At 43.1% G+C, this 72,089-nt stretch overlaps 1 protein-coding gene across 2 annotated transcripts; it reads right to left on the bottom strand.

Moving 5' to 3' along the window:
- Positions 1-20,796: 20,796 nt before the first annotated feature.
- On the bottom strand, positions 20,797-67,635 carry PRLR (prolactin receptor). 2 transcript variants are annotated; one of them, XM_056546675.1, is made up of 9 exons: positions 67,397-67,635; positions 39,816-39,923; positions 38,949-39,081; positions 36,061-36,230; positions 34,967-35,136; positions 33,306-33,447; positions 30,677-30,776; positions 27,341-27,410; positions 20,797-26,653 (listed from the first exon to the last, which is right to left on the bottom strand). In XM_056546675.1, exons 2-9 carry the CDS (start codon positions 39,871-39,873, stop codon positions 25,652-25,654), a joined length of 1,845 nt encoding a protein of 614 aa, XP_056402650.1. In that variant the 5' UTR covers positions 39,874-39,923; positions 67,397-67,635; the 3' UTR covers positions 20,797-25,651. The 2 variants fall into 2 exon arrangements, with proteins under 2 accessions (XP_056402650.1, XP_056402659.1); XM_056546684.1 differs by lacking the exon at positions 67,397-67,635 and adding an exon at positions 62,779-62,904.
- Between the last annotated feature and the right edge of the window lie 4,454 nt (positions 67,636-72,089).

Genomic DNA, 72,089 nt, shown 5'->3' with positions numbered 1-72,089 from the left:
GATGGAGTGCGTGGGGTGTATGGGGTGATTCAGTGGTGTACAGTGGTTGGCAGTATTATATTCAGGGGTACAGTATTTGGCAGTATTATATTCGGGGGTACAGTGGTTGGCAGTATTATATTTGGGGGTACAGTGGTTGGCAGTATTATATTCCGGGGGTACAGTGGTTGGCAGTATTATATTCAGGGGTACAGTGGTTGGCAGTATTATATTCAGGGGTACAGTGGTTGGCAGTATTATATTCGGGGGTACAGTGGTTGGCAGTATTATATTCAGGGGTACAGTGGTTGGCAGTATTATATTCAGGGGGTACAGTATTTGGCAAGGTTATAATGATTATTGTCATCATACAGAGGATGAGGATCTACTGAAAAATTAAGGAATCAATGATGTCCAGGTGTCAGACTCTGCAGAGAAGATGGAAGAAATCCTGGTGTCTGGACCAGAGGAAGAAGAAAAGTAAAGACAACAGAGAAGACGTCACTCAGGTCAGTGATATCATTGTGTATTTTCCTAACTGTCCCATCAGAGCTGTAGTCACTGATATCATTGTGTAGTCTCCTGACTGTCCCATCAGCTGTAGTCACTTCAGACATGATGGGAGTTGCAGCTTTCCAACATCTCGGGAGCCACTTGAACAAAGGTGATTGGTGGGGGTCCCATGAGTCAGACCCCCACCATAAAAATGGACTGTTTATTTTAAAATGCCTGAGCCTATTTTTGGTCCCAGTCTGGCCCTGCCTGTAAGTCACTTCTATCACTAAGGATAAGAAGCCAAGGAACCAGGGGGTGCCAAGGGGTGTCGTGCTAAGTCCAGGGGTGCGAATGTAAAGGGGAGCACTGCCCTCTGCCTCCCAGCTAGATACGGGTCAGGCTGACCCGGGGGAGTACTCACTGGGCCGCACACTGAGAGGGACAGGGGCCACCCGGAGCCCACCTCAGGAGCCGTTCCATCCACCTGTGGTGGACAAGGCAAGTGGCGACACTACACGTGCGGGGTAAGTGGAGGCCCTCTGGTGGGGTTTAGGTACATGAGGGGGCACAGTGCTGGGGGGGGGGGGGCCCAGGCACATTCTTTGCACAGGGGCCGGGGGGCCCAGGCACATTCTTTGCACAGGGGCCCTCTGCTGTCTGTGTCCGCCCCTGGATGTATTAGCAGTAGAGAGGGAAGTGCTCATGGGTGTATAGGAAGAGGTATTATCAGTAGAGAGGGAAGTGCTCATGGGTGTTTAGGGAGAGCTATTAGCAGTAGAGAGGGACGTGCTCATGGGTGTATAAGGAGAGGTATTAGCAGTAGAGAGGGAAGTGCTCATGAGTATATAGGGAGAGGTAATAGCAGTAGAGGGAAGTGCTCATGGGTGTATAGAAGAGGTATTAGTAGTAGAGAGTTAAGTGCTCATGGGTGTATAGGGATAGGTTTTAGCAGTAGAGATGGAAGTGCCCATGGGTGTATAGGGAAATGTATTAGCAGGAGAGAGGGAAGTGCTCAAGGGTGTATTAGAGGAGGTATTAGCAGTAGAGAGGGAAGTGCTCATGTGTGTATAGAGAGATGTATTAGCAGTAGAGATGGATGTGTTCATGGGTGTGTAGGGTGATGTATTAGCAGTAGAGTGAAGTGCTCATGGGTGTATAGAGGGAGCTTTTAGCAGTAGAGAAGGAAGTGCCCATGGGTGTTTAGGGAAAGGTATTAGCAGTAGAGAGGGAAGTGTTCATGGGTGTATAGGGAGAGGTATTATCAGTGGAGAGGGAAGTGCTCATTAGTGTATAAGGAGAGGTATTAGCATTAGAAAGAGGGGAGTGCTCATTGGTCTATAGGAAGAGGTATTAGCAGTAGGGAAATGTTCATGGGTGTATATGAAAAGGTGTTAGCAGCAGAGAGGGAAGTCTTCATTGCTGTATAGGGAGAGGTATTAGCATTGGAGAGGGAAGTGCTTATTGGTGTTTAAGGAGAGATTGTTTAAGGAGAGATATTAATATTAGAAAGAGGGAAGTGCTCATGGGTGTATAGTAAGAGGTATTAGCAGTAGAGAGGGAAGTGCTCATGGGTGTATAGTAAGAGGTATTAGCAGGAGAGAGGGAAGTGTTCATGTGTGTATAGGAAGAGGTATTATCAGTAGAGAGGGAAGTGCTCATGGATGTATATGGAGATGTGTTAGCAGTAGAGAGGGAAGTGCTAATGTGTGTATCGGGAGAGGGATAAACAGTAGAGAGGGAAGTGCTCATGGGTGTATTAGAGGAGATATTAGCAGTAGAGAGGGAAGTGCTCATGTGTGTTTAGGGAGCTGTATTGGCAGTAGAGATAGAAGTGCTCATGGGTGTATAGGAAAAGGTGTTAGCAGCAGAGAGGGAAGTCTTCATTGGTGTATAGGGAGAGGTATTAGCATTGGAGAGGGAAGTGCTTATTGGTGTTTAAGGAGAGATTGTTTAAGGAGAGATATTAATATTAGAAAGAGGGAAGTGCTCATGGGTGTATAGTAAGATGTATTAGCAGTAGAGAGGGAAGTGTGCATGGGTGTATAGGGAGAGGTATTAGCAGGAGAGAGGGAAGTGTTCATGTGTGTATAGGAAGAGGTATTAGTAGTAGAGAGAACTAGTACATGGACTGCACAGTAAAACTTACCAGGAAAGGATAAATGATCTTAACATGTATAGAAGAAAGACTAGATAGAGGGGTGTCAATCACCAGGAATAAAGGCAGTAGGGGCCAGCTGACTCTGTAGTTTGTAGTACACAGCAGGAAATGCTAGAAAAATGCCTGGGTGTATAGGGAGAGGTATTAGCAGTAGAGGAAAATGCTCATGGTGTATAGGTAAAGGTATAAGCAGTAGACAGGGAAGTGCTTATTGGTGTATAGGGAGATGTATTAGCAGTAGAGAGGGAAGTGCTTGTCACGATTCGGCTTACAGGTAGTGGATCCTCTGTGTCAGCGAGGGATTGGCGTGGACCGTGCTGGTGGACCGGTTCTAAGAGGCTACTGGTGTTCACCAGAGCCCGCCGCAAAGCGGGATGGTCTTGCTGCGGCAGAGGCAAGGTCAGACGTAGCAGAAGGTCGGGGCAGGCGGCAAGGTTCGTAGTCAAGATGGATAGCAGGAGTTCAGGTAACACAGGCTTTGGACAACACTAAACGCTTTCACTGGCACAAGGCAACAAGATCCGGCAAGGGAGTGCAGGGGCAGTGAGCAGATATAGCCAGGGAGCAGGTGGAAGCCAATTAAGCTAATTGGGCCAGGCACCAATCATTGGTGCACTGGCCCTTTAAGTCTCAGAGAGCTGGCGCGCGCGCGCCCTAGAGAGCGGAGCCGCGCGCGCCAGCACATGACAGCAGAGGACCGGGACGGGTAAGTGACTTGGGATGCGATTCGCGAGCGGGCGCGTCCCGCTGTGCGAATCGCATCCCCGACGGCCATGTCAGTGCAGCGCTCCCGGTCAGCGGGACTGACCGGGGCGCTGCAGGGAGAGAGACGCCGTGAGGGCTCCGGGGAGGAGCGGGGACCCGGAGCGCTCGGCGTAACAGTGCTCATGGTGTATAGGGAAAGGTATAAGCAGTAGACAGAGAAGTGCTCATGGGTATATAGGGAGAGGGTACTAGCAGTAGAGAGAGAAGTGCTCCCAGCCTGCCCGTTGGCTGTCCAGTTATGCTGGGGGTTGATGTTTTTCAACATCTGTAGGGCCACAGTTTGAGGCCACTTATCTTGAATAGGAAAAGCAGAAGGTTTAAGCGTACCTATCAGATCCCACAAAAAAAAAAAAGTAATATGTTACTTAGTCCCTAATTCTTACTGTGTACATCAATATACCTCTATGACCTTCATTTATTATAAAAATCCCTCTTTTCATTTGCTCACAGTGTTAGAAATCCTCTCAGGGAAAGGGTGTGTGTCCCTCCCTTTGGTGGTGGGAGGTGATTGGTGTGTGGTGGGAGGTGGCGTGTCCCTCCCTTGTGGTGGTGGGAGGTGATTGGTGTGTGGTGGGAGGGGGCGTGTCCCTCCCTTGTGGTGGTGGGAGGTGATTGGTGTGTGGTGGGAGGGGGCGTGTCCCTCCCTTGTGGTGGTGGGAAGTGATTAGTGTGTCTGCTTATGCAGCCTTGTCCATGAATCATCTCTTGTCCATGACTCATGGACAAGCCTGATGCTGCTGCAGGACTTAGTTAGTTTCCCAGTGGGTATGGGGACCCCTAGTGGTGGGATTTTCAGGAGCCATTTTCTTTATTAAATATTAAAAATTCACACAAGCGCTCATGTGACCAGTGACCATGAATATTCAAATACAGCTGGCAGGCCCGTCTCCAGCGCGCAATTCAGCGACGATAGAAGAGGATCTTCAGAGGGACCGAGCGCCAGACTGCATGTACAGTATGTATATTAGACCCTGCATCGGTCTTCTGTTCACCCGCACTATATCAGGATTTATGAACGGGATGAACGGGATGATTGTTTTCCTTTAATTTTCATCAGTAACAACATATAAAAAGTTTTTGATCCTGACAGTGCCCATTAAAATGACTTGAGAAAGTACATTCCAAATGTAACAATCACGACTGCACATATGAGGAACCTGTTACAAAAAATGATAATATGATAGGAAAAGGTTGTCGCGCCTCTTCCTCCATTCTTTTTCATGACTAAAAGGAAGAATTGAAGGAAGCAGAAAAGGCTGTCTTACTGACATACGTTACATAGGGGGAGAAAACCTGTCCAAAGTGGCTGAGTTGCCCATAGCAACCAATCAGATTGCTTCTTTAATTTTTCAGAGGCCTTGTTAAAAAATGAAAGGAGCAATCTGATTGGTTGCTATGGGCAACTCAGCAATGTTTCCTTTGGACAGGTTTTGATAAATCTCCTCCATAGTTCTTAAGGTTGAAGAAAAGATCCATCAAGTTCAACCTATAACCTTATTTTGTCCCTCCTGTGTTGATCAAGAAGAAGGCAAAAAACCCTTATGAGGCTCATGCCTATTGCCCCATACTAGGGTAAAAAAAATATGGCACTAGAATAAATCTCTGGATCAATGTTCTGTCCCTAAAAATCTACTCTCCATAACGTGTGTGGTGTCTGATGGGGTAATGTGTGTATTAACCTCTTAGTGACGCCAGGGCGTGGTTGACCTATACACCCCCCGAGGTAGACCAGCTTCACCTGTGCCAGGCACGGGGCAAATAATCACTCCGACGCAAGGTTACGGTTAACTGGTGTGTTTTACTGAGGTAGACAAGGTGTTAAAGTCCATACAGCTCAGATTGGCACCAATGAGATGCAGGGTGACTTTAGGGAAGCTTATCGGCTTGCTGGGACTTGTAGTTGCAATTGTATTGACTGATGCAGCCCACGCTTGAATTTAGTAATTTATAGACTGACTTGACTGACTATAAATTCTACAACTGGTGGCCAATTGTATAACATCATAAATCTTTCTTAAATAATACACAATAACAACACAGTGCAGATAGCCCTCCCATAAAATAACCCACCCTTAAAAACACCCCCCAACAACCAAATCCAGCAGAGAAAATCCCCCAGGAGTATGATTCAATCCCTAAGGTGCAAGTTCAAGTGATACAAATATCGGCTATGATATCAGCATTATCATAGTCAAACATTCCCATGGGAAAATACTGTACCCGATTGTGACATACTGAAGTCCTGGGGACCCCCTGCCACCTCGAACAATCCCTTTCTCAAGAGATAAAAGGGGGTGTGAAACCACCTGCATGTCATCCAATGGCGTATTCCGCCGATCCCTTACACTGGCCGGCTCCCGGGGCAGCGTCCCCGGTGGGTGCATGTCACATCCGGTGACGCACATCTTCCAGTACAGACTGCCGCGAGAAAGCCCACACAGCGCTTGTGATCCGCACATGCGCACCTGACATGAAAAAAGGTAAAGTTATATATCCTGGATAATGGGAGGACATTCAGTATATCACAACGGTAGCCAGTATGTTGGACACATTCCCACAGTATACTACGAATCAAATTATGTGCGGTTGCGACACACCCAAGGGTATCAACCCCATATCTCTTGCCCAAAGTCCATAAGAGTGTGGACTGTCCCCTGGGTCGCCCTATAATATCAGGGGTGGGGAGTTTGACGGAAGCAGTAAGTAAATGTTTGGATTTTTATTTGAAGCTGCTTGTTGAGTCCCTGCCATCATACTTATGTGACTCTACTGACGTCTTCAAGTGCTTTGAGGAGATGCGATTGGAGGAAGAAATGATTATAGTGATAAGTGATTAGAGTCACTATATGCATCAATTGCCCATGATGACGGACTGCATGTATGCAAATTCTTTCTCAGTACCAGTAATCTTTCTTTGGATTTAATTAATTTACTTTTGGAACTCTTGGAATTGGTTTTACGACACAATTTTTTTGTTCTGTGATAAATTTTATTTACATGTGAGTGGGACTGCTATGGGGGTGCCTTGTGTGCCCCCATATGCTAACTTGTTTATGGGGTACTGGGAAAGGGCAATGATCCAGGATGGTGAGCATGCATGCACCCAGTCTGTCATTTTGTGGCGTCAATTTATCGCGATATCATCTTTGTATGGCAGAGCTCAACAGTAAAGTTTTTTGAGTTATTAACAGGACAACACCATGAATGTCAAGCTAACCAGCAAGTGGAGTCGCACTAACATAGATTTTCTGGATGTGAAAATGTTGATTGGTGAGGATGGTGTGATTTCCACTGACATCCTAAAAGGATACCTCCATCAACTCCTATCTGATGGCAAATTCATTCCACCCCCCCCCCCCCCACAGGCTATACCCTGGGAACAGTTCATACGAGCAAGGTGAATTCGCTGGAATGATGAATTATTTAACAACCTGTCATGGGGTGATAACTCAATTATGAATTATGAATTATTGTCATAAAAATATTAATTATATATTTTTTTTACATTTATTAAAATTATCACAAATATCAAAATTATGACCTGGTGAATTGTAGACAAAGCCAATCAATACAATTCACATTTGAATCCTACTATTTCCTCAAATATCAACAAGTTCCTTTATGACGGGATGACAATAACGCTTAATGATGTAGTTTTTCAATATACAATAATACACAGGTATTATAAAAGTATGCATATTAATTGGTTATAAGATTCTAAACATAAACGAGTAACAAGGGGCGACACGCCTTCTTTACCGTGAGGACTGTGAATTTATGGAACGGTCTACCTCAGGAACTGGTCACAGCAGGAACAATTAACAGCTTTAAAATAGGATTAGATACATTCCTGGAACAAAATAAGATTAATGCTTATGAAGAAATATAAAATCTCATCCCTTCCCCAATATCGCGCCACACCCCTACCTCTTAATTCCCTGGTTGAACTTGATGGACATATGTCTTTTTTCGACCGTACTAACTATGTAACTATGTAACTATGTAACTATGTAACAAACACAATGATATATGCACATGAATATCAATTAGATATGTTAGTAAACATTATAAGCTTAATTGACTACATATAGTAGAACAATACATGTGAGTAGTAAGTAACTTGTTACAATAAAACAAAAGCTACTAGGTTAGGAATATCATATAAGAAAAAGGTTACATATCACTCTATTCAGAGGAACCTCATGATATCAAGGTGGGCAATATCTAATTATAGACATATCAGTATGGAATGCTAAATACACTCCACTCCCTTCTAACCAACTACACATCACATGACTCCATGAATGGGCAAATCCATCTAAGGATATAAACATGGAAGAACTATGATATACTTCCACCCCATTCTGGACTATTTTCTATACATGATCTTGGTAAGACATTAAGACAAATAGCAGAGTTTTGTGATCTCGCTAGACTATATTTTAGGAGGAAGAACTTGAAACAAGTTTCCTGTGTGGGAACTTTACTTATAACACTTAGTTTGGCGAGTAGGAGTTCTATCAATATGTCTAAGCAATTATTTAATGCTTTGAGAGATTATGAGTCTTGATTCTTCTGCAGGTAGAATGAAGTCTCGCAATATCCTAAAACTATAATCTCAATATGGACATAATTAATTATGTTATTCAATTAATTTATTTGCCAATCTAAATGGTACAATTCCATCCACATTATCCAAATTGGTCTTAATTAAATGGAATACCATTTTTGTGTCTCTTACCAAGTCTATGTGAGGACCCTGGTTCTGGTCCTAGGAGAGCTGAATGGTCCATATCATCATCATGGAGAGCTATTGGTCTGGTACAGCATGATCAGTCCAGCTTGCTGGGATCTCACATTGCTTTTCCACCTTGTTGGACCTCTTTCCTGTTTGTGGGAGAGAGTTCTTTGTCTTTCTGTTTTCCCCTTGTCTCTCTTACTTTTTGTCTTTGTGTGTCTGTCTACAGTCTAACATCTGGTTTACCAGACTTTTTAATTAGTTAGACACATCTCCCTAAATTGGAATTCCCCAATGAATGTAGGTTGGACGTGTACATATGGTAATGACTATGACATCATTATATTACCCAGAATGCATTTCTGGTTCATGTAATGACAACTACCCATCCACTAGGGGGGTGCTATTGTATAGGCAATCAGCATCATTACCATTAAGGGTTAACTGTCAACAACTGGTCTTAAACCCACATTCCACACTTGAAGTATGGAGCCCTAAATTGTAAGTATCGGGATAAGCTTCTGACACTTCACATGGTGGATCCTCAGACATCTTGGCACCTATCTAGACATCCAAATTTATTGGAGCGATAAGAATACCATAGAGGTCTTTTTTTTCACACAGAAGAGTGAATCTCTCTCTGTGTCTAGTCAAATGGGTAATTAATTGTTATTCAGAATAACATTCACAACACTGGCTAACTAGCCCTCTTATCTGTTTTATCTTAGCAGCCATAAATATCTAAAGAGACAAAAAGTATTCTTCTCCCAGACTGGCACTTGTAGAGAAGAAATTTCGAATACACTGTGGTCTATTTAGAACATACAGCATGGCGGACACATCATGCTATTATTCTATTCAGCATAGTGATTCATTTTTGGGGCCTACAATAAGTATGACAAACCAGGCAAGAGATATGGTGGACTGATTTACCGAGAGGGTTTATCCACGGACAGATTTGGTCCAGGAATGGATCAATGTGAAACAGACACAGAAAAACACTTCTAGTGAATAAACAGAAGGATAGAGGGGTGAGGAAGGTGGACCTACGAGATTTATTTCCCGTTTTAATAAACAGTGTTCGGGGATGCATAAGATCATGTCTCATCACTGGCAGATCCTTAGGAGCGAGTCTAAATTTCGACAGATATTACCATCCAGACCTCTCATGAATCCAAGAAGGAAGAGCTCCAAATCTTAGGGATTTACTAGTGTCCAGTCATTATATTCCTCACAATCCTAGGCAGTATTTGTTCGGGTCCAAGGGTCCCCCTGGGACAATTACCAATATGGTAAGTGCGGTGCATGTGCAGTTATGGAGAGAACGCAGAAGTTTGAGGATCAAAGTAGGTCTCGTGAATATCGGATTGTACATGCAATAAATTGTGGTACCTGAGGTGTGGTCAATCAAGCGCACTGCCCCTGTGGGAAGATCTATGTGGGCATGACCACTAGGGAGCTTAGTGTGCATGCGATGGAGCACATAACAGACATAAAAAATTCTGCACAGGATGATTGGACCGATCAGGGTGGATTATGTGGTAAGCCAGTGGCGATACATTTTAAGATGGCACATCAATCGAATTGGAGGCTTTTGAAGGTTAAAGGTATTGACCGAGTATATATGGGTAATAGAGGTGGAGCCATGACTAGAACCCTCCTGCGCAAATGAGACAAAATGGACATTTGAGTTTCTCTTCTTTTCTATAATTGGGTATTGGATTTTAATTATTGTTTCTTTTATGAAGTAACTGCTGAGCCTCTTGGGGTTGGTTTACGTTCTGATGACTGAATATGGGGCTTTGGAGGAATAATTATGTTGTGAAGAAGGTCGTAGCCCTATTATTGGAACATCTGGAAATTTAAAAGAAATGGACATTATGGAAATGATGATGGATTGATATTATTGATCTCTCTGCCAGTAATAAGGGATATATTATCCTATGATGATAATTTTTGTACCCGGAATCATGTCATTTATTATTATTGCATATATTGGGGGGTGATTCCAACATTATGGTATGGTACACAGGGTTTGTATTTTGTTATGGGAGATATGGGAGGGCACATGTGTGCGGCCAGTAGGGGGGTAGGTGGGTGGGGTCGGTGTGTGTTGTGGATGTGTGTCCCAGTTATGTGTAGGGGTGGGTGGGTGGTGGTAGTGGTCATGTGTGGTGTGTAAATAGGGGGTGAGGTCAGGGTGGGTAGGGGTGGTGGGGTAGTAAGCTATCTGGGGTTCACATGCAGTCATTGCATGATAACAAGGTCCACATGTGGTTGTTACACCTTATAATTGAGCCCTATTGGCTCTCCATTTACTTAATACACAATGGGGATATTATTATTTAGGGGTGGGGCACTATGGTATGGGTCTCAGAGAAGGATTATGTTATTTGGGGTCACAGGATAGTATAGTTTGGACATGAGTATGGGAAATATTATCTTTATCTGGGTTCATGGACTAGGAGAGAGATTTTATGGGATAGTATTAGAGCAAATTATGTTCCATTTCAATATATTGACTAATTGGATATGTGTGGTCATGTGTATTGTAATATATATGAATTAGAAATATAGTGAGTTAGGGATATAATATAAATTATCCATACCTATTATATATGAATTAGGGGTATATTATGATTGTGTCCCACTAATTATGATATTGCATTATTTTTATAGTTATGAAGGGGATATTATCATGATTATTATTATGCTATTATGCACTGGGAGTATACATTTAAATATAGTTTTTGTCTGTTTTGTAATCATTTTTCAATCGCTGGTGATAAATAGTGATTCTGCCACTATATGGTCTACTCATGTTGCTGCCACCTCAAGCCTGTGTCATTCTGCCACTGTATGGTCTACTCATGATGCTGCCATCTCAAGCCAGTGTCATTCTGCCACAATATGGTCTACTTATGCTGCTGCCACTTCAAGTTTGTGTCATTCTGCCACTATATGGTCTCCTAATGCTGCTGCCATCTCAAGCCAGTGTCATTCTGCAACTATATGGTCTCCTCATGCTGCTGCCACCTCCAGACTGAGTGATTCTGCCAATATATGGTCCACTCATGCTGCTGACACCCCAAGCCTGTGTCATTCTGCCACTATATGGTCTACTCATGCTGCTGCCACCTCAAGCCTGTGTCATTCTGCCACTAAATGGTCTACTTGTGCTGCTGCAGTCACCTGAAGCCTGTGTCATTCTACCACTATATGGTCTACTCATGCTGCTGCCACCTCAAGCCTGAGTGATTCTGCCACTATATGGTCTCCTAATGCTGCTTCCACCTCAAGCCAGTGTCATTCTGCCACTATATGGTCTACTCATGCTGCTGCCACCTCAAGCCTGAGTGATTCTGCCACTATATGGTCTCCTAATGCTGCTGCCACCTCAAGCCAGTGTCATTCTGCCACTATATGGTCTACTCATGCTGCTGCGACCTCCAGGCTGAGTGATTCTGACGCTATATGGTCTACTCATACTGCTGCCCCCCTCAAGCCTGTGTAATTCTGCCACTATATGGTCTACTCATGCTGCTGCCACCTCAAGCCTGTGTCATTCTGCCACTATATGGTCTGCTCATGCTGCTGTCACCTCAAGCCTGATTTGGATTAAAACAAATTTTTTCGAATCGGCTGAATGGAATTTTTAAAAAATAGTTTAATCTCTAGACTTATTTAGTTGCTTAATTAGTGTTAGTTAAGTGTAATTTTATGTTATTTAGTTGGTTAGTTTGTGATTGTTATGTAGAGTATAATGTGATTTATTTGTGTATTTAATGGTTGTTATGCATTGGTGAAGCAGGTGGACGATGGTAGGGTCATGCCTCCTCTCAGCCGTCATCCTCATCCTCCTCCTCCTCCTCTTCCAACAACTCCACCACCTCCATCTCCTCTGTTGCTCTCCTCTGCCTTACAGAGGGAAGTGGAGCTCCTGTAATCACACAATGTTGAGAATGTAGACAAACAACTTAGAACTCATAACCAATGCAAATTCACTGTTTAATGACCGGGCCATTTTCCACCTTTTTGCCCAGGCCATTAGCAAACTGTACATGGGTCACTTTAAAACACTTTTACTTATTCTAGCCATTGTGAGATTGTTTGCTCGTCAAATATTGTATTTCAGGACAGTGGGAAAATTCAGTCACAAAATTTCTTTGTTAGCAAAAAAAGACATTTTTTTTCCACCTTACATCACAAAAAGTGTACTTATTAATCATTTGTAAAGGGATGAAATACTTATTTTCATAACTGTATATATACAATACATTTGTTTCTTTTGCCAACACTCTGTAATGTAAGCATTGTACCTGGGCACTTCATGTCCCGGATCTTAGTGATCAGATTGAGGTTCCTCCTCTTCAGATCTGACCACTTTTTGATGATTGACAATGGGCAACAGCTGGAGGCACAAAATGATTCGGGCCACCGGCGGATCCGCAGTATAAAATACGCTGCTGATCTGTTACGTGTGACCCTACCCTTAATGTGTATTCTGCTGCCATCTAGTGGCGGTTCTATAACATTATCAGAGCAAGTCACATGCACTGGTTAGACACCTACACAGGGATAGAAAGCTTTATAAAGACGGAGGTTCCTGCTTAGTCTCCAATCTCCTCAGACTTTAGTTCAGAGTAGAGTGTAGTGCAGTGTTTCCCAATCAGGGTGCCTCCAGCTGTTGCAAAACTACAACTCCAAGCATGACTGGACAGCCTCTGGTTGTTTGGTGTGGGGACAACCCTTTTGACACTCAGTTGAGTCCTTTTGTAACTAATAGGGTACACGCTCGGGACTCACTGAGCGCCTGGATGGTTTTCTCAGCAACTGTCCTGTCCGTACAGTGTCGGCGCTATGACCTCACAGGAATGCGCCATCTCATAGACAGTTATGCATTCCATATAGAGTGCACAACAAGAATGATCGTGTTCATTCTTTCTGCTGACATGGAAAATGGAATTTCCTTGACACGGAAATTCTGCCGTGTGCACAGCGCAGTAGAATCCTGTCGAATTCAATGAGACTCTGCTGCAGCGGAATCTCCGTGCCGAATTCCAATGCGGAATTCGGCACGGAAATTCTGACGTGTGTACATGGCCTGAGTCAGCAAGTAGAGGTTAAACATTGTGCCTTGTTACAACGCACTATTTGGTTCTGAACTTTTAGTTATTCGCACTACAGAAAATTTTTCAGTTTAGTTAAGTTTAGTTCCTTTTTGTTGCGCGCACTTTTCCTTTTTTTCTGTCGCTTTAGTTTTTCTACTCCATTAGTTATTCTCAGCTATTGGTTATTGTGTAGTAAATTATTTGCTTTGGTCCCATATAGCATCCAGTAACTCCATTCTTTCAGTAAGGTAACAATGGGGGAGATTCATCAAAACCTGTGCAGAGGAAAAGTGGAGCAGTTGCCCCTAGCAACCAGAAGCAATTTGATTGGTTATTATAGGCTACTCTTCTGCACAGGCTTTTTTTCGGCACAGGTTTTGATAAACCTCCTCCAACTTCACTGTTAGACAGTCATCATTTTTGCCATTTTATTCTTCTGCATCATTCGGATCTTTTTGATCTTCTCATTCATATTCTCTATTCGGATTATCTGTTTTGTCTGAATATATGATTTTGTTTGTTTCGTATTCATGGATGGATCCGAAAGTACAAAAACTATGAAGATTAATGAAAAATTCAATACTTACATGCCTACTTGTTACATTGCAGGGCCTGAAAAGACTGCATGCTGGGCCAAGTCATAACAGTAGCTTAGCTACAGCTAAATGCCTGCATCCTACCATTAGGAATTGTAGACCGTGAGTGTAATGTAGAACTACAGATTTCAGGAGTACCAGTTGGGAGCTAACCAGTGTGCATTCAATGCCCCCTACCCCCTTCGAGAAAAGAGAAATGACTGTCCTTACCTAGCTTATTACAGAAACTGTGCAGAAGAATGACATGGGTCCCTACATTACACATCAGCCCAGAATTGGGCATACCTGGGCACTACTCTCAATCTTTGCAGCCCTGCTCCAACCCCACAGGAATAAGGGAAACCTGTAGGGACCCCTCAGCCAGTGGCAATGACAGCTGTAGCACCAAAAGCCCAGCCTGCTTAGAGGGGCACCTTTCACAAAATGGCATGGGCTGCAACATCAGTTCTTTATGCAACAGCAGCCTATATGACTGAAATGCACTTTTGATGTTGTGGTAATTTATCTTACTGAAACCCACTCATGATGTCACAGGAACCCATCTAACTGAACCTTTTTGTGATGTCACAGTAACCTATCTGATATAAGCTCACTTGTGATGTCACAGTAACTCATCTGACTGAACCCACTTGTGATGTCACAGTAACTCATCTGACTGAACCCACTTGTGATGTCACAACAGATTACCTTAGTCAGACACCAACAGCAGAGGATCCCTGTTTAATAACTATACATGGACCCTATGATTTTTAGATGTTAATTTTATAATATTGTGGTACTAAACATAGGACACCCCATTCCTAAATATCTAATGAATCCCTTTGGTAAATGCTGCACCAAATTCCCAGTAATTTTAACACATGGAGACTCCTCAGACCAGACAACAATTGTAGCCTCAGTGTCCTGTTCTTAGCTGACAGAAGTGGCCCCCTTTGTGGTCTTCTGCTGCGGTAGCCCATCTGCTTTAATGTTGGACGTGTTGTGCATTCAAAGATAGTATTCCACATACCTTGGTTGTTGCAAGTGGTTATTAGAGTTACTGTTGCATTTTTTGTCATCTCAAACCAGTCTTCCCATTCTCCTCTGATACCAACATGCATTTTTGTCCTCAAAACTTCTGCTCCCTGGATATTTTCTCATTTTCTGACCTTTTCAGTAAACTCTAGAGGTGGCTGTAAGTGGAAATCTCTGTAGATCAGCACATGCTAAAAGACCAGCCCATCCAGCACCAACAACCATGCCACATTTAAAGTCACTAAAATCCCTTTTGGTCCCCATCCTGATTCTCAGTATGAACTTCAGCAAGTTGTCTTGACCACATCTACATGCCGAAATGCATTGAGTTGCTGCCGTGTGATTGGCTGACTAGCTGTTTGTGTTAAGGGGTACTCCAGTGGAAAACAAATTTTTTTTTTTCAAATCATCTGGCTCCACAGATCTGTAAATTACTTCTATTTAAAAGTCTTAATCCTTCCAGTACTTATCAGCTGCTGTATGCTCCAGATGAAGTTGTGTAGTTCTTTCCAGTCTGACCACAGTGCTCTCTGCTGCCACTTCTGTCTGTGTCAGGAACTGTCCAGGGTAGGAGCAAATCCCCTATAGCAAACCTCTCCTGCTCTGGACAGTTCCTGACACGGACAGAGGTGTCAGCAGCAAGCACTGTGGTCAGACTGGAAAGAACTACACAACTTCCTCTGTAGTATACAGCAGCTGATAAGTACTGGAAAGAATAATATTTTTTTAATAGAAGTAATTTACAAATCTGTTAAACTTTCTGGAGCCTGATTTGAAAAAAATTGTTTTCCACCAGAGTACCCCTTTAATGTTCAATCAAGCAGGTGTACCTAATAAAGTGGTCAGTATTTATAGGTTTGTTTTGATACATTAATGGGACCAGTCCATTTTGTTGTGTTATCTGCGGGAAGAATTATGCAATGTTAAAGGGGAACTCTGCCCCTAGACATCTCATCCCCTATCTAAAGGATAGATGATAAGATGTCTAATTGTAGGGGGTCTGGCCGCTGGGACCCCCATGATCTCCGTCCGGGCACTGCGGTGTCCTGCACATGGAAGCTTTGAGCTTCCGTATTGGTGACGACCAGTACATAACCATCACGCCTCCTCCCATAGACATGAATGGAGGGGGCGTGACGGCTGTGGTCCCAGCTATCGGAACCCCGAGATCAGACATCTTATCCCCTATTCTTTGGATAGGGGAGAAGATGATTAACTCGTTAAAGCTGATGCAGTTTTCATTGGAGCCTCCAATGTGAATGTGAACAGAGCTTGAGAACTAAAAACAGCAGCTTCACTTACATGGGGCAAACATTGCATGTAAACTTAGTGATAAGCGTTAAAGGTCGGAGGTTAAATCAAGTTTAGCCACTGACCTTGTAGCAAGGTTCCTAGAATACCGGTCACCGGTCACACCATAAAACGTGAGCGGTCAGCACTTTACAACAGACTGCAGCGCGATGGGAACCTGGGAGAGGGGGGGGGGGGGGTTATATTAAAGGACAAGGAATGCTGAGTCTCTACACAAGACGGGCACTTTTCACTTAAAGGGGGCGTGGCGTGATATCATGACCACTTTGGGCCAAAATCGGCGTTCTGAATATAATGTGCAAAACCTGGAGTGCCGGTTTGGAGATCACGGGGGGGACGGAGTCACCCGGTGATCAGACACCTTATCCCCTATCCTTTGGATTGGATGTCTAGGAGCAGAGTGCCCCTTTAATTATTATTATTATTTTTTTTAAAGCAGCAATATACAGTAATAAAAAATGTACAAGACAGGAAAATAATTTTATTTTGTTTTTTGTTTATTATTATTATTATTTTTTTTTTTTTTACAAATAGAAATAAATTTTGGATTTTTCTCTGAAGAAAAGAAAAAAAAAAAAAAAATAAGAAAAACCATTCACCCAGTGCTTTAGTGGCTCATACAATCATGTTTCATCAGGATGCATGCAATTATGCAAACGACCGTGAGGGTAGACATCAGAAAAAAAAAACACGCAATCCATACGATCCGTATGCTATATAACTGCAGAGCGGTGTGTAGCCATATATGTATAGCATCAATGTCTAAGTGCTACTACCGCTTTAATGAAACTTTGGCAGCGGCTCGACAACGAGTGAAGTGGCGACATTCATAGTTTTGCAGTAAAGTGTCTGCATGGTAACAACATTGTACATCAACGTAAGATACAAGACAACAGGTGAGTCATATATATATATCTTTATATCTATATATACTATACAATCTGAAATTCTGAATAAAGTACCTTTTGTTTTATTTACAAGAGAAAAAAAAACATTAGATTCATCTAAATATTATCTAAATATAATATCTAGTTTAGTTATCTAAAGATTAAAGGGGTTGTGGAAGATTACAAAACATTGGTACTTTCTTTAAAAAAATAAATAAATTGCACCACACTTGTCCACAGGTTGAACATGGTATTGCAGCTAAGCTCCATTAAAGGGATACTCCGCTGCTAGACAAGTTATCCCCAAAGGATGGGGCATAACATATCTGATCTCTGCCACGGCACCCCAGCGATCCGGTGCAGCGCCGGATGACTGGCGAACACATCCGCCACACCCCCTTCATTCGTTGTCTATGGGAGGAGGCCTGACGGCTGTGTACTAGCCGTCAAGCCCCCTCCTATAGACATGAATGAACGGGGCATGACGTCACAATCATGGAAGCCCCAGGCTTCTGTGACCATAACGCCACAGTGCCGGCCCGGAGATCGCGGGGGGATATGTTATCCCCTATCCTTTAAATAGGGGATAACATGCATAGGGGCAGAGTACCCCTTTAAAGTGAACAGGCTGGATTGTGACTTGTGGGTGGGTGTAGCAAAGTTTTTGGGACTAAATAGCCATGTTTTGTAATCTTGGACAGCGCCCCCTTATAGCGGTTGTCTCAGGCTAGGAATCAGTGGCATATCCCTAGGGCATGTCACCAATGTCCAATCGGCAAAGGTCCAACCGTTGTCATCTTGGCCTATGAAAAGAGTAAAGTAGTAGCAGTGTTAAGATGAGAAATCGCCCCACCACATGGTCTTGGCTTTTACTAGAGTCCTCGTGGTGGGCCACTACAGTCAATGGCCACCTCTAGAAGAAGAAGCCTGTGATGGCCACATTATTGCAGCCAGTAGGGATCTCATTGGTTGAACCTCCACCAATTGGTCATAGGCCATCAATGTCTATCTGAGACAACCCCTATAATTAAGAAATATAAAAAGTTGTTCACAAAATGGCGCAATCTTTAGGATCTACCAATGCTTGACTGCCCCTGTAAGGAGCTGAGATCTGCTTTATTTGTCAATCTTTTGACAACTAAAGTTTAAAGTATTTTTAACAATGTTTATTTTTTTTTTTTTTTACTAAGCCCCGTCCACTATTGGATGAAGATGAGGATGGTGGAGACCAGAAGATGATGGCTCTTGCAGAAGGATAAACAGTTCAACAAGTCACAGTCACACTTGTCCTGATCCAACAACTACGTAAGTTGGGTTGGGGGGGGGGGGGGGGCATACTGAAGATTTCTGCATTTACTCCATGACCATATAAAAGAATGACTATCGCGCTGGTAATATCTTAAACTAAAAAATGGGCCAATACCACATACACTGTAGTACAGGTGAGACGTTTTAAAGGGGTACTCCGCTACCCCATTGTTCGGAACATTTTGCTCCGAATGCTTGGAGTGGGCAGCAGGGGTTGTGATGTCACGACCATGCCCCTCGTGACGTCACACCACACCCCCTCAATGCAAGTTTATGGGAGCCGCCCATGCCCCTCGTGGCAACCGCCACGCCACCTCCCATAGACTTGCATTGAGGGGATGTGGTGTGCCATCATGAGGGGTGTGGTCGTGACGTCATGACCCCCGCCACCGGCACCCAGCGTTCTAAAGACCTAGTAGTCATGTGTTGACTTAGGATTTGATATACGTTTTGCAACTGGATAGCTGGTTTGTTCATATGGGGTTTGTCTATGGTGAATTAAAATTCTAAACTGCAATGGGATAATGGGGTCAGGGATTGGTGGTAATTTTTGTTACTGGAGGTTCCAACATGCCAACTGTATTGGGGAGGGGGGTGGGAGTTGATAAGACAAATGGGTGTCAGTAATACTTCATTCACGTACAGTACTGTATATCAGCCAATAACATACCTGACTTCACAAGTGCAACTTGCTTATTCATGAGTTTGCCATGTGTACTCTTCAAAATAACCTAAAATAGACAATTGAGGCCACAAGGCCATCAAAGTGGATACAAATTTACACAATCCTTGCTGTCTCATCATACAGAAGTTAGCCCATATACAGAATAGTGATAGCCAGAATCAGGTATATAGATGACGTAATTTCAAACCCCAAAAGGGTTAACATTAGAAATATCCATATCTTTGGACATTAAGAAGCAGTAAAGTGGACTATGATAGTATGGAAATATTGAACTGGACTTCTGCACCCATCAATATGAGAAAACCCAATGTAATAATGGCTTTGTAGTACAGGGCTGCAAAGACAAAAGCACAGGGGGATCTACAGCCCACACAGACTGTGTTATGGATTAAATGTTTTACATGGGAAAATTTTGGAGGCTACTTGGAGTGTGATCAACCTTGCAACTAGGAACTTATTTTATGGTTTCATAAACTTAGTCGTTCCCGTATTAAAAACAAGAATACACCAGCAAAAGACCAGTAAAATAACATGCACTACGTAAATCCATAAAGTACAAAAAGTCATAGCTAGGCTACCCTTCAGCTGTGGGCAAAAAGTCAATTCTCTGCCCTAGCCCTGTATTTATAAGCATTGGCCAGGTCAAAGTGGCTTGTTCACCCCTTCCTGGTACTGAGCTCTAGATGAATATGGCCCCAGCCTCTTCTCTAGCCATAACCACGTACTCAGACATAACACAGAGAGTCTATACATTTTCTAATATATTACATTTCATAGTTTTAACAAATCTAGATGATCCTGAGGCACGTAAGGCAGGAAAACATAATAGTGTATAGAATTGTAGAAGTAGAAGGTCCATGCAAAAAACAGACCCCATATGGAATCCTGTGTACCTTAAAGGGGTACTCCAGTGGAAAACAAATGTTTTCAAATTGAGGGGTGTCAGGAACTTATCCAGATTTGTAAGTTACTTCTATTTGAAAATCTTCCAGTACTTATCAGCTGCTATATGCTCCAGAGGAAGTTGTGTAGTTCTTTCCAGTTTGACCACAGTGCTCTCTGCGTCCACCTCTGTCCCTGTCAGAAGCTGTCCGGAGCAGAAGCAAATCCCTATAGCAAACCACAGTTCCTGACACTGGCAGGGGTGGCAGCAGAGAGCACTGTGGTCAGACTGGAAAGAACTACACAACTTCGTGTGGAGCATACAGCAGCTGATAAGTACTGGAAGGATTAAGGTAATTTTTTTTTATATAGAAGTAATTTACAAATATGTATAACTTTCTGGCACCGTTGATTTGAAAAACATTTTTTTCCCCACCGGAGTACCCTTTTAAATGTGGTCCTTCCCTATACTTTGTATCTGAAGGTTATTATAACTTTGTGGACATCTATAGTACATAATAAATCCTGTCAAGGTGAGTAAATAACAAGATCGATAGAAAAATAGCAAATGGGTGTCATGAAAGGAGAACCAAGCCCCAGAGACTGGAGAATATTATCACTTGTACATCTTATGTATCTAGTCACTGACAGTGATCAGAAAATGGAATCGGATATCTTTATAGTAATAGGAGCTGCAATACCAAACACTGCCTGATCTTAGACAACTCCTTTAAAGGGCATCTGTCATCCGTATCACCCGCACTTACCTGTTATACAGGCTTGCGGTGCGGGTGCCACTGATCAAAACGATACTTACCTCTTCCCGATCCATTGCTGCGTTCCGCAGTTATTCTGCTTTTTCGTGGTATACTAATGAGCTGCTTGGGGCATGGGCGGAGCTACATTCACTTTCTGGGGCACGGTGATGTCACTGCTGCCGGGAGGGGGGGATATTCATATCCCCCCTTCCCTGCTCGCTCTCTCTCTGACACCGGCGCATGCTTGGCCTGGCTCATCAATATTCATATTCCCCCCTTCCCTGCTCGCTCCCTCTCTGACACAGTGGCGCATGCGCCACTGTGTCAGAGAGAGAGCGAGCAGGGAAGGGGGAATACGAATATTGATGCGCTTTGTCGAGCGCCAACCCTGCAGCAGTGTTGTCACTGTGTCCGGGAAAGCGAGCACAGCTCCGCCCATGCCCCAAGCAGCTCATTAGCATACCATGAAAAAGCGGAATAACTGCGGAATGCAGCGACAGATCAAAACGAGGTAAGTATCGTTGTGATCAGTGTCACCCGCACTACAAGGCCGTATAGCAGGTTAGTGCGGGTGATACGGATGACAAATTTTCCTTTAATTTTAGACAATTTATACTGTAGCAGATGCGAGATAGAGCGTCAACGCTTATAGAAAATACCACAAGGTGCATGACTAGGGCAAGTAAAAAATAATCTCTGTATCATTCATAGTCTGTACCATAAATAGATCTTTTGTATTTACATATATATCGTCTACGTATCGTGAAAGATAAATATCTGTAAAATAAAGTGTTACATTTTCCGGCTCCTTACAGAAGGGAGCGCAGCTATATCGCTGTGTAGGCTACGGGTGACTTAACCTGGATGTTTTTGTTTCTTTATGTACTAAGTACATTGAAAAAAAAATTTCATAAATAAAAAATTAAATTATTTTGTAGATTCTAAATATGAAATTCTATCATTTCATTTCCCAACCGTGTTTTTATTGCTCCAAATGCATGTACAAAATATAGGCAACTTTGCCGATGTCGAAAGGATCCCTCAGTTTTCTGTAAAAAGTTCCTATACATCTGGCCACAGACTACAAACATAGCCTGTGTGGTCTCGCTGTCCTCCTTTTTATCTGCCATCTAATCTTGGTAACCCAAGAGACTGTAAAGGGTCTACATAGGATTTATACACACACAAGGAGGTCTGCAACCAAGACAATTTGCCATGAAATTTGCTTCATTTTTCATTGCAGATGCGTTGAGGGGCAATAAAAGGATTGCAAAAGTCTTCATACCATTTAACCTACATGGTTGTTGAGTGTAGGTTATAGTAAGGCTATGGGTCGAGTTTTTGGCAGTGGTGAAGAACAAGTTCTAAATTGGTTGTATGCATTGGACTTTGATGATCCGGCAAAATCTGCTACTCTGGCTCTTGTTTCAGTGTAATAACACTGACACTGTATACATCACACCCCCCACTCGCTACCGGTAGAATGTACAGAAGCAGGGACTCCTGTCTTTGATAGGAGTCCCTGCTCCTGTGCATATTTTAAGCAGCCAATTGCAAGACAATCGGGGGTACCTCCAAATCAGGATCGAAAACTAAGAGATTCGTTCATCTTTACTGCCGGGTTAACAGAATTTGCTTTAAGGATAGCTTAGAATTTATGGGGGTTTTTCTTGAAAAGAGTTAGAACGGCATCACAGAAAGAGGCACTTGTCAGATGACCGATCAGACATCACATTTTTCTTTAAAGGGTTGTTAAAAGCATGTAAAAGAATACAGGTAGAGCCTGAGTATGAGAACCATTGTAGAACATTGGATAATAGAGAATACATATATAAAACAAATACAATCTGCTCAGTGGAGTAGAAGTTAAAGGGATACTCTGCTGCTAAACATCTTATCCCCTATCCTTCGGATAGGGGATAAGATGTTAAGCAGCGGAGTACCCCTTTAAGGAGAAAAGAATGTACCGTATTCCAAAGTTAGACAACAGCTACTTTGCTCCGAGATCAGCACAAAAGATCCAAAATTCAATGGAGAGGATATTGGAAACGAAACAACATTCTGAATTATATTATAGTAGCCATATTGCTGGAGCTTCATGGGTGGTTGTGCTGCCAATCCCATCCCAGCTACATGAGGTTGACGTAACAAAGTTGCAAGTGTATGCTAAGTAAGAAAAAATCCTAAACAGCAACATATTTCCTTTACTGTGCAAACATTTTTTCAAGGTTCTTGGAGATCAAAAAAAAAAAAGACTAGTCCCTGCAGTACCTTCTTATGGCCAGCAGATGTCACTGCTGCTAAAGCTGACTCAAGTCAGAAGTAGAACACAATTTATGGCATGCTGGAAAGTGCAGTTCCATATCTCTTCAGCATGCAGACTAGAGGTCAACATTATATAGAAACAATTTTTTTTTTTTTTTAAACATAATCCTTGAGTTGGCTGTCCAGTTGGAGGACAGGAAATATAAAGTAAGTTCCACTTAATAGTACACATCTTATAAAAATATTCTGCAAATACATCTAGCTGGTAGTTTCAATGTATGTTGTGAGTTATAAGGTTCTATAAGGTTAAGAATAAAGTATATATTGAGAGCACTTAAAAGGATACAGGTAGAGCCTGAGTATCATAGACATTCTAGAAATCTCATCGTAGTACACAGTGCTTGGGTTGAAGAGAGTCTATCTTCCCTTGTGTGTGGTGGTGGTGGGGTGTTAGGGGCCGCTGCCCAGCAAATGCACAGGATTTTGCTTAGGCTAGAAGGGCCATAGCTATCCAACCCTTGGCGCAATGCTGATTTGCCACCTATGGACCCGGCTAGCTGTCATAAAGAGTAGGTATATTTATGTGTGTTGGTGTGTTTATGATGAGTTTTATATGTGTGATGTGCTTATTGTGTGTATATTGTATGTTATACGATATATTCTGTGTTTGTTTATGTATGCATACCGTGTAAATATTATAAAATGCTACTTTTTAATACTGTATGTTGGGTATCATATCGGTTATGTAGTGCTTCTCTCTTTTGCTGATGTCACACTGGGTTCAACGCTCTTGAACACTGGCACGCTTAGGCGCTTGACAGGTACTATGCACATATCCAGTTAAATAACATAGGACACGCAGGGCTGGTGCAAGGATTTTTGCCACCTTAGGCAAAAGCTAATTTTGCCTCTCCCTTGACTCCACCCATTGGCTCCGCCCTTTGACACACTGTAACAAACCTCCTCCTCATGCTGCTGTCTGGGCAAGTGGTTCGGATGCTGGTTCTCTTAACTTTTTTGTGGCATGTAAAAAGAGGGCGCTCTAGGCGACTGCCTATTTTGCCTATAGGCAGAACCGGCCCTGAGGACAGGTACACAATGCATATACTGGATAGTTGTCAGGTGAACAGTATTGCCCCTCTGTGCCTAATGTCAGATCGGGCAGAAAAGAGAGAGGCACTGCATAATCACTTTAAGTCCAATTTAGGGTAGGATCACATGTAGCGCATCTGCAGCATATTTCATGCTGCGGGAAATCAACCAGGCAGCGGATGCACTGTGTGCGACCCAACCCTTAGGGGTAACTAGGGGTAATATTTTTGACTTTTGGACAGTGGATTCTATTCAGCAACAGTGTGGTAATATTATTTGTTCACTATGCAATAGCAGAGGTCATAATGTGGCAGTATTATATGGGCCTTGAAAAGTAGTATCATTTGTAAAATTGGTCTTACACTGTTTCGGTAACAGTATGGAATAATATTGTATCGCTGCATGGAGGTAACATTTGGTTGTGGAATAGCAGTATTGTTAATTGCTAATATTGCATTGTTCATACAATATTGGAGCATTTTTGGGGCCCCACTTTTAATTTTACTCAGGGCCACACTTTGTCTAAAACTGGCCATGCCTTTAAGCTCCATAAGCTGAATGTTAAAACCATTAAATTACTGATAACCAATCAGATAACAACTTTCAACAGGCTAAAGATGATACTACTATGGGGAGAAAGCAGGTGGCAGGTTAACCTATCCCCTATCCAAAGGGTTCGGATGCTGGGACCCCCGCGATCTCCGTGCAGACACCTGGTGTTCTGAACATTATGTCTAGAATGCTGGATTTGGGAGGCCGTGGTTGTGACGTCACGCCACACCCCTCTTGAAATCACGCCATGCCCCCTCCATTCATGCCTATGGGAGAGGGCGTCATGCCCCCTCCCATAGACATGAATGGATGGGGCATGGCATGACGTCACGACCACGGCGTCCCAAACCCAGCGTTCTGAACATAATGTTCTGAACACCATATGTGCACGGAGATAGCAGGAGTCCCAGACACAGGACCCTCGCGATCAGACATCTTAATGTCTAGCAACAGAGTACCCCTTTAAGGGAACACTATGTACAAAATTCCTTCACAGCCAACTCCACCCCTTCCTGCCCCACTGGGAACAATGGAGTTCTGCCAGCACCCATGGAATTTATTAACCATACTACTATAAAAGAATAGATCTGATCTGGTTTTCTATAGGATATTTTAGAATATAAAGTGTGTACGCTGCAAAAATAAGTGACAAAAGTACAAGGTAGTAACAAAACAACAACAGCAAGAGAACACACGAAAGGCAGAAAACTAAAATCTCCTCACATTAAATTATTTGTTTTTCCTTAAAGTAGTGGAAAAGGATTCAGCCTGATGGTCCAAGCGGAAAAACACCACCAAGCTAGATGCGCATCTCAAGACCTGACATTACCTGATGCAATTATGAGTAGACAACCCAATGAGTAGCTTCTGTCTACTGCCATTACCTGCCGTGGCCCTTTAAGAGGCTCAGTCAATACCAAAACTATCACCATCACTGATGCTCAAGGGATAAAGTGACTGCGTGATGACTCAAGTTCTTGGAGAACCGTAGATCAGTTGAGCCATAACATGGCTGTCTGCACGGTGTGCAAGAGTCTAGTTCTCTTTCAACAGGATCAGGGGAAAAAGCTTGATGGGTCCATGTAACCCATTCCAAGTTTTGTCATTTCACCTTCATTTATAACAGGTTTTATGAAGCCCATGAGCTTTTCTGCTTGGCTTTGCTGGGGCTTCTGAATAAATTCCTTCATGACATTTCCACCGCTCAGCGGACTTACTTGAAGCTCTAGATTTTGCATTAACACTAATGCATTGTCGGCCTCAACCCTTTCTACCTTTGAATATTCCTGGTCCGGAACCAGCATAGAATATTGGTCCGTTATAATGTTATTTTCTTTGTGTTTTGGTATTAATGCTAGTGCACTGTTTTGGTTAACTTTGTGGACTTCGACGTAGTCCATTGTTCGAGAAGGCATCTTCTCGTTGAGTAACAAACTCAACATGTCGGCCTCAACAACGCCCTTGGAATGCAAGTCTCCCAAGTCACTCTGTTTATTTGAGTGTCCCTCATGGATGTTTTCTATTGTTTGAAAGTACATATCTTGCCTCTTGTCTTCCTGAGGCATTGCAAATTTTGACATGTTGGCATTCATGACACTGAGGGCCAACTTACAGACATCTGGAAAATTGTGATAAGTCGATTTTGGGGACTGGTTGCTGGATGTTTTGTCATCAGACCAATCGCTGGATTTGTTATAATTTAAATTAGAAAATGGCTGGTCCATGGCTTTACTTTGTAGAGGCCAAGGAGATTTTAGTGCCAGATGGTCACGGACACCACTCGGGATGCTTTCCACACCCTGTGATTGGACTCTTTGGTCTTTAATTTCTTCCGAGGGAACGAAGTGGCTATCGCAGCTTCCACGGCCAGAGTCATTGTCTGTATCCACAGGGGAAACTTTTATATGTTGGCATTGGAGTTCTTTTTCTGGACTGGACATGAGGTGCTCTTTGCTGTCATCTACCTCTAAGAATTCCACCAGAAGATCTTCACAGTCTGAGGTTGGAGGAAATCCTTGGCAACCAAGGGCACCCAACAAGTCTTCAGATTTTCCACTCTGATAAAGAGAACAAGAACATTAAAACACTTCAAACACTTAGATGGTAGACATATGTAAAGACTTCAGTGGCCACATGCATATTTTAGTGGTGTCAACCTAGTCCCTGTATCTCTTTAATACTCGGAGACCAACAGTGCAACAGGATTGGTAGAGGCCCCTGGGCAAAAAGTTTGACAGAGGCTCCTATGCCACCTGTGTGACCCAGATCAGAGCTAACTAGCACACAACCACTGGGTAGGTGGCCACATCACCTTCTCCAATAAAGTTTATGAGCATTGCCTAGACAGATTAGGCAGAGTCACATGCATTCCGGGCCTCTTCTTGGATGGATGGAATAACCAAATGACCATGCAGCTCAGACCTGCAGCCTACAAGGTAAATAAGGCCGGATCCCTGTCACCACTGGTCAACTAATCCATTTGAAAGGTCACAAAGTCCCAAAGATGGGCACCTCCATATAATCCCTCTTTGTCTAAAAAGGCTCACAGTCAAGGATGTTCATACCAAATGAAGCTGCAGCTTGGGGCCCAACTTTTCCCTATGCCTGCCATGCACTACCTCTCTTTATAGCAGCCACAAATTAAGTCAACGACTCAAATAAATATAATAGCCTATGTTGTTTTATGTTAAAAATAAAATCAGAAGGTTTTTGTACAAAAAATAATAATAATAATAATAATTTACCTTAAGTAGCTGGGTATCAAATCCCATAATTTTTGGTCCAGGAACAGGAGGACAGATACAGGACATCCAACTAATAAAAAAAATGAAAAATAAATTAATAATATAAGGCAAGGTTTCTAAGAGGAATACATGAAGGGGGTTAACCAGTGAATGTTTTACCTTATGTACCAGTGTATGTAAATAAAAAAGACCTCTACTTACCTCCTCCCATCGCCCCAACACATCGCTCCTTAGCCCCTAGTATCAGCACCAGGTCTCCGCTGCACATCACATCGCCGCTCAGCCAATCCCTAGCTGAGGCGGGACACCGCTGTGGCCTGTGATGGGTGGAGCGGTGATGTGACATATCTGGTGCGCCAGGAGGTGAAGTGTGGCGGCACTGTGAGAGGATCGAGGGAGGTAAGTAGAACCGTTTTTTATTGTAAAGCCCACCTGGGTGCATTAGTTTGAGAAAAAAAATAGTGTTGCTGGATGACCCCGTTAACACGAATAATTATCTGTGTGAAATATAATTCCAGAACAGAATCTGTATATAGTTCCTGGTTGACTAGAGAGTAATGAAGTCATTATTTAATGGTTTTAGTAGCTAGTTAAAAAGAGGCCTGGTGCAGGTAATATTACCTGTTGTCTCATGGATGCCGATAAAGCACTCCAGGTTTTTTGCCCCTTAGTATGCTCAATTAGTATGGCTGAAAATCATGCCTGCCATATAAACTAAAACAGGTAAGCACTCGGCATACACAAGAACCTCAAGATTATTCTCTAATAATGGTTTGTGCTGCAATATATAAGCAAAAAAATATTCCCGGAGTGCTTCATATTCCATGGTGTCCAGCAGGTAAGTGAGGGAGGTGGGGGTAGGTAGTATTCCCTATTGACCAGCTGGCACATTCCAGAAGTTACTTTTGTTATATTCCATGGTGTTTAGAGGGAGGAAGTAATGTTCTGTGAATGAAGGTAGAGGACATGTAAAATTCCTAGGTGTATAATAGGTGGACCGAGACGTAAGGGGCTGGTTGATACATTTCTCTGTGTTGAGTGGTTAAAAGAGTTTTCTGGGAATAGAAAACCAGAGCTAATTTGTTCCAAAAACAGCGCCACCCCTGCCTTCAGGTTGTGTGTGGTGTGGCAGCTCATTTCCATTGAAGTGAATGGAGACAAGTTGTAATTCCACACACAACCTGAGGACAGAGGTGGCACTGTTTTTGGAAGAAATTAGGTATGGTTTTCTTTTCCTGGACACCCCCTTTAAGATGTGGGTTTGTATATATTTCCTGGTGTCTAGTGGATGTGAAGGGAAGTTGTAGGTGGGAAGCAGGTAGCATTTTCCAGTGTTTTCTGTTGTCTAATGTGTAGGGAGATACTATTCCCTGGTGTCTAGTGGGTTATATGGTAACATTTTGCAGGTAGGTAATATTCCCTGGTGTCTAGTGGGTTATCGGTAATATTTTGCAGGTAGGTAATATTCCCTGGGGTCTAGTGAGTTATCGGTAATATTTTGCAGGTAGGTAATATTCCCTGGTGACTAGTGAGTTATCGGTAATATATTGCAGGTAGGTAATATTCCCTGGTGTTTAGTGGGTTATGTGGTAATATTTTGCAGGTAGGTAATATTCCCTGGTGTCTAGTGAGTTATGTGGTAATATTTTGCAGGTAGGTAATATTCCCTGGTGTCTAGTGAGTTTTGCGGTAATATTTTGCAGGTAGGTAATATTCCCTGGAGTTTAGTGGGTTATGTGGTAATATTTTGCAGGCAGGTAATATTCCCTGGTGTCTAGTGAGTTATTGGTAATATTTTGCAGGTAGGTAATATTCCCTGGTGTTTAGTGGGTTATGTGGTAATATTGTGCAGGTAGGTAATATTCCCTGGTGTCTAGTGAATTATCGGTAATATTTTGCAGGTAGGTAATATTCCCTGGTGTCTAATGAGTTATCGGTAATATTTTGCAGGTAGGTAATATTCCCTGGTGTTTAGTGGGTTATGTGGTAATATTTTGCAGGTAGGTAATATTCCCTGGTATCTAGTGAGTTATGTGGTAATATTTTGCAGGTAGGTAATATTCCCTGGTGACTAGTGAGTTATCGGTAATATATTGCAGGTACGTAATATTCCCTGGTGTTTAGTGGGTTATGTGGTAATATTTTGCAGGTAGGTAATATTCCCTGGTGTCTAGTGAGTTATGTGGTAATATTTTGCAGGTAGGTAATATTCCCTGGTGTCTAGTGAGTTTTGCGGTAATATTTTGCAGGTAGGTAATATTCCCTGGAGTTTAGTGGGTTATGTGGTAATATTTTGCAGGTAGGTAATATTCCCTGGTGTCTAGTGAGTTATGTGGTAATATTTTGCAGGTAGGTAATATTCCCTGGTGTCTAGTGAGTTATGTGGTAATATTTTGCAGGTAGGTAATATTCCCTGGTGTCTAGTGAGTTATGTGGTAATATTTTGCAGGTAGGTAATATTCCCTGGTGTTTAGTGGGTTATGTGGTAATATTGTGCAGGTAGGTAATATTCCCTGGTGTCTAGTGAATTATCGGTAATATTTTGCAGGTAGGTAATATTCCCTGGTGTCTAATGAGTTATCGGTAATATTTTGCAGGTAGGTAATAATCCCTGGTGTCTAGTGAGTTTTGCGGTAATATTTTGCTGGTAGGTAATATTCCCTGGTGTCTAGTGGGTTATGTGGTCATATTTTGCAGGTAGGTAATATTCCCTGGTGTCTAATGAGTTATCGGTAATATTTTGCAGGTAGGTAATATTCCCTGCTGTCTAGTGGGTTATGTGGTAATATTGTGCAGGTAGGTAATATTCCCTGGTGTCTAGTGAATTATCGGTAATATTTTGCAGGTAGGTAATATTCCCTGGTGTCTAATGAGTTATCGGTAATATTTTGCAGGTAGGTAATAATCCCTGGTGTCTAGTGAGTTTTGCGGTAATATTTTGCTGGTAGGTAATATTCCCTGGTGTCTAGTGGGTTATGTGGTCATATTTTGCAGGTAGGTAATATTCCCTGGTGTCTAATGAGTTATCGGTAATATTTTGCAGGTAGGTAATATTCCCTGCTGTCTAGTGGGTTATGTGGTAAAATTTTGCAGGTAGGTAATATTCCCTGGTGTCTAGTGGGTGATGGGGAAAGTGGGAATAATATTTTCTGGAGTCTAGTTGTAGAGGTGGATACATTCCTACTGTGCCCAGTGATTGGAGAAAGGACTATATTATAGTCCCTGGTGGCCAGTGGTTAGAGAGGAAGTGGGTGGAGATAAAAAACATTCTTGTAGGAGATTTCTCTAAATATATAATTCATGTATTCCTCTTTATGAGGATAGGCAGGGACTTACCTGTATCCTTTTAACACCATTGTCCAGATCATCGTCAAACATATGATGACAGACAACACGGCGATGGATACCCAGAGTGTCAGATCATGTTTCTTTGTGACTGGTGAAAAGATAATGTCATTTATGGATCAGTATTTGTCTGGATCGTGAAGGACTATGTCACACAGGGCCGCAGCCATCAAATCTGTAAAAGCAGTGGGGAATGTCTGGCCGGGGGCTGTATAAGTTCAGATCCACCTTTTAAGGGGTACTCCGGGGAAATAATACGTATCCCCTATCCACAGTATAGGGGATAAATGTCTGATTTCGGGGGACTGACCATGGGACCCCTTTAAATTTATTTTGCAGGGGGCTTCGCTACTTACTTCGCGTTCTTGGTACGCTCCGCCTTCCACCTTCCGAGACGAGCTCAAATGGGAGTGTCTCAACAAAGGGAGTGCATGGGTCTCGTCTCAACAGCTGATTTGCTGAGCCGGCCACCATTTGCAATCGTCTCTGAGGGTGGGGTACAGAGCATGCTGAGAATGGGTAAGGCTAGGTTCAGACTACGGAATCTCCGGGCAGAAAATTTCTGCCCGGAGATTCCGAGTGCGGCCGGCGCTGACTGAATCAGTTGGCGCTAGGACCGCGCGGACACTGCAGTCTCCCATAGACTGCAATGTGTTCCGCTCGGATTTCCGCCTGAAGAAAGAGCAACCCCTTTCTTCAGGCAGAAATTTGCTTCACAAATTCCGAAGTGTGAATATCTGAACGGAAACCCATTCACTACACAGGCGGAAATTCCGTAGTCTGAACCTAGCCTAATAAGTGGGGCCCCGTACATGAGATCAAGGGGGGCCCCAGCGGGACTTCTCAGCTGAGAGCAGGACTAGCTATGTACAATGTATCAGTCTGGAGTCCAGGCTGTTTAGCTCACAGAGCATTGTCTAGACTGGATACAATTGTCTCCACTTCTCAGCTGAGAGCAGGACTAGCTATGTACAATGTATCAGTCTGGAGTCCAGGATGTTTAGCTCACAGAGCATTGTCTAGACTGGATACAATTGTCTCCACTTCTCAGCTGAGAGCAGGACTAGCTATGTACAATGTATCAGTCTGGAGTCCAGGATGTTTAGCTCACAGAGCATTGTCTAGACTGGATATAATTGTCTCCACTTCTCAGCTGAGAGCAGGACTAGCTATGTACAATGTATCAGTCTGGAGTCCAGGATATTTAGCTCACAGAGCATTGTCTAGACTGGATACAATTGTCTCCACTTCTCAGCTGAGAGCAGGACTAGCTATGTACAATGTATCAGTCTGGGGTCCAGGCTGTTTAGCTCACAGAGCATTGTCTAGACTGGATACAATTGTCTCCACTTCTCAGCTGAGAGCAGGACTAGCTATGTACAATGTATCAGTCTGGGGTCCAGGCTGTTTAGCTCACAGAGCATTGTCTAGACTGGATACTATTGTCTCCACTTCTCAGCTGAGAGCAGGACTAGCTATGTACAATGTATCAGTCTGGGGTCCAGGATGTTTAGCTCACAGAGCATTGTCTAGACCGGATACAATTGTCTCCACTTCTCAGTTGAGAGCAGGACTAGTTATGTACAATGTATCAGTCTGGAGTCCAGGCTGTTTAGCTCACAGAGCATTGTCTAGACTGGATACAATTGTCTCCACTTCTCAGCTGAGAGCAGGACTAGCTATGTACAATGTATCAGTCTGGAGTCCAGGCTGTTTAGCTCACAGAGCATTGTCTAGACTGGATACAATTGTCTCCACTTCTCAGCTGAGAGCAGGACTAGCAATGTACAATGTATCAGTCTGGGGTCCAGGATGTTTAGCTCACAGAGCATTGTCTAGACCGGATACAATTGTCTCCACTTCTCAGCTGAGAGCAGGACTAGCTATGTACAATGTATCAGTCTGGAGTCCAGGATGTTTAGCTCACAGAGCATTGTCTAGACTGGATACAATTGTCTCCACTTCTCAGCTGAGAGCAGGACTAGCTATGTACAATGTATCAGTCTGGAGTCCAGGATGTTTAGCTCACAGAGCATTGTCTAGACTGGATACAATTGTCTCCACTTCTCAGCTGAGAGCAGGACTAGCTATGTACAATGTATCAGTCTGGAGTCCAGGATGGTTAGCTCACAGAGCATTGTCTAGACTGGATACAATTGTCTCCACTTCTCAGCTGAGAGCAGGACTAGTTATGTACAATGTATCAGTCTGGAGTCCAGGCTGTTTAGCTCACAGAGCATTGTCTAGACTGGATACAATTGTCTCCACTTCTCAGCTGAGAGCACGACTAGCTATGTACAATGTATCAGTTCTGGATACCAGGCTGTTTAGCTCACAGAGCATTGTCTATACTGAATACAATAATATCCACTTCTCAGCGGAGAGCAGTTTGCTGATTCTTAATGGAAGCCACATTGTTCTTTACTGGCATCAAACACAAATAGTGTAAAATGGAAACACAAGGCAGACGGGGGGAATTTATCAAAACCTGTGCAGAAGAAAAGTGGATTCTGATTCCAGTTTAATTTTTTTTAAGAAGGTCTCTGCACAGATTTTGATAAAAACCCCTTAAAATCTGCTAGAAAGATATGTAGACTGCATGATACCCTCTGGTCCATACCTCCAGGGATCTGAACATAACCCTCTTCACTCCACTCGCTCCATTTTCCGGTATCGGCCTTGCATCGCACCTGGACCACATAATTTTTCCCTGGAGTTAAGCTAAATACTTTCAACTTGGTTTGTTGTTCAACACGATGTTCCTAAAATGGGAGAAAACAATAGGAAATCATAATTATGAAAAGGTAGTTGCAGTCTTAAAAATATATTAAAACAAAATAGTAAGGGTAGCAATGAGTGGAGATCGAGGGCAAACAAACCATGTTAGGCCGGAAATGTAATTTAAGGGGGTACTCCGCCCCTAGACATCTTATTCTATGGATAGGGGATAAGATGTCTGAGCGCGGGGGTCCGGCCACTGGGACCCCCTGCGATCTCCAGGCCAGCACCACAGCATTCTGAACACGGAAGCTTGGAGCTTCTGTATTCTTAACGTCACGCCACACCCCCTCCATTCATGTCTATGGGAGGGGGAGTAACGGCTAGTACATAGCAAACACACCTCTTCCCAGAACATGAATAGAGGAGGCGTGACGGTGGTGGTCGACCATCATGTGGCACGGAACGGAGTTCCCTCCGTGCACCGGATGACTGGGGTGCCGCATCGGAGATCACCGGGGTCCCCAGTGATCAGGCATCTTATTCCCTATTCTTTGGAGAATAAGATGTTTGGGGCAGAGTACCCCTTTAAGCCATATGTGTCGATACATGGATGTATTTTTGCTCCTAAATAGCCCATAGAAATCCAAGGTACTTAACTGAACTGGGAACATTTTTGGCCTGTGTTACATTCAAAAAAATTTAAATGACATCAAGATCTGTGCTGAGGAAAAGTTGACCAGTTGCCCATAGCAACCAATCAGATCACTTCTTTTACTTTTCAAAAATGAAAGAAGCGATCTGATTGGTTGCTATGGGCAACTGGTCATCTTTTCCCAGCACAGGTTTTGATGAATCTCCCCCTAAGAGTATAAATATATATATATATATATATATATATATATATATATATATATATATAAATCATACGTATATATGGTGAGTATATATATATATATATATATATATATATATATATATATAGCAACAGGAGAATACAGCAGCACACTGCTAGCACAAAGATATAGATAAAACATGAGCATATAGATAAAACATGAAAAGCTATACAGCTGTAGTGTAACAAATGAAAATATGAAATTATGAAACAGTGAGGTACTTAGCTTGCAAATTTGGCGGCCAAATAGCTTGGACCGTCCCACCACGGTAAGGTGACCTCGTTCTGGGACGGACCCTACACTATGAATATGTCTCTGTGTGAACAGTACAGCAGGCATTGCAGGATCCGAAACATCCAAGACACCTTATATACACCTGATAGAGGTGGGTGGGGTGCAAGAGCCAGCAAGAGCCTCCATATATATATATATATATATATATATATATAATGTACAAACAAGAAAGTTGCAACAGCACTCTAGGTCAAAAAATGGAGGCTCTCAGCGCACTTTTTGATCAAAATGTGTCCCCATATATATATATATATATATATATATATATATATATATATTTTTTTTTTTTTTTTTTTAAGCAATCCTAGACAAGCCTCCAAGATTAGACACATTTACCATTATATTTATTTATAGTACATTTTGTGTGATTTACCTCCCATGTTTGCTTTTTCTCCTCTCTAAGGCGGACCTCATACTCTACTGTCATCCATCCCACTTTAACATCAGCCTTCTCTGGTCGGTTCCATTTCACCAACAGATAGGGCACGTTGGATTCATTACCCTCATAGGAGAAGGACAAGTTTCTGGGTGGGTAAGGTTGCACTACAAGGAATAAAAATAAATATAAGAAGTCTTTAAAATGTATGAACTTGAAATCACGCACTTTTCCATTTCCATTATTTTACATCGTCACTGCCATTTAGTACAACTTTCGACTTGAGACCTGCTGTGATCGCGAGGTATAACTGGGTGAAGTGCGCGGAAGCGGGAGCCGCGTTCACACAACGGAAATTCTGCATGACCGCATGAATTCTGCATGGGGGTTTTATAATAAATATAGGTGATAGAGACATAAAAAATACATGTACGTGGTCAGGATTAGGGACTGAGTAACATAATATTTATTTATTTTTGTGGGAGCTGACAGGTTGGCTTTACGTCAAGTGTGTGCAGAGCTGAGGACATGCTACATAAGATTTACTATTACGGGTAAAGTCATTCTAAAAATGCTGATCAATATTACTTGGATGTATTTATAGATCCCATGGTATAAATATACACAGGCTGTAGGATTGTACAGCTCAGCATTTAAGCTGTGGCCTATTTACAGAGCGTATAGGTGCTGGACGACGGCTCGAGAACAGATGTCCTATCTAAAAAGAGAGGGACAGGCTTTATAAATCACCCCATCCAGTTTTAGATGTAGTAGCACTGACTTTGCCCTTTGGCTCAAGTGGCCCAACTCAATGGAGAGTAGACTTACATAGAATAGCTAGTAAACCTACTGTATCATCTTCATTTACAAAGAGTGATAGGACGGAATGGTGCGGTCCCAGTCAGTAACACATTCAGTTCTGCTACATTTATGACATATGGTGAATCTGTTTATGCAGCTGATAAAAGGCTAAAGCTTATAATATAAGACGGATATTAGAGCAATGAGCCCTTATCATGCAAACAGTACAGTCATCCCATCCATCCATATGGCAGCCACTTTAGTCACGAGTTATTTCTCAGATGACTTACCTATGTCAACTATTTCAAAATGAATCAATTCCGATGCGTTCCACCCAAGAGCGTTGGTGGCATTTACGGTGACAAAATAATACCTCCAGATGGAGAAATGTGCTTTACTGAAGTAGCAGGAATTAGGACCGGAAGTGTGATAATCTGGACATTCAACTTGTGTTTTATTTCTGCATAGAAAAAAATAATAATAAAGTCTTTATGTAAGATCCAGCAGAAGCAAAACAAAGAAACCTTTAAAAAAAAACATTAACACTGAAATAGAGAATATAACTGCTATAATATTTCTACTTCCCCCTATGTCCAAGTATATAACTACTATAATGCTGCAAGCTATGTGCAAGAATATAACAGCTGTAACCCAGCTCATGGCTGACAATCTGCGTCCCTAGGAGCCCGTCCGCATGTACCCTCTGTGTCTGCACCAACGAAAATAAAGAAATTTAGCACTGCATCCCGGTGAGTGACGTCCTTCGTTTCTATCTTTACTGTATATAACTACTATAATACTGCTCATACAACTCATACAACTACTATAATACTGCCCTCAATGTACAAGAATATAACTACCATAATACTGCTCCTACGTACAAGAATTTAACTACTATAATACTGCTCCTATATACAGGAATATAACTACTATAATACTGCACCTATATAAAAGACTATAACTACTATAATACTGCTCCTATATACAAGAATATAACTACTATAATACTGCTCCTACGTACAAGAATTTAACTACTATAATACTGCTCCTATATACAGGAATATAACTACTATAATACTGCTCTTATATACAAGAATATAACTACTATAATACTGCTCCTACGTACAAGAATTTAACTACTATAATACTGCTCCTATATACAAGACTATAACTACTATAATACTGCTCCTATATAAAAGACTATAACTACTATAATACTGCTCCTATATACAAGAATATAACTACTATAATACTGCTTCCTATATACAAGAATATAACTACTATAATACTGCTCCTATATAAAAGACTATAACTACTATAATACTACTCCTATATACAAGAATATAACTACTATAACAGTCCAACAAGATGAGTGGCACTATTGTGTGGTCTCCCTTAGTAACAGGCAAAGTTCTTAGCATACAATGCGAGGCTGTGCAGGTGGACTGATAATCCAGGCTAGACCTGGAGGTGCAGGTAACGGTATAGTGTTCAGATAAATCCAAAAAGCGAGTAAAGAAAGGAGTACCGCACTCACCCACTGTCAAAAGCCGGGAACAGGAGAGGTTTATTTCAGATCATAAGATCGGAATAACAGGTGCAGGACGTGGAGGAGAGAAAAAAGCCACACACAAAGTGTGTGGCTTTTTTCTCTCCTCCACGTCCTGCACCTGTTATTCCGATCTTATGATCTGAAATAAACCTCTCCTGTTCCCGGCTTTTGACAGTGGGTGAGTGCGGTACTCCTTTCTTTACTCGCTTTTTGGATTTATATAACTACTATAATACTGCTCCTATATACAAGACTATAACTACTATAATACTGCTTCTATATACAAGAATATAACTTCTATAATACTGTCTCATATATACAATAATATAACTACTATAATACTGCTCCTTTATACAAGAATATAACTACTATAATATTGCCTCCTATATACAAGAATATAACTACTATAATACTGTCCCCTATATACAAGAATATAACTACTATAATACTGCTCTTATATACAAGAATATAACTACTATAAGACTGCTCCTATGTACAAGAATATAACTACTATAATACTGCTCCTATGTACAAGAATATAACTACTATAATACCGCTCCTATGTACAAGAATATAACTACTATAATACTGCTCCTATATACAAGAATATATCTACTATAATACTGCTTCTATATACAAGAATATAACTTCTATAATACTGTCTCATATATACAATAATATAACTACTATAATACTGCTCCTTTATGCAAGAATATAACTACTATAATACTGCCTCCTATATACTAGAATATAACTACTATAATACTGCCTCTATATACAAGAATATAACTACTATAATACTGTCTCCTATATACAAGAATATAACTACTATAATACTGTCTCCTATATACAAGAATATAACTACTATAATACTGCCTCCTATATGCAAGAATATAACTACTATAATACTGCTCCTATATACAAGAATATAACTACTATAATACTGCCTCCTATATACAAGAATATAACTACTATAATACTGCCTCCTATATACAAGAATATCACTACTATAATACTGCCTCCTATATACAAGAATATAACTACTATAATACTGCCTCCTATATACAAGAATATAACTACTATAATACTGCTCCTATATACAGGAATATAACTACTATAATACTGCCCCCTATATACAAGAATATAACTACTATAATACTGTCTCCTATATACAAGAATATAACTACTATAATACTGCTCCTATATACAGGAATATAACTATTATAATACTGCCCCCTATATACAAGAATATAACTACTATAATACTGTCTCCTATATACAAGAATATAACTACTATAATACTGTCTCCTATATACAAGAATCTAACTACTTTAATACTGCCTCCTATATGCAAGAATATAACTACTATAATACTGCCTCCTATATACAAGAATATAACTACTATAATACTGCCTCCTATATACAAGAATATAACTACTATAATACTGTCTCCTATATACAAGAATATAACTACTATAATACTGTCTCCTATATACAAGAATATAACTACTATAATACTGTCTCCTATATACAAGAATATAACTACTATAATACTGTCTCCTATATACAAGAATATAACTACTATAATACTGCTCCTATGTAGATGTAGTTGCTTCGCAGTCTTACTTTTCTGTCCAGTACAGTAGGGTGTAGTTGGTCGGGAGTCCGCCATCAGACCCAGGTTTCCACCAACATGTAAACGTTTCCTTCTCATAGGATCGGCAGTGGGTCACAGTTGGCTCTCCTGGTGGTGAATACGCTATAGGAAATGTAGATTATAATGAGGTTATAATGAGACACAATATCCATGTCGACTTATCTTTAAAACTAGTTGTAACATTATAAGGTTATATTTAAAGTTAACGTTTAAAGGGGTACTCCGGTGGAAAACTAATTTTTTTTTTCAAATCAACTGGCTCCAGAAAGTTAAACAGATTTGTAAATGACTTCTATTTAAAAATCTTAATCCTTCCAGTACTGATCAGCTACTGTATGCTCCACTGGAAGTTGTGTAGTTCTTTCCAGTCTGACCACAGTGCTCTCTCCTGCCACCTCTGTCCGTACCAGGAACTGTCCGAAGCCGGAGAGGTTTTCTATGGGGATTTGCTCCTACTCTGGACAGTTCCTGACACATACAGAGGTGTCAGCAGAGAGCACTGTGGTCAGACTGAAAAAAACTACACAACTTCCTCTGGGGTATAAAGCAGCTGATAAGTACTGGAAGGATTAAGATTTTTTTTTTATAGAAGTAATTTACAAATCTGTATAACTTTCTGGAGCCAGCTGACATGAATTTTTTTTTGTTTTCCACTGAAGTACCCCTTTAATTAGATAATGTATCTTATAACAACGACTCTCTAACTAACACAATGAACTCTTTGAACACTGTAATGTTGGCCATGTTGGTAAATGTCCAGCTTTCCCCGAATCTGATATAATTAAAAATTAAATATTACAGAACTGGACGGGATAGGAATACCTTTCAATACTTACCATTCACTTTCATCAATATAACTGGGACCAGTAGAGTACAGACCACCTTCTGCAGCATTTTGTCTGCTGGTTTCAAGTGTCATTTAAAACTGGACAATTAAGGATCCACTGAAATAGAAAGATATTTGGGGTTATTTAAAATATGTATTAAAATGTAAAAATAGGTGCACATTTTTTTTTCAGTTTTATAAATGTCCACTTTATCAGTACCACCTCTGACCTACAGATGTCACTACTGGGACTGATTTCTACTGTAAATACTCATTTAACTATTCAAACAGTGACCCCTATTGGTGATAATTGAACAATACTCAAAAAAGCTTGAAACTGCCTTTACAAGCTACAGCATTCCTAAACACAAAAAAAATCTTTAAAAAATAAATAAAAAACCCACAGACCATAATTAACCTCAAACATTTTCTTAGTACAGGGTGCATCTGCAGCATATTTCACGCTGCGGATGCGCCCACTGCCAGCAGTCACAGAGTGCAGAGAGAGCTCCCGGTTATGGCCGGGTAGCTCTGTGTGTCTGCTTGTAGCAGCGGATATTTACGGCAGGAAATCTGCCACTACAAGCTGACACTGTAGTAAGGGATAGACATTTAGTAAGGGATAGACATGAATGGAGGGGGGCGTCACCGACCATGTACATGTAATTTTTCTGCCTCTATCACCTGTGTTAGAAAACCATTTAGGGGAAGGGGGCGTGTCCCTCCCTTGTGGTGGTAGGAGGTGATTGGTGTGTGATGGGAGGGACGTGTCCCTCCCTTGTGGTGGTGGGAAGTGATTGGTGTGTCTGCTCATGCAGCCTTGTCTATGAGCCATCTCTTGTCCATGACTCATGGACAAACCTGATGCTGCTGCAGGACTGGTTAGCATCCCTAGTGGTGGGATTTTCAGGAGCCATTTTTTTATTTTTTTATTAAATATTCAGAAACTTTAAACAACCATATTACTAAAGGTCTTTAATTTTCATCAGTAACAACATATGAAAAGTTTTGGGATCTGTCAGTGCCCAGTTCACCCTTTCCTCCCCAGTCCTTCCAGACGCTGTAATGAAGGCCTTTCTCTAGGTTAAAGTCCGACCTCTCCCATCGCAGCCTTTTACTGACATTTCCCCCCATGTGCGGTATCCAGTAACAACTCCTTCCACCATGGAGAAATACTAAAACGTGTCTATAAGTTATCACTCTTCTTCACAATCACAGCCCGTTACTGACATCTCTCCCCATGTGCAGAATCAAGTCACCCCACATGGAGGAATGCAGAAACTTGACTATATGTCATGATCCCTCTTAGCAATTATAGGAACTTTTCTTCGTATTATCATTCATTTATCTTTCAGGGTGTACATGCGCCCTCTGATTTTTGAGATTTCACAGATGCCCTTAAAGGGTATTCCGACCCTAAACAACTTAGGGATAAGGGGGGGGGGGGGATTCATCAAAACCTGTCCAGAGGAAAAGTTGCTGAGTTGCCCATAGCAACCAATCAGATCGCTTCTTTCATTTTTGAAAAGGCCTGTGAAAAATGAAAGAAGCAATCTGATTGGTTGCTAAGGGCAACTCAGCAACTTTTCCTCTGGACAGGTTTTGATGAATTTCCCCCAAGATGTTTAATCACGGGGGTTCGGCCGTTGGCACCCTACCCCTCCCCGCCACCTGGGATCTCCGGCGCGGCACCTCAGTCATCCAGTGCACAGAGCGAACTCCGCTCCATGCCAGATGATGGGCAACCACAGCCATCATGCCCCCTCCATTCATGTCTATGGGAGTGAGGGCTGTGTACTAGCCGTCATGACCCCTCCCATAGACATTAATGGAGGGGGCATGACGTCATGAACACGGAAGCTCCAAGCTTCCGTGTTCAGAATGCCACGGTGCTGGCCCGGAGATCGCAGGGTGGGTCCGGACGCTAGGGCATATCCTTTGGATAGAGGATAAGATGCCTAGGGGCGTAGTACCCCTTTAATACTTGTATAATAGGATAGAGAAGATGAGCACTTGTACATCTATTCTCAGCCCCCCGCTTATTAAAGACATTTGTCAACTCCGCGACTCACAGAGATCTTTGATCTATTTTGTTGTGGTGAATAAGTGATATGTGAGACAAAGGCATGTATGACATGAAGCCCTGCATCTCTTGGATTTTACTTGTAGTAGCTACTATTTAAAGGGGTATTCCAGGCAAAAACTTTTTTGTATATATCAACTGGCTCCGGAAAGTTAAACAGATTTGTAAATTACTTCTATTAAAAAATCTTAATCCTTCCAATAGTTATTAGCTTCTGAAGTTTTCTGTCTAACTGCTCAATGATGATGTCACGTCCCGGGAGCTGTGCATGATGGGAGAATATCCCCATAGGACAGCTCCTGGGACGTGAGTCATCAAAAAGCAGTTAGACAGAAAACAGCAACTCAACTTCAGAAGCTAATAACTATTGGAAGGATTAAGATTTTTTAATAGAAGTAATTTACAAATCTGTTTAACTTTCCGGAGCCAGTTGATATATAAAAAAAAGTTTTTGCCTGGAATACCGCTTTAATATGACTAGGGAATAAGTTATAGATCGCGGGGGGTCCAACCGCGGAGGATAAATTATAGATTGTGGGGGTTCCAACCAAGGTGGGAATCCCATTGAAGTCAATGGGGCTTAATTTCTGGCGAATTTGCGAGGAGTCTGCACCAACTTTGAATGTTCAATTATTGAGCTGCAGAATCATGCAGAATTTGTGAAGAAATTTCCGTTTGAATTCCGCACAAATACTGCAAATGTCAAATTCTGCAGAAAATCAATGCGGGTGCAGAATTCATGCAGATAGGCCTATTTTCCGCAACATCAATTCTGTCTTAATTCTGCATCTAGCTCGCAAATGCTGGACAGATGCGGAATTGAAGCCAAAATTAATGCGGATGCAGAATTGATGCTGAAATGCGGAAATTCTGCTGTGTGAATGCAGCCTTAGAGTTCGTTTACATGGGCGGATTACCTTGCAGAATTTTCTGCAGATTTTGCTACTTTTGACTTCAAAGGTAGCAGAAAATCCGCAGTAGAGGTAGATTTGCAGATTTTCCTTCGGACCCAATGAAGTCCACGGTAACAAAATACGGTGCAGTAAATTCAGCATGTTATTCGCCCATGTGAACGGACCTTAAAGGAGTAGTCCAGTGGTGACCCAGTTCTGTACTACTCTTTACCTCTATTACTGAAGTGTATGCACTGACTCGTGTCTGGTAGCGCCCCCTACAGTACAGGAAGGTATTACATGTTCTGTTCTACTCTTTACCTGTATTACTGAAGTGTATGCACTGATGTCTGGTAGCGCCCCCTACAGTACAGGAGGTATTACATGCTCTGTACACTTTACCTGTACCAGGTTTACCTGCTCCTTTGGACACCAGGTGAGGGCGGCTCCATGTTACTTTTTTAGGACATTGCATGTACTGTACAGGACCCTGAAGAAGCGCCTTTCCTCTATATAGACCAGTGTTTTCCAAGCAGGGTGCCCCAGCTGTTGCAAAACTACAACTCCCAGCATGCCCGGACAGCCTTTGGCTGTCCGGGCATGCTGGGAGTTGTAGTTTTGCAACAGCTGGAGGCTCCCTGCTTGGAAAACACTGACATAGACAGTGATTACAGCTCCCAGCAGATCTTTCTTACTTTTATATGTAAGGATTTGCTTTATCTATATTAGTTATCTACTTATTTTTCTTTAATCCTCACTTTTTCCTATTTTTGGATGACATTTTTGATCTTTAGAACCAATTACCAGGTTTCCATAGAGTTCTGGTCTCAACATACAATGGTTTCAACATACAATGGTCGTCCCAGAACCAATTAATATTGTAACTTGAGGGACCACTGTAGTTGCGCATTGGGGCAGCTCTCGGCCTAGTCCATAGAGCAGAGGGAGTGGCCGTGATGTGTTTCCGCAGTATATTTGTATTGACTTATGCAGTCTATATACCTTCATCTACCGTCTTCCTTTTAGAAGTGTTGTTCCATTCATTCATATTGTAATAATGTATCCTCGTAATTAATAATCTATATGTCCAAGCTTTCTTTTCCTCTAGGTTATCTAGACCTTATGTCACCATTTGTTTCTTTAACCCCTTAAGGACCCGGGCTTTTTCCGTTTTTTCATTTTCAATTTTTCCTCCTTAACTTTAAAAAATCATAACTCTTAAAAATGTTCCCCTAAAATTCTATATGATGGCTTATTTTTTTGCGTCACTAATTCTACTTTGTAATGACATTAGTCATTTTACCCAAAAATCTACGGTGAAACGGGAAAAAAAAAATCAATGTGCGACAAAATTGATGAAAAAACACTATTTTGTAAGTTTTGGGGGCTTCCGTTTTTACGCAGCATATTTTTCGGCAAAAATGATACCTTATCTTTATTCTGTAGGTCCATACGATTAAAAGGATACCCAACTTATATAGGTTTGATTTTGTATCCCTTCAGAAAAAAATCATGAATACATGCAGGAAAATGTATACGTTTAAAATTGTCATCTTCTGACCCCTATAACTTTTTTATTTTTCTGTGTTCAGGGCGCTATGAGGGCTCATTTTTTGCGCCGTCATCTGAAGTTTTTAGCAGTACCATTTCTGTTCTGATCAGACTTTTTGATCACTTTTTATTCACTTCTTTGTGGTATAAAAAGTGATCAAAAATGCGCTATTTTGTACTTTGGAATTTTTTTGCGCGTACGCCATTGAACGAGCGGTTTAAAAAGCAGTATATTTTTATAATTCAGACATTTCCACACGCGGCGATACCACATATGTTTATTTTTATTATTATTTACACTGTGTTTTTTTTATTCTTGGAAATGCCGGGTGATTCAAACTTTTATTAGGGGAAGGGATAATTGAAAGGGTTAATGATTTTTTTTTACACTTTTCTTATGCAATATTATAGCTCCTATAGGGGGGGCTATAACATTGCATGTACTGATCTTTTACACTGATTGATCCATCTCCATAGGAATGGATCTCAGGCTTGAAGCATTCATTCGGCGATCGGACAGCACAGGAGAAGGTAAGAGACCTTCCTCCTGTGCTACAGCGGTTCGGGATTGCAGCGATTATACCGCGGCGATGCCGAACAGCTCCCTGAGCTAACCGGCAACTTTCACTTTAGTTTTTAGCCGCGCGGCTCAGCTTTGAGCGCGCGGCTAAAGGGTTAATAGCGTGCGGCACAGCGATCAGTGCCGCGCGCTATTAGAGGCGGGTCCTGGCTTCACTATGACGCTGGGTCCGCCGTGATATGATGCGGGGTCACCGTGTGACCCCGCGTTATATCGCAGGGCCGGGACCCAGGACGTACCCATACGTCCTGGGTCCTTAAGAGGTTAAAGGGGTACCTCTCATCAAATAAACTTTTGATATATTTTAGATGAATGAATGTTGAATAACTTTCCAATAGCATGTTAATGAAAAATATGCTTCTTTCTATTGTATTTTTCCCGATCAGTCCTGTCAGCAAGCATTTCTGACTCATGCTGGAGTCCTAAACACTCAGAGCTGCCAGCCTGCTTTGTTCACAGCCAAACAGGCTGTGAACAAAGCAGGCTGGCAGCTCTGAGTGTTCTCCTTTGTGAACAAAGCAGACTGGCAGCTCGTAGTGTTTAGGACTCCAGCATGAGTCTGAAATGCTTGCTGCCAGGACTGGTAGGGAGACCCCTAGTGGTCATTTCTTCAAAGTGGAAAATTAAATAGAAAGAAGCATATTGTTTAATAACATGCAATTGTAAAGTTATTCTGCATACATTAACCTATAATATATCAAAAGTTTTTTTGATGAGAGGTACCCTTTAATCATTAATTTCCCCTCCGGATCTTTGTTTCTTCAATATACAGACGAGCAGTCCTCCCGCTCTGTAATACATCTGCTCCCTAGCGACGCGTCCTTCGCAACTCACACGCCGCTCCGCTCTATTTACACCAGAGCCGCGGCATGCTGTTTCAGATAATGTCAATGGGGGAGATTTATCAAAACCTGTGCAGAGGAAAAGTTGCCCATAGCAACCAATCAGATCGCTTCTTTCATTTTGAACAAAGCCTCTGAAAAATGAAAGAAGCGATCTGATTGGTTGCTATGGGCAACTGGGCAACTTTTCCTCTGCACAGGTTTTGATAAATCTCCCCCAATATGTGGACCAAGCCTCATCCCTGCCCCAAACCGGACGGAGTATACATCTTCCCTCCAATGTACTGTATTGTATATAGTGTTATGGCTGTTTTTTTTGACATTTAAATAGCTATATCCATATTACAGCTAAGCAACTGTACATCAATCTGGAACTTCATTTTTGAAGTTACTTTGACCTTTGATCTGGCCACCATCTTGTTTTTTATTAGTGTGTATATATAAAGCCACCGTGTTTGTGTTACACTATGAATCTGCCAACCTGAAGAAGGGGTTTGTACTACCCTGAAACGCGTCATTGCTACTGTATTCCAATAAACTTGAAGCTTTTATTCACTCCCATGACCTGGTTGTGATTTTTTTCCATGGATACCTGGGCACCTTTATGAAGGTCATCTTCTCCTTGCCATATACCCAGTCTGACTACAGGATTTTGGTTTCATCCTGAGACCTGCAGGCTTGCACGGGATCCCCCCTCTAATGTTCCTCTGCTTGAGGTTATATGCGTACTTAAAGGGGTATTCCAGGAAAAAACGTTTTTTTTATACATATCAACTGGCTCCAGAAAGTTAAACAGATTTGTAAATTACTTCTATTAAAAAAATCTTAATCCTTTCAGTACTTATGAGCTTCTGAAGATAAGGTTGTTCTTTTCTGTCTAAGTGCTCTCTGATGACACGTGTCTCGGGAACCGCCCAGTTTAGAAGAGGTTTGCTATGGGGATTTGCTTCTAAACTGGGCGGTTCCCGAGACATGTGTCATCAGAGAGCACTTAGACAGAAAAGAACAACCTTAACTTCAGAAGTACTGTAAAGGCTTAAGACTCATAAGTACTGAAAGGCTTAAGATTTTTTAATAGAAGTAATTTACAAATCTGTTTAACTTTCTGGAGCCAGTTGATATATAAAGAAAAGGTTTTTTTTCCTGGAATACCCCTTTAAAGGTGTACTCTGCCCCAAAGACATCTTGCATTCGGCACCCACCTCTTTGAGCTGCACGCCGCGCTGCCAGCTCACAAACTGCCGGGTGCCGACCACGGGGCCGGAGTATTGTGACGTCATGACTCCACCCCCATGTGACGTCACCCCCCCCGCCCCCCGCTATGCAAGTCTATGGGAGGGGGCGTGACGGCCGTCACGCCCCCTCCCATAGACTTGCATAGCGGGGGCGGGGCGTGACATCCCACGGGGGTGGAGTCGTGATGTCACACCCCCTCCCGTAGACTCAATACTCCGGCCCCATGGTCGGCACTAGAGATGAGCGAACTTACAGTAAATTCGATTCGTCACAAACTTCTCGGCTCGGCAGTTGATAACTTATTCTGCATAAATTAGTTCAGCTTTCCGGTGCTCCGGTGGGCTGGAAAAGGTGGATACAGTCCTAGGATACTCTTTCCTTGGAATGTATCCACCTTTTCCAGCCCACCGGAGCACCCGAAAGCTGAACTAATTTATGCAGGAAAAGTCATCAACTGCCGAGCCGAGAAGTTTGTGACGAATCAAATTTACTGTAAGTTCGCTCATCTCTAGACTCCACGTCTGTCCCCACTTTTTGTGGGGCATTTACTGTGTTTTTTAGAATAACGCACAAGGTGCCCCTCCTGGGCCTTTTCTTTTTTTCTACTTCTATACAGGTTTTTTACGGCTTTTGAATGCGGATGTCGCTGCTTCCTCTACATTATCTACTCCCCCCGCTTCCACTGACATCCCGCATGTATTCGCTCACATGGGACACTCCGTAGGGTGATCTGTTATGACTGAGACTATTATACTAAAGAAACCTAGAGGCGAATATGAGCAGGATATAATAACCCTCTGTCATTTATATGTAGAAAGGCGTCAACATAAAGAATTAGGTTACAGTGATGAGTTATCTGAAAATGGCTTTACTGGAGCACATCCAGCCCAGGATACGGGAAGCGTGCCAGCTCGCTGTATATGGGAGTGATATAACAAATCATTGTACTGCATGGTGACGAGGAGCTGCGTACATATTACCGGAAGCTATAGGCCGGTACAAGTGGTTAGGATTGCGGGTAGAGATGAGCGAACTTACAGTAAATTTGATTCGTCACGAACTTCTCGGCTCGGCAGTTGATGACTTTTTCTGCATAAATTAGTTCAGCTTTCCGGTGCTCCGGTGGGCTGGAAAAGGTGGATACATTCCTAGGAAAGAGTCTCCTAGGACTGTATCCACCTTTTCCAGCCCACCGGAGCACCTGAAGGCTGAACTAATTTACGCAGGATAAGTCATCAACTGCCGAGCCGAGAAGTTCGTGACGAATCGAATTTACTGTAAGTTCGCTCATTTCTAATTGCGGGATCTGTGGTCAAGCCGAATGTCGATGGAAGGGGGCGTGACGGGTATGGTCGGCCTTCATTCGGCACGGAGAGGAGTTCGCTCTGTGAATGGATGGGGTGCCACGCCGGAGATCACGGGGGGGGGGGGGTCCCCGTCCGTTTTGGATAGGGGATACGATGTTTAGGGGTGGAGTACCCTTTTAAGACCAGTGGCCAGCGGCTGCTGCATTCTGTTCCGGTGCCGCGACACACCTGCAGAGTGCCGCCAACACACTATTGTGTCGCGCCACACATATTGGGAAGCTCAGATTCAGACCCACGTAATAGTTGTTCAGTCCAGTCCAGAACACAACAATATCCAATAAAAAAAGAAAAAATGAAGGGTGACTTTAAGGCAATAACAGCAGAGGTTCTTGTGTATGCCTTGTGATGTGGCAGGCATGAGTTTTCAGCCATACTAATTCCTTTTTCTGAATGGAAATTATTTTCTCACGCTGCCTAATTTCCCCATGAATCCTCTGACTTTGCAGAGAGAGGAGTCTAATCACTGCAGTTCACCTAATTAAACCAGTTCACCTGACGAGACTCCAGAAACCTTAAAGGGGGAACTCCATTGCTAGACAACTTATCCCCTATCCAAAGGCCGTCACACCCCTTCCCATAGACATAAATAGGGGATAAGATGTCTAGCAACGGACTACCCCTTTAATAGCAAAAAATTTGCGATAGCAGCAGTATACAGGCAGAGCTGTAGGGGAGGTGTATAACTATATATGTATCCTGATCCCATAGAGATAGATTCAGCAGTATACAGATAAAGCTGGAAGGGAGGTGTATAACTACTATATATCCTGATCCCATAGAGATAGCAGCAGCAGTATACAGATAGAGCTGGGAGGGAGGTGTATAACTACTATATATCCTTATCCCATAGAGATAACAGCAGCAGTATACAGATAGAGCTGGAGGGGAGATGTATAACTACAATATATTCTGATCCCATAGAGATAGCAGCAGTATGCAGACAGAGCTGGAGGGGAGGTGTATAACTATATATATATATATATATATATCCTGATCCCATAGAGATAGCTGCAGCAGTATACAGATAGAGCTGGAGGGGAGGTGTATTACTACTATATATCCTGATCCCATAGAGATAGCAGCAGTATATGGATAAAGCTGGAGGGAGATGGATAACTACTATATATCCTGATCCCATAGAGATAGCAGCAGTATATGGATAAAGCTGGAGGGAGATGGATAACTACTATATATCCTGATCCCACAGAAATAGCAGTAGCAGTATACAGATAGAGCTGAAGGGGAGGTGTATAGCAATTATATATCCTAATCCCATAGAGCTGGAGGGGAGGTGTATAACTACTATATATCCTGATACCGTAAAGATAGCAGCACCAGTATACAGATAGAGCTGAAGGGGAGGTGTATAACTACTATATATCCTGATCCCATAGAGATAGCAGCAGCAGTATACAGAGAGCTGGGAGGGGAGGGGTATGTGAGCTTACAGGAGAATCCCAGAGGTGATGATGTCATTATGCAGTTCATGAGAAGTCAGCTGGCAGTCATTGCTGAAGTCCCTAAATCCTCCCCGCCCCCCAGCGTTGATCTGTTGCACTCATGTGATCAGACCTCCACACATGGCAAAACTCTGAGGACTAAAGCAAAAATACCGTAAATAGTGATGTATGCTGCTAGGTAGTCACAATATTTCATCATATGCATCGTCCAGTTTGGATGTTTTAGTGCTGTTGCTTTATATTCGCTATTGTTATATATGCTATTTTTTTCTGCCCCAATCAACGAGTTCACTAAAGAAAATGTTATGTACACCAGGGGGCGCTGCAGAATTAGTTATTGGTTACAAACTGCTTTTCCGCTCACAGCTGAGACACAGCATGGAAATAAAGTTAAATCAGATTACCACAGTCTCTTTTTAAAGACGTGACTCTAATAAAAAAAAGATTTTTTCTTTTTTTACTCAAGTCAGAGCGGCCCTTCATACAGTCGCCTTATTTTGCATTTATTCTATGATAGGGCTTAACCAAGCGACTCTTTATATTTTCCGTATCAAAACAGAAAGATTTAAAGGGGTTCTCCACCATAAGGTGATTTTAGTACGTACCTGGCAGACAGTAATGGACATGCTTAGGAAGGATCTGTACTTGTTTTGGGGTTAAATGGCTATGCTGTGAGATTACCATAACACTGTGGCTAGCTTTTTGTGAACTGTTGGAGTTCATCCCCTCAAACTATAAATCCCATGATTCCTTGTTTGTAAGTGAGAGGTCACTTCCTCCCCCCCCCCCCCCCCACACACACACACATCAGCCACCTCACCCATTAAAACACACCTATGCTCCATTCCATGCAATAGACCAGTGTTTTCTGACGAGGGTGCCTCCAGCTGTTGCAACGGCTGTCCGGGCATGCTGGGAGTTGTAGTTTTGCAACAGCTGGAGGCACTCTGGTTGGGAAACACTGTTATAGGTCATGGTGCATCATTCTGGGAGTTGGAGGATTGGTTGGATAAATATCGGCAGGGTGGCAACCCTAGTCCCAGCGAGGCTGTAGGGGTGAGGGGGCTGTGGTCTGAGGCATAGAGACGCAGACAGTCTGAGTGTAGCTGAGCAGAGCCGCGGTGTCATCAGGGGGTCTGAGGTCCAAGACAGGGGGAGCCTGAGCTGTGCAGCGAGGCCTGAGAGAGACGCTAGGCCAGGGGTACTAGGCCCGGCAGCGGGTAGTGGCAGACTGGCTGCCATGAGGCCTATCCATCTGGGTGAGTGGACTGCAGGGACTAAGAGGGACAGTGACAAGCCAAGTGTGTAACTGGAGATCAGCGAATGTCTTAGAGAGTTCTCCCTCCTCCTGTGTAAGAACAGTCGGCTCCTCCTGTGCAGCAGTGCGGAGAACAGGATTAGGTTTGTTCTGCAGACGTGAGCTGTTGTGTACAAGGAGCTGACGGTATATTGTGCACTGTTAGGCCTTACATTCAGCATTGTCCTTTATAAAGATGGCTCCTAATTTCCTCTATATTTATGCTATTATTTATACATATATATATATAGTGGTCCCTTAAGTTACAATATTAATTGGTTCCAGGACGACCATTGTATGTTGAGACCATTGTATGTTGAGACCATGGGGAGAGATTTATCAAAACCTGTGGAGAGGCAAAGTTGACCAGTTGCCCATAGCAACCAATCAGATCGCTTCTTTCATTCTAAACAAGGCCTCTGCAAAATGAAAGAAGCGATCTGATTGGTTGCTATGGGCAACTGGTCAACTTTGCCTCTCCACAGGTTTTGATAAATCTCCCCCCATAACTCTATGGAAACCTGGTAATTGGTTCTGAAGCCCCAAAATGTCATCCAAAATTAGGAAAAAGTGAGGATTAAAGAACAATAATTAGATAACTAATACAGATAAAGCGAATCCTTATATATAAAAGTAATAAAGATCTGCTGGGAGCTGTAATCACTGTCTATGTAGAGGACAGGAGCTTCTTCAGGGTCCTGTACAGAACACAATGGGGGAGATTTATCAAAACCAGTGCAAAGGAAAAGTTATCCAGTTGCCCATAGCAACCAATCAGATCGCTTCTTTCATTTTGCAGAGGCTTTGTTAAAAATGAAAGAAGCGATCTGATTGGTTGCTATGAGCGACACAGCAACTTTTCCTCTGGACAGGTTTTGATAAATCTTCCCCAATGTCCTAAAAAAAAGTAACATGGAGCAGCTAACCCCGGCATAGGTAAAGAGAAGTTCAGAACATGTAATACCTCCCTGTACTGTAGGGGGCGCTACCAGACACCAGTCAGTGCATACACTTCAGTAATACAGGTAAAGAGTAGTACAGAACATGTAATACCTCCCTGTACTCTAGGGGGCGCTACCAGACACCAGTCAGTGCATACACTTCAGTAATACAGGTAAAGAGTAGTACAGAACATGTAATACCTTCCTGTACTGTAGGCGGGCGATACCAGACACCAGTCAGTGCATGCACTTCAGTAATACAGGTAAAGAGTATAGAACATGTAGTACCTTCCTGTACTGTAGGCGGGCGATACCAGACACCAGTCAGTGCATGCACTTCAGTAATACAGGTAAAGAGTAGTACAGAACATGTAATACCTCCCTGTACTGTAGGGGGCGCTACCAGACACCAGTCAGTGCATACACTTCAGTAATACAGGTAAAGAGTAGTACAGCACATGTAATACCTCCCTGTACTGTAGGGGGGTGCTACCAGACACTAGTGTTGAGCGGCATAGGCCATATTCGAATTCGCGAATATTCGCGAATATATGGACGAATATTCGTCATATATTCGCGAATATTCGCATATTCGTTATATTCTCGTTTTATTTTCGCACATGCGAAAATTCGCGTATGCGAAAATTAACACATGGGAAAATTAGCATATACAAAATTAGCACACGCGAAAATTCACATATGCGAACATTAGCATATGCGAATTTTCGCACGCCAGTCTCACACAGTAGTATTAGAGCCTTCTTTACACCACACAAGCTGGAAGCAGAGAGGGATGATCACTGTGATGTGTACTGTAAGAAAAAAAAAACAAATATTCGTAATTACGAATATATAGCGCTATATTCGCGAAATTCGCGAATTCGCGAATATGCGATATTCGCGAATAATATTCGAATTGCGAATATTCGCGAGCAACACTACCAGACACCAGTCAGTGCATACACTTCAGTAATACAGGTAAAGAGTAGTACAGCACATGTAATACCTCCCTGTACTGTAGGGGGCGCTACCAGACACCAGTCAGTGCATACACTTCAGTAATACAGGTAAAGAGTAGTACAGAACATGTAATACCTCCCTGTACTGTAGGGGGCGCTACCAGACACCAGTCAGTGCATACACTTCAGTAATACAGGTAAAGAGTAGTACAGAACATGTAATTCCTCCCTGTACTGTAGGGGGTGCTACCAGACACCAGTCAGTGCATACACTTCAGTAATACAGGTAAAGAGTAGTACAGAACATGTAATACCTCTCTGTACTGTAGGGAGCGCTACCAGACACCAGTCAGTGCATACACTTCAGTAATACAGGTAAAGAGTAGTACAGAACATGTAATACCTCCCTGTACTGTAGGGGGCACTACCAGACACCAGCCAGTGCATACACTTCAGTAATACAGGTAAAGAGTAGTACAGAACATGTAATACCTCCCTGTACTGTAGGGGGCGCTACCAGACACCAGTCAGTGCATACACTTCAGTAATACAGGTAAAGAGTAGTACAGAACATGTAATACCTCCCTGTACTGTAGGAGGCGCTCCCAGACACCAGTCAGTGCATGCACTTCAGTAATACAGGTAAAGAGTATAGAACATGTAGTACCTCCCTGTACTGTAGGGGGCGCTACCAGACACCAGCCAGTGCATACACTTCAGTAATACAGGTAAAGAGTAGTACAGAACATGTAATATCTCCCTGTACTGTAGGGGGCGCTACTAGACACCAGTCAGTGCATACACTTCAGTAATACAGGTAAAGAGTAGTACAGAACATGTAATACCTCCCTGTACTGTAGGGGGCGCTACCAGACACCAGGCAGTGCATACATTTCAGTAATACAGGTAAAGAGTAGTACAGAACATGTAATACCTCCCTGTACTGTAGGGGGCGCTACCAGACTGGGATTCAGTGCATGCCCTTCAGTTTCGCAGATCTGGACTGTCTGTAGCATTGTATGTTGTGTATATTGTGTGTTGTGTATGTTGTGTATATTGTATGTTGTGTATATTGTGTGTTGTGTATATTGTGTGTTGTGTATGTTGTATGTTGTGTATATTGTATGTTATGTATTGTGTATATTGTATGTTGTGTATATTGTATGTTGTGTCTGGATTCAAGTTACAATGGTCCAGAAAAGACCATTATATGTTGAAACTATTGTATGTTGAGGCCATTGTAAGTTAAGGGATCACTGTGTATATATATTGGGTAAGTATCCTACTTGGGTATTAGGGAGGAACCCCATGGTGTGTGGAGAATCAAAGGCCATTAGCACTCCATGGGCATTCTGGGAAAAGGAATATTCAAGGCAGCTCATCACACCACCTTCACAGGTAATTTCCCCCTTTAAAGGGGAACTCCTGTGGAAAACATTTTTTTTTAATCAACTGGTGTCAGAAAGTTACACAGATTTGTAAATTAATTCTATTTAAACATTTTAATCCTTTCAGTACTTATCAGTTGCTGAATACTACAGAGGAGTTGTGTAGTTCTTTCCAGTCTGTCCACAGTGCTCTCTGCTGACACCTCTGTCCGTGTCAGGAACTGTCCAGAGTACAAGTAAATCCCCATAGTAAACCTCTCCTGCCCCTGTGAAGCTGGCAGGAAGGTGGAAATTTGAATTCCGCCCAAGTAATTAAACTAATAACGCCCCCTATAAAAGGCCCCCTCCCTAGGGCCATGTTGCTTAATAACGAGAAAGAAAAAAGGGCAGGATATTTGTGTGCTGCTATTAGGACTAAGGGAAAACAAATTTACGTTAAATATTAACGCTTCCCTGTCGTCCTAACCAGCAGCACAAGTGGGGACTTAGCAAGCAACAATCACAAATAGGGAGGGACTAAGGAAGAGCAGCACTTAGGATGGATTGCCCGAACGTTTGGCGTTAACCCTGTAATGATTAATAAACGTATTATGCGTGCTCCAGGAGGCAGCAGCGCAAATTTGTTACAGAGGAACAGCTTTTCTCTCTTAGCAAAAGAGGTAGCGACTGCCCGGGTAGAATGAGCAGTGACAAAAGAAGGAGGCGTTAACTCCTGGGCTACAAAAGCCTTTGACCCATCTACTCAGAGAAGGTTTAGAGGCTTTAAAGGGGTACTCCGCTGCTCAGTGTTTGGAACAAACTGTTGTGACCACCGGAGCTGGCGCCACGAGCTCGTGACGTCATAGCCCCGCCCCCTCATGACATCACGCACCGCCCCCTCCCTGCATGCCTCCAGCGTTTGGAACAGTTTGTTTCAAACGCTGAGTAGCGGAGTACCCCTTTAAGATCTGTGTTCTTCCTCCCTGAAAAAGAGACTAGAAGGTTCTCAGATCTTCTGAATTCTCCAGTTCTTGAGATGCAAATTCTGAGGACTCTTGAAATGTCCAAGGTATGATTTGCAACTTACCCCGGGAGAGGATGGATTAGGACACAAAACTGGTAGAGATATGACCTGATATTAGAAAAGGTTGGAACTTTTGGGAACAAAGGTAGGAAAATATGTCAACAAGACTCTGTCTTGGAGAAAAAGCCTGTAAGGCTCAAAAGCCGAAAGGGCCTGAAGCTCGCCAATCCTTTTGGCTTAGGATATGGCCAATAAAAAGTTGACTTTAAAGGGATAAATACCTAAAGTCGACCTCTTCCAAAAGGTTCAAAGAGGTGAGAGCATAACCCCTTAAAGGGGTACTCCGGTGAAAACCTTTTTTCTTTGAAATCAACTGGTGGCAGAAAGTTAAACAGATTTGTAAATTACTTCTATTAAAAAATCTTAATCCTTCCTGTACTTATTAGCTGCTGAATACTACAGAGGAAATTCTTTTCTTTTTGGATTGCTCTCTGATGTCATCATGACCACAGTTCTCTCTGTTGACGTTATTATAATAATAATAATTGTTGCTGTCCTTAGTGGGATTTGAACCCAGGTCCCCAGCACTTCAAGGCAGCAGTGCTAACCACTGAGCCACCATGCTGCTTAGCATACCACTGCTATGCATGGTTGCTAAAATGGACAGAGATGTCAGCAGAGAGCACTGTGGTCATGAAGTCATCAGTGTTCCAAAAAGAAAGGAATTTCCTCTGTAGCATTCAACAGCTAATAAGTACTGGAAGGATTAAGATTTTTTTTATAAAAGTAATTTACAAATATGTTTAACTTTCTGCCACATTTGATATAAAAGAAAAAAAGGTTTTCACCTGAGTACCCCTTTAAGGACAGAGGACAAATCCCATTGGGGAATAGGTTTGAGAACACTAGGCTTAAATGGGCACTGTCACCAACTTTATTTTTATGATATGTTGTAGTACTTATGTACTACAACATATCTCTAATATACTTTTATTATTATTATTTTTTCATTAAAAAGGTTTAATTTACATTTAAAAACCGGCCACTGAAATAGGACTGATTTTGGAGTGGCAATCAGTCCTTTTTCAGTTAGGCTGCACTCGCTCCCTGCCTGTCAATCAGACAGGCGGGAGCGAGCGCATTGGCTCCCCGGTCACTGGCTGGGAGGCCACTCCTCCCGCACATCGACGCCGCCGCCTCGTTGCCTCCGCTGTCCCTGCACGCCCGCTGCCGGACTCTGCAGTAACTGCAAGTGTAATGAGGGAACGGGGTATGCGGGGCGCGGGGGGAGTGAACGGGCTAGTGCCGTAGCGTGGGTGGGGGGCTACCCTTTAAGTCTTTCAGCTCTTTTCAGGAACCTTCTGATTAGGGCTACTTGAGACAAAGATCTGCCTAAAGAGGCAGAAAGTGCTGAAACTTGCACTTTTAAAGTGGATGGGCTAAGACCCTTGTCAAGGCCATCCTGAAGGAATTGAAGTAATGTAGAAAGAGAAGGATCTGAGGCTACTACCTCTTTCATAGTGCACCTTTGAAGGAAAATCAGATTTATCCTGGAATAAGCTTAGAAGCGTTATCCGCCATCCAGGGGCATAACCACAACGGACGTCTACTTGCAGACGAAAGGCCCATAGATTTTGTGGCCAGCCTGAGATGTTGTTGGGACGCCTCACAGAGAAAGGCCAAACTAAGGAGAAGTGTCTTGAATGAGTACAGAATATCTTCTCTGGCGACATTCCCCTCAATATCCCACTGTATGCGGAGAATACGTTCCTTAGCGTTACTAGCAACTTCAGAAGAGGCTATAGCGACATCAGCAGAGGCAGAAGCTGCAGAATAATTGCGTCTTAGCAACGAATCCACCTTCCTGTCCAAGGGATCCTGAAGATTACTGCCGTCATCAGCAGGGTATTCAACCCTTTTGGACAATTTAGTGACCGCCATGTCGACCTTATGAGGAGGAACCCAGGATTCTGATTCACGCTCAGGAAGCGGATACATTAACTTAAATCTTCTAGTAAGAACGGGAGGTTTATCAGGATGTTTCCATACGGAAACCATTAATTTTTTAAGCGATTCATCCACTTTAAAAGCCCAGGGCCATCTAGAGGTGGACGTTGAGGCTTCCCCCCGGTCAACATCCTGATCGCATGATCGGATGGAACGGAGTAATCTCCACCGGAAAAAGAGATAGAGTAACTACTACTGCTCCGACCGGTCACCAATGGACATAACAGAATCCTCAAGCGTAGAGGTAGGGCTAGCGGAAATCCTTTTCGTGGAGAGAGAGCTTTTAATCTTATTGATGGAGTTCCCCATGAATTCCTTCATCCAGACAAACATATCCTGGACTGTAGGTTGAGACGGATTAGGAGGTGGACGGCAACCAGGACACCTAATATATTCATAGGCATCTAGAAGATGGGCCCTCTTGGAAGTAGTTTTGTGACCTCCGGAATAAGGATCACTGCTACGTGGGGTAGACATTTCTCTGGAAAAATAGAAAAATAATTAGAAATATAAATCCAACAGCTGAGCCTGTTGTGCTCTGACCACAGAAACTACCTAGCAAAGAAATGCACCAGCAGCAAGGAATAACACTAGAGCAATAAACTCTAGCAGACCAGGCAGCAAGAGGCCTGTAAGCAGACTGATGCTGCCTAAAATAGAGCAGGAGGTGCCAAATCCAAATAGGCCACGCCCCCGGAAATGTCCTCGCTGCTGGAGAAAATATTAATAAACAAAATGTTCAATTTCAGCTAAGAAATGTAGAGCCAAGTCCTCGCAGGGAGGAGAAGCATAAGGGGTGACAGGTAGTTAGAAAAGAATGGCGCAACAGCGGCACGGAGACCGGGTCGGAACCGGAAGTCGTCAGATGAGACACTCCCGGTTTCGCGGTCAGAGCCACGCAAACATGCACAGTGAAAATACCGGGGAACGGGAGAGCGGCACAGTAGTGACCGCGGTGAAAACGGAAGTCGCCAGACGATGCGCATCCGGTTTCGCGGAGCTCTGGGGCTGCGCAAACCGGCGTAGCAGATAGAAGCCTGCTCCGGTATCAGCGCCAGAAACCAGGTGCACAGCTGGTTTAAAAAAACAGTTGCAAGTAAAAAACAAGTCAGATAAAACCTTAAAGAGGTACCCCGATGGAAAACCTTTTTTTTTTTTTTTATAAATCAACTGGTGCCAGAAAGTTAAACAGATTTGTAAATTACTTCTATTAAAAAATCTTAATCCTTCCAGTACTTATTGGCTGCTGAATACTACAGAGTAAATTATTTTCTTTTTGGAACACAGAGGTCTCTGCTGATATCACGAGCACAGTGCTCTCTGCTGACATCTCTGTCCATTTTAGGAACTGTCCAGAGCAGCATATGTTTGCTATGGGGATTTTCTCCTACTCTGGACAGTTCTTAAAATGGACAGAGATGTCAGCAGAGAGCTCTGTGGTCATGATGTCAGCAGACAGCTCTGTGTTCCAAAAAGAAAATAACCTCCTCTGTAGTATTCAGCAGCTAATATGTACTGGAAGGATTAAATTTTTTTAATAGAAGTAATTCAAAAATCTGTTTAACTTTCTGGCACCAGTTGATTAAAAAAAAAAAAAAAAGTTTTCCACCAGAGTACCCCTTTAAAGGGGTTCTCCGGTGCTTAAACATCTTATCCCCTATCCAAAGGATAGGGGATAAGATGCCTGATCGCGGGGGTCCCGCAGCTGGGGACGCCCGGGATCATGCACGCGGCACCCCGTTTATAATCAGTGCCCGGAGCGTGTTCGCTCCGCGTCTGATTATGGTCGACCGCAGGGCGGGCGGCGTGTGACGTCACGCCTCCGCCCCGTGTAACGTCACGCTCCGCCCCTCAACGCAAGCCGACAGGAGGGGGCGTGATAGCTATCACGCCCCCTCCTGTTGGCTTGCATTGAGGGGCGGAGCGTGACGTCACACGGGGGTGGAGGCGTGACGTCACACGCCGCCGGCCCTGCGGTCACCGGTAATCAGTCCCGGAGCGAACACGCTCCGGGCACTGATTATAAACGGGGAGCCGCGTGCATGATCCTGGGGGTCCCCAGCTGCGGGACTCCCGCGATCAGGCATCTTATCCCCTATCCTTTGGATAGGGGATAAGATGTTTAAGCACCGGAGTACCCCTTTAATACTATAAAGGGAAAAGTAATAAACCATGCAGGCTCAAGAAAAAAACAAGAGCCTGAACCTGGGAAAGGAGTGTTGTGAGATGCAGCAGAGTTGAGTTCATTAGATGTCGGTTGTAAAGCAGCTGTCCGATGCTGCAGAGTGTAGGTTGTAGATTCTCAGTAGGTCCGCAAGAACTGTCAGATGCTGCAGAGTATAGGTTGTAGGCTCTCAGTAGGTCCGCAAGAACTGTCAGATGCTGCAGAGTGTAGGTTGTAGATTCTCAGTAGGTCCGCAAGAACTGTCAGATGCTGCAGAGTGTAGGTTGTAGATTCTCAGTAGGTCCGCAAGAACTGTCAGATGCTGCAGAGTGTAGGTTGTAGGCTCTCAGTAGGTCCGCAAGAACTGTCAGATGCTGCAGAATGTAGGTTGTAGATTCTCAGTAGGTCCGCAAGAACTGTCAGATGAAGCGAAGCAAAGTTTCTCAGAAGCCAGTTCTAGGCCAGCTGTTAGATGAAGCATGACTGAATTTGATGGATGCAGTTTCTAGAAGAGCTGTCAGATGCAGCAGAGCCAAGTTTGTCAGCTGTAGCTTGAAAGCTGTCGAATGCAGCAGAGCTGCAAAGTCAGGGAAGAGTTCTAGGGAAGCTGTCAGATGCAGCAGAGCCGAGCTTCTCAAATGTAGGTTTGAAGCCAAGCAGTAGTTTTTCCGATGTGGCTTATAAAAGGAGCTATTAGATGCAGCAGAGCTGAAGAGCTAAGTCTGTCAGGTGTAGGTGTAAGGAAGCTATCAGATGCCATAGAGACCAGTCTAGTAGTGTTGAGCGGCATAGGCCATATTCGAATTCGCGATATTTCGTGAACATATGGACGAATATTTGTCATATATTCGCACAATATGCATATTCGCAATATTCGCGGTCTTTTTTTTACTATGTGCCATAAAATTCGCATGCGCAATATCGCGTGATGAGAGAGCTAAAAGAAGGGAGGGATCAATATGCGCAAAAATTTGCATACACAAATTTTGGGGGCGCCCGCCGCTCTGACACAGTAACTAGAATTGGAGCCTTGTTTACACCACAAGCTGGAAGCAGGGAGGGATGATAACTGATGTGTACTGTGAATAAAAAAATGTGAATATTCGTAATTGCGAATATATAGTGCTATATTCGCAATATTATATATTCGCACCCAACACTAGAGTCTAGGTCTAGGACAGTGGTCCTCAACCTGCGGACCTCCAGTAGTAGTTTAGAAAACTTTATTTACTGACAGGTACTCTTTAAGGATCAGACTTTATAGAAGGAAGTGGAAAGTTTGCAGTTCTAAAAAATAAAAAATGGCAGTACAGATGTAGCAGAGCTAAGTTTGAAAATGACAGCACTGCTACCTCTGTACAAGACCAAAGTTGTATTTAAAGGGTACCTCTCATCAAATAAACTTTTGATATATTTTAGATTAATGAATGTTGAATAACTTTCCAATAGCATGTTAATGAAAAATATGCTTCTTTCTATTGTGTTTTTCCCGATCAGTCCTGTCAGCAAGCATTTCTGACTCATGCTGGAGTCCTAAACACTCAGAGCTGCCAGCCTGCTTTGTTCACAGCCAAACAGGCTGTGAACAAAGCAGGCTGGCAGCTCTGACTGTTTTCCTTTGTGAACAAAGCAGACTGGCAGCTCGTAGTGTTTAGGACTCCAGCATGAGTCTGAAATGCTTGCTGCCAGGACTGGTAGGGAGACCCCTAGTGGTCATTTCTTCAAAGTGGAAAATTAAATAGAAAGAAGCATATTTTTTAATAACATGCAATTGTAAAGTTATTCTGCATACATTAATCTATAATATATCAAAAGTTTTTTTGATGAGAGGTACCCTTTAAAGCTGATTCTACACTGGTGTACTAATATTCCATAAATTTGAGCCACCTCTGTTCTGCCCGGGCTGCAAAAAAAAAATGAAAGTAAACCATCACTCACCTTCCTGGGTTCCCGCGGAGCGCCACTACAGCTGATCGGTCCTCCGGTCCATCCTCTTCATACTTCCGTGTGAACGAAGCGTAACATGGCGCTCAGCCTATCGCCGGCAGCCGCGATGTTCAGCCTCAGCCCATAATAGGATGAGCGCCATGTGACGCTTCGTTCACACGGAAGTATGAAGAGGATGGACCGGAGGACCGATCAGCTGTAGTGGCGCTCCACGGGAACCCAGGAAGGTGAGAGATGGTTTATTTTCATTTTTTTGCAGCCCGGGCAGGATGGAGCAGGAATACTCTGCACCAGAGTACTCCTTTAAAGAGGCTCTCCGCCCCTAAACATCTTATCCACCCTATCCAAAGGGATAAGATGTTTGATCGCGGGGGTTTGGCCGATGGGACCCCTGCCATCCCTCCCCCATAATCAGACATTTTAGGGGGTAAGGTGTCTAGGGGCGGAGTAACCCTTTTTAAGGTATGAAATTAATACTGCATATTCTTCTGAAGTCCTTAAAGCATTGTTTCCCAACCAGCGTGCCTCCAGCTGTTGCAAAACTACAACTCCCAGCATGCCAGGACAGCCGAAGGCTGTCCGGGCATGCTGGGAGTTGTAGTTTTGCAACAGCTGGAGGCACACTGGTTGGAAAACACTGCCTTAAAGGGACAGACACTGCGCAAATTAGCTTCTCTACAGCCCTGACAAGTCTGTGCCCCCGACCAAGAAAAGAGACTTGAAACATGACTGGAGATATATATAGACAGTTTTCTTCCTTTTGGAAGAGAGCTAATTTGCATACTTTTTTCCCATGGTGCATTGCGTGTACGACTTCCTACCCCTCTGTCTCCTCAATGAAAATCAGTACCCCGAATAGGGATATCCACTGAAATGTATCTGTAGACGCATCATAGTGCCTTGACTAGCTGAACCTGGGGGGTTCCTCCGCAATAATGACGAGATCGAAAAGGGGTCCTGGTTCAACCCCGCCCCCCCCCCCCCCATTGCCTTAAATTTACCCAATTGTTAATCTTAAACATTCTAAAGTTGCCTTAAAACATTACTATGTAAAACGGGCAGTGTCTCATCACGATATTGAGGAATGGTGCCAAATGACAAACTCGGCTCTACTACATCTGTACATTCATGTCTACCCCTCCTCCCCCGGAGCCATACAGTATTAGCTTAATTCCACTTCTCCGCCTCGTTTCCTTACAGACTACTGGCAGAATGACAAAGCCGCTGCCGCGCCGGTCATATTCGTGTTACTTACTGGTCTTTATCCTCTTGAGGGTTAATCGGTGTGGATGGCATGAAAGCGAAAACCCCCTCGGTGACGGACTGGGGCAGAACGCCCGTCACTCCTTCCCGGCCATCCTATAGGACAGTCACCTGATCAGGCCGAAGGCGTACGGAATAGCCGAGTGCGAGTTTCTGTCACTTGTACCGGTGCTAGACCTCGACCGGCCTCTGGGTGGCGCCAAAGACACTAGTATATTCCCATTGCATAGTATATTCCCCTGTTAACCCCATCTTTCCTGCTCCTGTCAGGTGCTGTGCACCATATGGTAAAGTTAGTGACGTACAAAGTGTCGCTTTCTACAGTAAAACACCTAATAAATGAGATATCGCCATAAGGCTTCAATTTTGGCGCTTTCGTGAATTAAAGAGAATTTACTACTTAAAGTCAACTTTTTAACACATGTTGGGGAAATCATCTTCTTACGTGAATCCCTTTAATACTGCCCGACCGATGCTGGCTTGTGGGTGGTGACGGTGGCTAATCCCAGGGGTGATCACCCAGCTTTCCCATATTCCTGAATGGCAGCTGCCTTTCTCATATCTCTGCTGATTGTCATCTTTGGGCTGAGCGCCTTTATGATTAGAGGGTGTATCACCCCGTCCCTAAAATAGAGGAGTCCTCTCTCCGTAATTAAAAGATTCTTTCAGTCCGGAGAGTGGCAGATCCGGTCTGTTTACATTCGCTCACGTTCGCATCGTCAATTTACATTCCGAACCCAATTCACACTTGTTTTAGTCTTAAGGAAGGGTAATTTCCAATGCAATCTGGAGGCACCGGCCTCGTAGCTCAGTCTGGACATTGCAGAACTCTAATTCCAATATGAGGTCCACAATCCATACAACCAAATGTGGAGGCGCAGTCGTCTAATACTAATCTGACCTGTTCTAATCCTGAGGTGTAATAATCTGATCCCATTTTTGGGGCAGTGGGCTACAATCCCATATAAAGGGGGCCTTAATCTTACAGGATGTACTCCAATAGTCATAACCTGGGGATGCAATGTACTAAAACTAATATGAAGCTCTGCAAAGGGTGCAGACTACCAATCTCCAACCAAGGGTGCAGACTACCAATCCCCAACCAAGGGTGCAGACTACCAATCCCCAACCAAGGGTGCAGACTACCAATCCCCAACCAAGGGTGCAGACTACCAATCCCCAACCAAGGGTGCAGACTACCAATCCCCAAGGGTGCAGACTACCAATCCCCAACCAAGGGTGCAGACTACCGATCCCCAAGGGTGCAGACTACCAATCCCCAAGGGTGCAGATTAGCAATCCCCAAGGGTGCAGGCTAGCAATCCCCAAGGGTGCAGACCACCAATCCCCAACCAAGGGTGCAGACCACCAATCCCCAACCAAGGGTGCAGACCACCAATCCCCAACCAAGGGTGCAGACTACCAATCCCCAAGGGTGCAGATTAGCAATCCCCAAGGGTGCAGATTAGCAATCCCCAAGGGTGCAGACCACCAATCCCCAACCAAGGGTGCAGACTACCAATCCCCAACCAAGGGTGCAGACCACCAATCCCCAACCAAGGGTGCAGACTACCAATCCCCAACCAAGGGTGCAGACTACCAATCCCCAAGGGTGCAGACTACCAATCCCCAACCAAGGGTGCAGACTACCAATCCCCAAGGGTGCAGACTACCAATCCCCAACCAAGGATGCACACTACCGATCCCCAAGGGTGCAGACTGCCAATCCCCAACCAAGGGTGCAGACTACCAATCCCCAATCAAGGGTGCAGACTGCCAATCCCCAACCAGGGGTGCAGACCACCAATCCCCAACCTAGGGTGCAGACTACCAATCCCCAATCAAGGGTGCAGACCACCAATCCCCAACCTAGGGTGCAGACCACCAATCCCCAACCAAGGGTGCAGACTACCAATCCACAATCAAGGGTGCAGACTACCAATCCCCAAGGGTGCAGACTACCAATCCCCAACCAAGGGTGCAGACTACCAATCCCCAAGGGTGCAGACTACCAATCCCCAACCAAGGGTGCAGACTACCAATCCACAATCAAGGGTGCAGACTACCAATCCCCAAGGGTGCAGACTACCAATCCCCAACAAAGGGTGCAGACTATTATTTACAATCTGATGCCAACAGAGAACAGACCAGGGATTCTAATTTAGGGGTGCAGACCATTAGCCCTAATCTGGGGCACAGGGTACTGATACTAAAATGGAGGGTGCAGAAAACTAGTCCCAGTATGGCAATGCAGGTCACTGCTCCCTAAAAAATGGGTGAAGACTACCAATCCCAATCTGAGAGGTGTGGAGCATTATCCTTAATCTGAGGGGTATAGGGCATTGATTCCAACAAAAGGGCACAGACCACCAATCCCAATGTGGGAGCACAGACCATCAGTCCCAGTGTAGGGGTGCATGCCACTTATCCTAGTATAGGGGTACATGCCACTTACCCTAGTATAGGGGTGCATGCCACTAATCCTAGTATAGGGGTACATGCCACTTACCCTAGTATAGGGGTGCATGCCACTAATCCTAGTATAGGGGTACATGCCACTTACCCTAGAATAGGGGTGCATGCCACTAATCCTAGTATAGGGGTGCATGCCACTAATCCTAGTGTAGTGGTGCATTCCACTTATCCTAGTGTAGCGGTGCATGCCACTTATCCTAGTATAGGAGTGCGCGCTACTAATCGTAGTATAGGAGTGCACGCTACTAATCCTAATATAGGGGTGCATGCCACTTATCCTAATATAGGGGTGCATGCCACTTATCCTAGTGTAGCGGTGCATGCCACTTATCCTAGTATAGGAGTGCACGCTACTAATCGTAGTATAGGAGTGCATGCCACTTATCCTAATATAGGGGTGCATGCCACTTATCCTAGTATAGGGGTGCATGCCACTTATCCTAATATAGGGGTGCATGCCACTAATCCTAATATAGGGGTGCATGCCACTTATCCTAGTGTAGCGGTGCATGCCACTTATCCTAGTATAGGGGTGCATGCCACTAATCCTAGTATAGGGGTGCATGCCACTAATCCTAGTGTAGCGGTGCATGCCACTAATCCTAGTATAGGAGTGCACGCTACTACTCGTAGTATAGGAGTGCACGCTACTAATCCTAGTATAGGGGTGCATGCCACTTATCCTAGTATAGGGGTGCATGCCACTTATCCTAATATAGGGGTGCATGCCACTTATCCTAGTGTAGCGGTGCATGCCACTTATCCTAGTATAGGGGTGCATGCCACTTATCCTAGTATAGGGGTGCATGCCACTAATTCCAGTGTAGGGGTACAGGCCACTAATCCCAATCCCTTTAAACCCTGAGCCTGTCGCATAACTGGTGCACTCAGACCCCATTGACTTTAATAGGGCACATTACGGTGCCCCGTTGCGCTACGCTTTCCGGCAAATCGGTCAGAATCTGCAACGAAGTGTTGCTGTTGCAAAAACTACAACTCCTATCATCATGTCGTTTTACAACAGCTGGAGGGGAACAAACTGACATGCAAACGATGATAAAATGTTGCGTGTCCGGTTAAAGATTTGGCGCATAAATTAATTTAAATTGATCAACTTTCTATCAACACTACTGTTGTTGCTAGGTTACAAGTGCCCCCTTTAATTGCAGCACTTTTATCATATATATATATATATATATATATATATATATAAAATGTAAGAATCTAATCTGAACTCTTGTCACTATAGGGTAGTGGTCTCCAAACTGTGGACCTCCAGATGTTGCAAAACTACAACTCCCAGCATGCCCGGACAGCCGAAGGCTGTGAGGTCATGCTGGGAGTTGTACTTTTGCAACATCTGAAGGTCCACGGTTGAGAGCCCGCTACCTTAAGGTAGTGTTTTCCAAACAGTGTGTCTCCAGCTGTTGCAAAACTACAACTCCCAGCATGCCCGGACAGCCAGCGGCTGTGCGGGCATACTGGGAGTTGTAGTTTTGCAACATCTGAAGGTCCACAGTTTGGAGACCAGTACCAGGCAGTGTTTTCCAAACAGTGTGTCTCCAGCTGTTGCAAAACTACAACTCCGAAAGCTGTCGAAGGCTGTCCGGCCATGCTGGGAGTTGTAGTTTTGCAGCAGCTGGAGACACACTGTTTGGAAAACACTGCTTTAAGGGATTGCTGTCGTGGGGAATGTTCTGTTACTATGTATCAGTAGTATAAGTATACAGCCACTATGCATCTGTATACTGCTGCAGCCTCCCTATATATATATATATATATATATTCATGTCATGACTTCCCCGGATCCTTGGAATCTCACAGTATAATGAAGTGCGAAGAGATGTCTTGTGATAAAATGTTACTATTGAGAATAGTAATATATAATATATATATATATATAGATATATATATATATATATGTATACACACACACACACATATATATACACATACACAATAGCTTAAATGACAGCCTACATATATAGCAGAGCCAAGATTCCCACTGTTCGGACCATTTGATCGCGAAGAGTTAAATGACAAATCCAGCTCGGCTACATTTCTCTGTGTAAGATTGCGCCAGGGCTCTTGCGCCAGGGGGGGCATTATGCGCCATAGGTAGGGTATGCCATTACCTGTCCATAGCAGCAGAGGGCAACACTTTCCGTGCCTTCCCGCATTATCCCAGGCAGGGTCCTGTTCTGTATCCCCCATATTCCCAGGGTTCACCATGAAGGGTTTTGTCCTGTACAATCCAATCCAGACTGTGCTGTATGGTGGGAGCCTCCTGTGCCCTCCTTGCCCTGTGCCCAGCAGTATTCCAGCACGATTCCCAGTTTCCTCCTGGCTCTTCTTATATTTAAAAGGCTTCCCTTCTCTTGACTGCTGTCCCTGCCCATGATGGGGACGTCACAGCTGCCAGCAGAACCTGGCCCACCCCTCTGCTCCTCCTTGGGAGGGGAAATGTACTGACACATTGTGATTTACACAGGGCTGAGCCTAATGCCAGCTGCACTGGGGAGCGGTGGTAAAACAAGGGGCACTTACTGCCCATAGGTTTCTTCTGGTTTTCTTACACGACGTAGCAGAGTTGAGTTTGTCGTGTCACTTTGGACACATTGTCTGGGCATTCTGCACATATTAGGCTTCCCAGCTTATTCCTTGGAATGTGGTGCAGCGTAGAAAATGACAAAACCTGGCTCTGCTACATCTGCACCCACCGAGGCTCCGTTCACATCTGTGCCACACACGTATGTCTGATGGACGCCACAAATGTATATACGCCAACACAAGACCCATGGGGCTCCATGTTGCGGAAGCTTTTATTTTATATGTTTCTTTTTTTTTTTTGTGATTTACGTTTGAAACATAGGTTCATTTTTTGTTAAAGCTGCGTAAAAACTGTAGAACCGGCAAAAAAGAAATCAACAAATAGAAAATAAGTTTTAAATGTATAAAAGACCTACACTCACTGGCCACTTTATTAGGTACAACTTGCTAGTCCTAAGGTGCTGGAAACAGTCCTCAGAGATTTTGCTCCATATGGACATGATGACATCACACAGTTCTTCCATATGGACATGATGACATCACACAGTTCTTCCATATGGACATGATGACATCACACAGTTCCTCTATATAGACATGATGACATCACACAGTTCCTCCATATGGACATGATGACATCACACATTTCCTCCATATGGACATGATGACATCTCACAGTTCCTCCATATGGACATGATGACATCACACAGTTCCTCCATATGGACATGATGACATCACACAGTTCCTCCATATGGACATGATGACATCACACAGTTCCTCCATATGGACATGATGACATCACACAGTTCCTCCATATGGACATGATGACATCACACAGTTCCTCCATATGGACACGATGACATTACACAGTTCCTCCATATGGACATGATGACATCACACAGTTCCTCCATATGGACACGATGACATTACACAGTTCCTCCATATGGACATGATGACATCACACAGTTCCTCCATATGGACATGATGACATCACACAGTTCCTCCATATGGACATGATGACATCTCACAGTTCCTCCATATGGACATGATGACATCACACAGTTCCTCCATATGGACATGATGACATCACACAGTTCCTCCATATGGACATGATGACATCTCACAGTTCCTCCATATGGACATGATGACATCACACAGTTCCTCCATATGGACATGATGACATCACACAGTTCCTCCATATGGACATGATGACATCACACAGTTCCTCCATATGTACATGATGACATCACACAGTTCCTCCATATGTACATGATGACATCACACAGTTCCTCCATATGGACATTATGACATCACACAATTCCTCCAAATGGACATGATGACATCACACAGTTCCTCCATATGGACATGATGACATCACACAGTTCCTTCATATGGACATGATGACATCACACAGTTCCTCCATATGTACATGATGACATCACACAGTTCCTCCATATGGACATGATGACATCACACAGTTCCTCCATATGGACATGATGACATCACACAGTTCCTCCAAATGGACATGATGACATTGCACAATTCCTCTATATGGACATGATGACATTGCACAGTTCCTCCATATTGACATGATGACATCACACAGTTCCTACATATGTACATGATGACATCGCACAATTCCTCCATATGGACATGATGACATCACACAGTTCCTCCATATGGACATGATGACATCACACAGTTCCTCCGTATGGACATGATGACATCACACAGTTCCTTCATATAGACATGATGACATCACACAGTTCCTCCATATGGACATGATGACATCATACAGTTCCTCCATATAGACATGATGACATCACACAGTTCCTCCATATGGACATGATGACATCACACAGTTCCTCCATACGGACATGATGACATCACACAGTTCCTCCAAATGGACATGATGACATCACACAGTTCCTCCATATGGACATGATTACATCACATACTTCCTCTATATAGACATGATGTCATCACACAGTTTCTCATATGTACATGATGAAATCACACAGTTCCTCCATATGGACATGATGACATCACACAGTTCCTCCATATAGACATGATGACATCACACAGTTTCTTCATATAGACATGATGTCACACAGTTTCTCATATGTACATGATGAAATCACACAGTTCCTCCATATGGACATGATGACATCACACAGTTCCTCCATATGTACATGATGACATCACACACTTCCTCCAAATGGACATGATGACATCACACAGTTCCTCCATATAGACATGATGACATCACAAATTTCCTCTATATGGACATGACGACATCACACAGTTCCACCATATGGACATGATGACATCACACAGTTCCTCCATATGGACATGACGACATCACACAGTTCCTCTACATGGACATGATGACATCACACAATTCCTCCATATAGACATGATGACATCACACAGTTCCTCCATATGGACATGATGACATCACACAGTTCCTCCATATGAACATTATGGCATCACACAGTTCCTCCATATGGACATGATGCCATCACACAGTTCCTCCATATAGACATGATGACATCCCACAGCTCCTCCATATGGACATGATGACATCACACAGTTCCTCCATATGGACATGACATCACACAGTTCCTCTATATAGACATGATGACATCACACAGATCCTCCATATGGACATGACATCACACAGTTCCTCTATATAGACATGATGACATCACACAGTTCCTCCGTATGGACATGATAACATCACACAGTTCCTCCGTACGGACATGATGACATCACACAGTTCCTCTATATAGACATGATGACATCACACACTTCCTCCATATGGACATGATGACATCACACAGTTCCTCTATATAGACATGATGACATCACACAGTTCCTCCATATGGACATGATGACATCACACAGTTCCTCCGTACGGAAATGATGACATCACACAGTTCCTCCATATAGACATGATGACATCCCACAGTTCCTCCAAATGGACATGATGACATCATACAGTTCCTCCATATGGACATGATGACATCCCACAGTTCCTCCAAATGGACATGATGACATCATACAGTTCCTCCATATGGACATGATGACATCATACAGTTCCTCCATATGGACATGATGACATCACACAGTTCCTCCATATGGACATGACATCACACAGTTCCTCTATATGGACATGATGACATCACACACTTCCTCCATATGGACATGATGACATCACACAGTTCCTCTATATAGACATGATGACATCACACAGTTCCTCCATATGGACATGATGACATCACACAGTTCCTCCGTACGGAAATGATGACATCACACAGTTCCTCCATATAGACATGATGACATCCCACAGTTCCTCCAAATGGACATGATGACATCATACAGTTCCTCCATATGGACATGATGACATCATACAGTTCCTCCATATGGACATGATGACATCACACAGTTCTTCAATATAGACATTATGACATCACACAGTTCCTCCATATGATCATGATGACATCACACAGTTCCTCCGTACGTACATGATGACATCACACAGTTCCTTCATATAGACATGATGACATCACACAGTTCCTCCATATGGACATGATGAGATCACACAGTTCCTCCATATAGACATGATGACATCACACACTTCCTCCATATGGACATGATGACATCACACAGTTCCTCCATATGGACATGATGACATCACACACTTCCTCTATATAGACATGATGTCATCACACAGTTTCTCATATGTACATGATGAAATCACACAGTTCCTCCATATGGACATGATGACATCACACAATTCCTGCATATGGACATGATGACATCACAAAGTTCCTCCATATAGACATGATGTCATCACACAGTTTCTCATATGTACATGAGGAAATCACACAGTTCCTCCATGTGGACATGATGACATCACACACTTCCTCCATGTAGACATGATGACATCACACAGTTCCTCCATATGGACATGAGGACATCACACAGTTCCTCCAAATGGACATGATGACATCACACACTTCCTACATATAGACATGATGACATCACACACTTCCTCCATATGGACATGATGACATCACAAAATTCCTCTATATGGACATGATGACATCACACAGTTCCTTCATATGGACATGATGACATCACACAGTTCCTCCATATGGACATGATGACATCACACAGTTCCTGCATATGGACATGATGACATCACACAGTTCCTCTATATAGACATGATGACATCACACAGTTCCTCCATATGGACATGATGACATCAGTTCCTTC

This window comes from Hyla sarda, chromosome 1 (genome assembly GCF_029499605.1).
Source record: "Hyla sarda isolate aHylSar1 chromosome 1, aHylSar1.hap1, whole genome shotgun sequence".
Classification (NCBI taxonomy): Eukaryota; Metazoa; Chordata; class Amphibia; order Anura; family Hylidae; genus Hyla; species Hyla sarda.
This window is presented reverse-complemented; position numbering and strand designations above follow the sequence as displayed.

Coding starts and splice junctions, on each gene's coding strand:
- PRLR (XM_056546675.1), bottom strand. CDS start 39,873: ATGCTGCAGAAGGTGGTCTGTACTCTACTGGTCCCAGTTATATTGATG. Junction 27,411..30,676: donor ATGGTGTTAAAAGGATACAG/GTAAGTCCCTGC, acceptor TTTTTTTATTAG/TTGGATGTCCTGTATCTGTC. Junction 26,654..27,340: donor TTGATACCCAGCTACTTAAG/GTAAATTATTAT, acceptor TCTCTTTATCAG/AGTGGAAAATCTGAAGACTT.